The 72089-nt window shown below is 44.6% G+C and overlaps 1 long non-coding RNA gene across 3 annotated transcripts; it reads left to right on the top strand.

Moving 5' to 3' along the window:
* Positions 1–17236: 17236 nt before the first annotated feature.
* On the top strand, positions 17237–51724 carry LOC139232928 (uncharacterized). 3 transcript variants are annotated; one of them, XR_011588106.1, is made up of 4 exons: positions 17237–17521; positions 23597–23743; positions 29153–29300; positions 35873–36531. It is a non-coding gene; the product is annotated as an uncharacterized lncRNA (long non-coding RNA). The 3 variants fall into 3 exon arrangements; XR_011588107.1 differs by having other exon boundaries at positions 34341–36531; XR_011588108.1 differs by lacking the exons at positions 23597–23743; positions 29153–29300; positions 35873–36531 and adding an exon at positions 51439–51724.
* The last annotated feature ends 20365 nt before the right edge of the window (positions 51725–72089 follow it).

Below are 72089 nucleotides of genomic sequence, written 5' to 3'. Positions count from 1 at the left end.
TATTTTGGTTTCTACTCTTTTTCAAGCTTATCCATTTAACTTTGCTACCTGCCAGCATCAGTTTATTTCTGATGCAATTACCAATCCAAGGACAAGAATGTCTTTGACTGAAGAAACTGTGGTGTTATGAGAGAGGAGAGGAGGTGTTCCTTTATAGAAACTAAACGATTTACATTTGAATTGATAATGGGCAGCCAATCCGTACTGCCAGCTCTCTTCCTGGGCAGCAAGTGAAAATCTGCCCCATTATGTCTAAAGCTGGTGTGAAAGCAGATTGGCACCTGTCTTAGAATTGTCTCGCTTGGAGTTACTTTTAGACATTGGTTCTGGTCTGATGATAACTGGACCCATTCACAATGGAACTTCTCATGGCAATAAGTGCGCCACGGCAATTTGATTCCTGCTCTTCTTCCTGTACTCATTTCCATCTTTTGGCTTGTACTGGAGAACAGCTTTCACTAAATGAGTGTTGTCAGGCATTGCTAACGTGTTGTTGTTAGGATGGGACAGGCTCCTCTGGTGCATTCGATAAAATCTGCTTCTTCAGTCCTCTGAATCTTTTCATTTCTGTGTTTGAAATCTGAAGGAGTAGTTTTTTGCTTGGAATTGTAACCCTGTCATATACTGCTTCATATTCCTTTCAAATTATAAGCAAATAGCTGAAGTGACAGTCAAAAGTGGCATCTCAAGCTTTGTTAACTTCTACAGGGTGATTAGCAAACTTCTTAGAAGGAGAGAGTAGCATGAACATATGATTTATTTTTTCTAACTGTAGTGATTGTAGCTGTTGATCAGATGGATCCTTCAATGAGCAGCAAAGAGTTGACTTCTGCTGTTGGTAACCAGCCTGTCAATGGAAATCGAACTGGGAGCAGATGGTGGTTAGTAAAATATTGCCAAAATTGTCCGCCTCTCCTCAAGGGGCAGTTCAGTCCCAAGAACTTTCAAAGTGATTAATTGCAAGCCTTTTGTTTGTGAAGATGCCAACCCAGTATTGCATATTTCCACGGTCTCAATGTGAGAGAGCATTACGTAGCATTACATAGAATTTACGGCACAGAAACAGGCCATTTGGCCCAACATGAGCCTCTTCCCGCCCCTCTTCATCTAACGCCATCAACATATCCTTTTATTCCTTACTCCATCATGTGCTTATTTAGCTCCTCCTTGAATGCATCTCTGCTATATGCCTCAACTACTCCCTGTGATAACGAGTTCCACATTCTCATCATTGACTGGGTAAAGAGATATCTCCTGAATCCTATATTTGATTTTTTTAGTGACAATCTTATATTTATGGCCGTTAGTTTAGTTCTCACCTGCAAGTGGAAACATCTTCCCTACGGCTACCCTATCAAACCTGTTCATAATATTAATGATCTCTATCGGGTCATCCTTCAGTCTTCTCCTTGCTAGAGAAAATAACTCTAGCTTGTACAATCTTTCCTGGTAGATCATTCCAGTAAATCTTTTTTGCACTTTCTCGAAGAGCTCTATATCTTTTTTTTAATAAGAAAACCAGGACTGTTCACCATACTCCAAGTAAGGTCTAACCAAGGTCCTACACCAGTTTAACATAGCTTCTTTGCTTTTCAATTCTATTCCACTAGCTTGAACAGAAGTGCTTTTTATTGCTTTTTTATGGCCTTATTTATCCTGCATCACTACTTTTAGTGATAATTAGGGATGGACACGGACTGGTTCATTAAGAATGATTAATAGATCATTTATAAAGCAGGACTGACAGAAGATGTCACTCAAATGAGAATATTGGCCCACAGGCTACTTGTGTAATGTTATATGAATTTATGATGCTTCTTGAAGAACATGGTCACTAATGTTTGCATCCAGGTTTGACAACACTGAGATTTTGGCTCTTTCGTTTCACAGTCTTCAAATCTAAGGACCCAATTTTGACCATGACTTGCATCAATTTTTTGGAGTGTTGTTTTTTCTGGCATAATTTTAAAAATGCCATTTTCCCCCCAAAATTTTCTCCAGAGTAAGTCAGTTTGGTACGATTTTTTTTTAGTTCAGTCTTTTTTTCAAAAGTGGGGGTTCCCAGACACTTAGGCCGGTTTTGGCCATTTATGCCACTTTGGCCAGCTAAAACTTACTCCAAATCGAATTAGGTCAGCTAAGAAATCGGCGCAGATTAGTACATTTAAAGCACCAAGACTTACAAAGTATGAAATAAAGTACAAAAATAAGCATTCAATAACAAATAAAAAAATAGAAGGAAGTTGAGAGGGCCTGCACCAAGGCTTACAAAACACTAAGCAAATCACAAAAAGTAATAAGCAATCAATCAATAACAAATAAAAAATAGAAGTCCTACCTTTATGCCAGAATCAAGTTATTTTTTTAAAGATCCCCCCCATGAAAACACTCCTTTTCTCCCCCCGCCATCAAAATACTCTTTCTCTCCCTACCCCAAAAAAACTCTCCTCCCCCCACCCTTCCCCAATCAAAACTCTCAAGCACAGCCATCAATGAATATAGAATAAAACTGAAGTCCTACCTCGGCCTGGGAACTCAGCGGGCCGGCCGGCCAGTGCTGGAGGCCACTCGGCCGGGGATAAGGTGCGGTGAGATTGGGACGTCCCTTTAGCCGGGGATATGGGTTGCGAGCATCAGGTCATGCCCACAGCCCGCAGGACACGCTGGGAGGACAGGAGCATGCGCGCAGACGTCATTGCGCATGCGCGCAGGTTCCGACACTGTTTTCGGCGCTGGCCTATTGCTCCGCCCCCCACTTCACAGGGCACACCACGCTGGGACTCCGGGAACTCGGAAGAGCAGCCAGGGTGGGGCGACTTTTTTCCAGCGCACAAAGTTAGCGCACTTAAGGTCAGAAAAAAGGGGTTGGGCAAAATTGAGCCCATAATCTATTTGTTTCATGGGTACTTTGCTTAAGAATTCATAGCAACATATTGCTGTTAAGAACTAATTGTTTCATTAACAAATGTTTACCAATCACACTACACATTATCAGTTCATCCACTATACTCACAACGGCACACCTCATCATGGATGACCTCGACTCCACTGACTGGGGTTTTATTGAGTCTTGTGAACATCACGTGACTGGCTAAGCCATTCACAATGCAACAGCTCTACAACTCTTTTGTTGCAAAACAAAAATAAATGTTAAATCAAGTGCCCCTCATTAAAGGGGGTGGGGGAGACACTCCAAACACTTTTCAGGTTCCCTTTTCAACAGCTCTACAAACCTTTGAACATACTCCCAGGTGCATACATCGCTAACAAGGATATCCGGCAAACCATGGGTCGCAAAGACCGCACGTAGACTCTCCACAGTGGTGGATGCCGTGCACGAATTCAAAATGATGCACTCGATCCATTTCGAGTACGCATCAACCACGATGAGAAACATTTTCCCATGAACGGACCAGCGTAGTCTACGTGAATACGTGACCATGGCCTGGTAGGCCAGGGCCACGGGCTGAGCGGGGCCTCGCTGGGGGCATTTCCCAGCTGGGCACACTTCGTGCACCTGCGGACACAGTGATCCAGGTCTGAATCAATTCCCGGCCACCAAACGTGTGACCGGGCAATGGCCTTCATCAGCACGAAGGCCATGAAGTTCCCTGATGAATGCTTCCCTGCCCCTCTGGGGCATGACTACCCGGCTGCCCCATAGTAGGCAGTCGGCTTGGATGGAGAGCTCATCCATCCGCCTGAGAAACGGTCTGACCTCCTCAGGGCATGCTCCGTGTGCGGGCGCCCAATCCCCAGTCAGGACACATTTCTTAATCAAAGATCGGAGGGGATCTCTGTTGGTCCAGATTTTGATCCGGCGGGCTGTGATGGGGGAGCCTGCGCTGTCAAAGGCATCAACGGCTTTGCTCCGCTGCCCCCTCAGTGGTGGCCAGTGGAAGCCTGCTGAACGAGTCAGCGCAATTTTCAGTGCCGGGCCGGTGCCGGATGGAGTAGTCATACGCAGCCAGCGTGAGATCCCATCGCAGTATGCGAGTTGACGCATTGGCATTGACAACCTTGCTGTCTGACAACAGGGATGTTAACGGCTTGTGGTCCGTTTCTAATTCGAATCTCCTGCCAAAAAGGTACTGGTGCATCTTTTTCACCCCATAGACACATGCGAGTGCTTCCTTCTCAACCATCCCATATCTACGTTCTGTTGAGAGAGCGACCTGAATGCTTAAACCATAGGTTGGAGTTGCCCCTCAGCATTGTATTGCTGCAACATGCACCCAACCCCATAGGACGATGCATCACATGTCAGAACCAATTTCTTACAGGGGTTGCACAGGGTCAACAACTTATTTGAACAGAGTAGGTTACGCGCCCGATTGAAAGCAAAGAATGACTAAAAAAGCAATAAAGAAAGGAAAGATAGATTACGAAGGTAAACTTGCGCAAAACATAAAAACAGATAGTAAAAGCTTTTACAGATATTTAAAACGGAAAAGAGTGACTAAAGTAAATGTTGGTCCCTTAGAAGATGAGAAGGGGGATTTAATAATGGGAAATGTGGAAATGGCTGAGACTTTAAACAATTATTTTGCTTCGGTCTTCACAGTGGAAGACACAAAAACCATGCCAAAAATTGCTGGTCACAGGAATGTGGGAAGGGAGGATCTTGAGACAATCACTATCACTAGGGGGGTAGTGCTGGACAGGCTAATGGGACTCAAGGTAGACAAGTCCCCTGGTCCTGATGAAATGCATCCCAGTGTATTAAAAGAGATTACGGAAGTTATAGCAGATGCATTCATTATAATCTACCAAAATTCTCTGGACTCTGGGGAGGTACCAGCGGATTGGAAAGCAGCTAATGTAACGCCTCTGTTTCAAAAAGGGGGCAGACAAAAGACAGATAACTATAGGCTGGTTAGTTTAACATCTGTAGTGGGGAAAATGCTTGAAACTATCATTAAGGAAGAAAAAGCGGGACATCTAGATAGGAATAGTGCAATCAAGCAGACGCATCATGGATTCATGAAGGGGAAATCATGTTTAACTAATTTACTGGAATTCTTTGAGGATATAACGAGCATGGTGGATAGAGGTGTACCGATGGATGTGGTGTATTTAGATTTTCAAAAGGCATTCGATAAGGTGCCACACAAAAGGTTTCTGCAGAAGATAGAGGTGCGCGGAGTCAGAGGAAATGTATTAGCATGGATAGAGAATTGGCTGGCGAACAGAAAGCAGAGAGTCGGGATAAATGGGTCCTTTTCGGGTTGGAAATCGGTAGTTAGTGGTGTGCCACAGGGATCGGTGCTGGGACCACAACTGTTTACAATATACATAGAGGACCTGGAAGAGGGGACAGAATGCAGTGTAACAAAATTTGCAGATGACACAAAGATTAGTGGGAAAGCGGGTTGTGTAGAGGACACAGAGAGGCTGCAAAGAGATTTAGATAGGTTGAGCGAATGGGCTAAGGTTTGGCAGATGGAATACAATGTCGGAGAGTGTGAGGTCATCCACCTTGGGAAAAAAAAAACAGTAAAATGGAATATTATTTGAATGGGGAGAAATTACAACATGCTGTGGTGCAGAGGGACCTGGGGGTCCATGAGCATGAATCCCAAAAAGTTAGTTTGCCGGTGCAGCAGGTAATCAGGAAGGCGAATGGAATGTTGGCCTTCATTGCGAGAGGGATGGAGTACAAAAGCAGGGAGGTCCTGCTGCAACTGTATACGGTATTCGTAAGGCCGCACCTGGAGTACTGCATGCAGTTTTGGTCACCTTACTTAAGGAAGGATATACTGGCTTTCGAGGGGGTACAGAGACGATTCACTAGGCTGATTCCGGAGATTAGGAGGTTACCTTATGATGATAGATTGAGTAGACTGGGTCTTTACTCATTGGAAGGATGAGGGGTGATCTTATAGAAACATTTAAAATAATGAAAGGGATAGACAAGATAGAGGCACAGAGGTTGTTTCCACTGGTCGGGTAGACTAGAACTAGGGGGCACAGCCTCAAAATACGGGGGAGCCAATTTAAAACCGAGTTGAGAAGGAATTTCTTCTCCCAGAGGGTTGTGAATCTGTGGAATTCTCTGCCCAAGGAAGCAGTTGAGGTTAGCTCATTGAATGTATTCAAGTCACAGATAGATAGATTTTTAACCAATAAGGGAATTAAGGGTCACGGGGAGCGGGCGGGTAAGTGGAGCTGAGTCCACGGCCAGATCAGCCATGATCTTATTGAATGGCGGAGCAGGTTCGAGGGGCTAGATGGCCTACTCCTGTTCCTAATTCTTATGTTCTTATGTTCTTATACATTACAAACCCCATAACTAGCTCTCCTAAAGGAAATTTATTTTTAGCTTATCAAGCTCAAGTTCTTGGATCAGTATGTAGTGGCTGTGAGATATCGCTGCCCAGAAATGGCTGGAAAAATAATTGTGAGTTCTTGACTCCTACCATCATCAGCATGAAAAAAGCCTAGCAATTTGTGGCGAGGAAGATATCTGCTATGAATTCCAAGCCGTTGCAAATTACTGGACGATTTGTGACACTTTGCCCTTAGTCTTGCCAAAACCGAAAACATTACCAATTCGCCATGAGCCTCCCTATTGTGTGTCATGTAATTGCTGGATTTATATCGTTAGTTCCAATTAATCTCTCCACAGTCATTTAGGACTGGTGACTCAGGTTGAAAAGACCCTATTAATGGCATTATTCATGGTCCTAATGAGCCATTTAACCTTGGAGGCCCAAAAAGGGAACAATGAAACTGTGGAGTATCACTCCCATAGGTACTAAATTGTTCCTTGAGATTTTTGAAATTTAAAATGCTTTTCTTACTTTTCATCTCTCTCTTTTTTTCTCTTTCTCTCTCACTTCATCCACTTTCATTCTCTCTGTCTCTTTATTTCCTTTTCTCTGACTCTAAATCACCCTATTTACTTCTCTGTCATTTGCACTGCTTCTTTCTCTATCCTTAAAATTCATTGGTTAAGGAGAGAGACCATTAGATCTCACTTGCACGAGGTCCCAGGTGCCCCGTTGACCAGTTATCAAATCACTCTTCCAGCAAATTGCTATCATCTTCAGTCAGTCATTTGTCTCAGTTTTCACCTGTACTTGCACAGAAATGCATCGCCACTCACAATATATTGTGGCTGTGTAAATATGTCTTCTTTTTTTTTCATCCAAGGAATGTGGACGTCACCGGCAAGGACAGCATTTATTGCCCATCCCTAATTGCCCTCGAGAAAATGGTGGTGAGCCAGCTTGGTGGTGCCTTGCTGAGCCATTTCAGAGGGCAGTTAAGAGTCAACCACATTGCTGTCAATCTGGATATAGGCCAGACCAGGTAATGACGGCAGATTTACTTCCCTAAGGGACATTAGTGAGCCAAATGGGTCACCATGACTGTTTCTAGCTTTTTAATTTCAGATTTATTTAATTAACATAATTTAAATTCCCCAGCTGCCTTGGTGGGATTTGAACTCATGTTTCTGGATAATTTGTCCAGGCTGCTGAATTACTGGTCTAGTTACATAACCACTTTGCTACAGTACCCTGTCTAATTGCCCCTTGTTAGAAAAACATTTCCAGGGTTTGTTAAATGTAACATTTTCATTGGGAATGCTGTGAAATCTGTAAATTACGGACACCTTAGAACTGGCATCAGGTGTCCTTATTTTTGCAGATGCCTTATTTTCAAATTCATAGGGGCCAAACTTGGTGCACTCACCGCCCGCTGCCATCGACTATTGCTGAGTTTTCTGGGCGGTCTCCCCTTTGAGCGAGTTTGAAGGAGTTCTCCTGCCGGCGGGGAGGGAAGACTGCTGGGAACCGTCCGCTGACGTCCGCCAGCGCACAACTCGCATAAGTGTCCTCCCGCCCGCCGAGCTGACAGTTTGGTCCGGGCGGGAGTCCGCTGCAGCAGAGGGAAGGACCGCCGTGAGGAGGCAGGCCTAACCTCATCTGTAAGTAAGAAGACCTGCAAAAAAAGGTTAGTGAACGTATTTTCTTTATTACTTTTTCCAGCATTCAGGTGGATGGCGTCCCTAAAGCATTTGCAGTGTTTTTAAAAAAATGTTTTGAACATTTTACATTTTATATGTTCCCCCCTCCCTGGGCCCGACTCAATCCTTGATGGTACTTTGCCAAGAATTGCATTTGGCGCCGATATTGGGAGGTCCCGCCCGCTGCAACCAGATTCATGGCGTAAGTCATTTTTTTGCCGCGGGGCGGTCTTTCCCAGACTTTTCCACAAATCTCCCACCCAAAGTACCGTTAGGTATCTCAGTGGTCCTTTGGGCGGTCCTTTGGACAGCACTTGGGCAGAACTTAGCTTCCACCAACTTCGGGACCATAGAGTCATGGATGGAAGAAGGCCATTTGGCCCATCGAGCCCATGCCAGCTCTTTGCAAGAGCATCTCAGAGAGTCCCAGTCCACCGCCCTTTCCCTGTAGCTCTGCAATTTTTTTTTCTTTCAGGTAATTATCTAACTCCTTCTTGAAAGCCGTGATTGAGTCTGCCTGCACCATCCTTTCAGGCAGTGCATTCTAGATCCTAACCACTTGCTGTGTAATAAAGCTTTTTCGCATGTCACCTTTGGCTCTTTTGCCAATCACCTCAGAAACATAGAAACATAGAAAATAGGTGCAGGAGTAGGCCATTCGGCCCTTCTAGCCTGCACCGCCATTCAATGAGTTCATGGCTGAAAATGCAACTTCAGTACCCCATTCCTGCTTTCTCGCCATACCCCTTGATCCCCCGAGTAGTAAGGACTTCATCTAACTCCTTTTTGAATATATTAAGTGAATTGGCCTGAACAACTTTCTGTGGCAGAGAATTCCACAGGTTCACCACTCTCTGGGTGAAGAAGTTTCTCCTCATCTCGGTCCTAAATGGCTTACCCCTTATCCTTAGACTGTGACCCCTGGTTCTGGACTTCCCCAACATTGGGAACATTCTTCCTGCATCTAACCTGTCTAAACCTGTCAGAATTTTAAACGTTGCTATGAGGTCCCCTCTCATTCTTCTGAACTCCAGTGAATACAAGCCCAGTTGATCCAGTCTTTCTTGATAGGTCAGTCCCGCCATCCCGGGAATCAGTCTGGTGAACCTTCGCTGCACTCCCTCAATAGCAAGAATGTCCTTCCTCAAGTTAGGAGACCAAAACTGTACACAATACTCCAGGTGTGGCCTCACCAAAGCCCTGTACAACTGTAGCAACACCTCCCTGCCCCTGTACTCAAATCCCCTCGCTATGAAGGCCAACATGCCATTTGCTTTCTTAACCGCCTGCTGTACCTGCATGCCAACCTTCAATGACTGATGTACCATGACACCCAGGTCTCGTTGCACCTCCCCTTTTCCTAATCAGTCACCATTCAGATAATAGTCTGTCTCTCTGTTTTTACCACCAAAGTGGATAACCTTACATTTATCCACATTATACTTCATCTGCCATGTGTTTGCCCACTCACCTAACCTATCCAAGCTTAAATCTTAACCTTAAATCTGTGTCTACTGGTACTCGACCCTTCTGCCAATGGGAACAGTTTCTCTCTATCTATTCTATCCAAACCCCTTATAATTTTGAACACAGCTATCAAATCTCCTTTCAATCTTCTCTGCTCTATGGAGAACAACTCCAGCTTCTCCAGTCTATCCATGTAACTGAAGTCCCTCATCCCTGGAATCATTCTCGTAAATCTTTTCTGCACCATCTCTAAAGTCTTCATATCCTTCCTAAAGTGCAGTGTCCAAAATTGGACACACTACTAAAGTTGAGGCCGAACTAGTGTTTATACAGGTTCATCATAATTTCCACACTTTTGTACTCTATACCTCAATTCATGAAGCTCAGGATCCCGTAAGCTTTTTTAACCTGCCCTGCCACCTTCAATAATGTATGCACATATACCCCCAGGTCTCTCTGTTCATGCACTTTAGGATTGTACCTTTTAGTTTATATATCCTCTCCTCATTCTTTCTCCCAAAATGTTCCACTTCGCACTTTTCTGTGTTAAATTTCATCTGCCACATATGCGTACATTCCACCAGCCTGTCTATGTCTTCTTGAGGTGTATCACTATCGTCCTCACTGTTCACTATATTTCCAAGCTTTGTGTCATCTGCAAATTTCGAAATTTTGTACACCCACATGCAAATCGTTAATATATATCAAGAAAAGCAGTGGTCCTAGTACTGACCCCTGGATAACACCACTGTATACCTTCCTGCAGTCTGAAAAAAACAACCGTTCACTACTCTCTGTTTCCTGTCACTTGGGCCAATTTTGTATCCATGCTGTCACTGCCCCTTTTATTCCATGGGCTTCAACTTTGCTGGCAAGCCTATTATGTGGCGCTTTGTCGAATACCTTTTGGAAATCCATGTATACCACTTCAACCGCATTGCCCTCATCAACCCTCTCTGTTACCTCATCAAAAAACTTGATCAAATTGGTTTAAAATGGTTTGCCTTTAACAAATCTGTGCTGGTTTCCTTAATTAACCCACACTTGTCCAATTGATTGTTAATTTTGTCCCTGATTATTGTTTCTAAAAGCTTCCTCACTACTGAGATTAAACTGACTAGCCGATAGTTGCTGGGTTTATCTTTAGACCCTTTTTAAACAAGCGTGTAACATTATCAATTCTCCAGTCCTCTGGCACCATCCCCGTTTCTAAGCAGAATTGGAAGATTATGGCCAGTACCTCCACGCTTTCTTCCTTCACTTCCCTCAGCATCTAGGTGTGCAACCCAGCCGGTCCTGGCGACTTATCTACTTTAAGGACTGCCAGCCTTTCTAGTAAATCATCTTTATCAATTTTTATCCCATCCAGTATCTCCTCAACTCTTTCTTCACTATGCTTATTGTCATGCATTCAACCAGCATTGTAACCCATGTATAATCTGACCTAAGTTGTACACTGAGAACAATGGCCACTGGATGGGAAACACTCCTAACCTGGACGTTCAGTTACAAAAGGGGAAACTCCATCCACCTTCATCATTTGAGTGCTAAGGAATAAAGGACAGGTCACAGACTGACCTTCTCTCAAGCATGGGCCTCGTGTGCATTTATACTGTATAGTAAGGACCTATCAATGGCAATGAGTAACTGGGAGTTAAACCACGCGAGCATGGCCACTAGCAGAACAGACGAGAGATACTGTGTTAAGGAATGGTTGGGACAGAGATTCAACATTGTTAAAGCAGCACACAGTTCTCCAGGCAGACAAGGGCAATCGGGCATGCCCCAACATGTAGTCGAACCCAGAGGGGGAGTTCGACAGAGACAATGGCAAGTTGAACGGCGATTCACGCCATTGCAAGAGACAATGCAGCCAGTAATGGGGCCATCAACACCTGTTAATGGCGCATTCAAGGACAGTCAGTCAGGGACGATCGACTGGCAAGGGACCTTTTGTTTCCAACAACAGCTCATGTTGGAGGTGTGGAGGCACACACTCAGCTGAGTTTGCAGAGATGAGCAAAATACCTGTAGAAATTGCAGAAATGAACGCTGGGGGAAATCGCTGGAAGCTGAAGTTCAGCGAGTTCATGTGGAGCACGTATACAGTTCATACACCTGGATGCCACCGATAATGATGAAAGTGCTCCTCAATGGCATCCCAGTATCAATGGAGCTAGAAACGGGGGCCAGCCATTCCCTGATGGGTATCAAACAGTTAGAAAAGTTGTGGGCATCCAAGGCCCGAAGGCCAAAATTATCGCCGATTGACGCACAGCTACGGACTTACACAAAGCAGATCATTCTGGTGTTAGGCAGCGCCACGGTAGTCGTGACCCACAAAGATTCAGAGAACAGGTTGCCACTCTGGATTGTCCCAGGGGACGGTCCCGCACTACTGGGGAGGAGTTGGCTTGCTGTCATGAACTGGAAATGGGGCGATGTCAATGCAATTTCCTCTGTGGAGCGAGTATCATGCTCACAGATCCTGGACAAATTTGACTCATTATTTCAACCCGGCATCCGCACTTTCATGGGGGCCAAGGTAGTGATTCACATAAACCCGGACGCCAGGCCAGTACACCACAAGGCCAGAGCAGTGCCGTACGTGATGCGGGAAAAGATAGAAGGCGAATTGAACCGCCTGCTGAGGGAAGGCATCATCTCGGCAGTCGAATTCAGTGACTGGGTGAGCCCGATCGTGCCGGTGCTCAAGGCGGATGGGTCGGTCAGGATATGTGGTGATTACAAGGCCACCATCAATCGGGTGTCACTCCAAGACCAGTACCCGCTACCGAGAGCGGAGGACCTCTTTGCGACGCTATCCGGTGGCAAACTTTTTTGAAAATTGGACCATGATCCAGGAGCTGGCGAGTGAGTCGAAGAAGCTGACCACCATCATGACACACAAGGGATAGTTTGAGAACAACAGATGTCCGTTCGGGATTCGCTCGGCCGCCATGATCTTCCAACGAAATATGGAAAGCCTCCTCAAGTCGATTCCAGGGACGGTGGTTTTCAGGACGACGTCCTCATCACGGGTTACTCTACGGAAGAACACCTCCACAACCTGGAGGAGGTGCTATGCAGACTGGACCGGGTAGGGCTGCGACTGAAAAAGGCGAAGTGCGTCTTCCTAGCTCCAGAGGTAGAATTCTGGGGATGAGGATAGCAGCAGACAGGATCAGCCCTACTGCGTCCAAGACGGAAGCGATCCAGAGAGCACCCAGACACAGTAACACGACGGAGCTGCGTTCATTCCTGGGGCTCCTGAACTATTTTGGTAACTTTCTTCCCAAATTGAGCACGCTGCTAGAGCCGCTACACATGCTCCTACACAAAGGTCATGAATGGGTCTGGGGGGACAGCCAGGAAAGAGCTTTTAATAGAGCACGCAATTTGTTATGTTCCAACACTCTGTTAACACGATACGACCAATGTAAGAAACTTGTGTTAACGTGCGATGCGTCATCCTATGGTGTCGGGTGTGTGTTGCAGCATGTCAATGCCAAGGGTCAGTTACAGCCGGTAGCTTATGCCTCCAGGAGTCTGTCCCAGGCAGAATGGGGTTACGGGATGGTAGAAAAGGAAGCGCTTACATGTTTATATGCTATAAAGAAAATGCACCAGTACCTGTTTGGCAGGAGATTTGAGCTGGAGTCAGATCACAAACCCCTAACGTCCATTTTGGCCGACAACAAGGCCATAAATGCAAAAGCATCGGCCCGCGTATAGAAGTGGGCACTCACGTTAGCCGCCTATGACTATACAATTCGGCACAGACCAGGCACCGAAAACTGCGCCGATGCACTCAGCAGGCTCCCACTAGCCGCCACTGAAGGGGCTACCGAGCATGCTGCTGAGATGGTCATGGTTGTTGAAGCTTTTGGAAGCGAAGGCTCAGCCGTGACAGCCCGTCAGATTAAAGTCTGGACAAATAGAGACCCGCTATTGTCTCTAGTCAAGAAATGTGTCCTCAATGGGGACTGGGCAGCCACGTACAGGTCATGCCCAGAGGAATTTAAACCATTTCACAGGCGCAGGGATGAATTCTCGATTCAGGCCGATTGCCTACTGTGGGGAAACCACATAGTCATGCCCCAGATGGGCAGAGAGGTGTTCATCAGAGATCTCCACAATGAGCATCCGGGCATTGTCATGATGAAGGCAATTGCCAGGTCACAAGTTTGGTGGCCAGGGATAGACGCAGATCTGGAACTTTATGTTCGCAGGTGCAACACGTGTGCCCAGCTGGGCAATGCGCCCAGGGAAGCCCCCGTTAGCCCCTGGCCATGGCCCACCAAGCCTTGGTCATGCATCCATGTGGACTACGCAATCCTTTCATGGGAAAAATGTTTTTGGTTGCAGTCGATGCCTACTCCAAATGGATCGAATGTGACATTTTAAATTCAAGCACATCCTCTGCCACGATAGAAAGTCTACAGGCAATGTTCGCCGTCCACAGTCTACCGGACGTCTTGGTCAGCGACAATGGCCCGTGCTTCACAAGCACTGAATTCCAGGACTTCATGGCAGGCAATGGAATTAACCATGTCAGAATGGCACCGTTCAAGCCGGCCTCAAATGGCCAGGCAGAACGAGCAGTGCAGATAATCAAACAGGGGATGCTCAGAATCCAAGGGGGTACCCTACAAAGACGCTTATCATGCCTCTTGTTGGCCAATAGATCCCGACCACACTCACTCACAGGGGTTCCACCCGCAGAGCTGCTAATGAAAAGGATGCTCAAAATCCGGCTATCCCTTATATACCCCACCATGAAAGAAATTGTCGAGAGCAGGCGCCAGCCACAATATGACTACCATGACAGGAATGCGAGGGCGCGATTTATTGATGTAAATGATCCTGTTTTTATCCTCAACTACGCTGCAGAGCCCAAATGGCTCGCAGGTATTGTGATTGCCAAAGAGGGAAATAGGATTCTGTTAGTTAAACTTACCAATGGACAAATCTGCCGCAAACACGTGGATCAAACAAAAAGGAGGTTCAGCAACCCCATAGAAGAAGCAGAGGAAGGACACTATGTAGAGTTCACTCCACCAGAGGTGACCGAACACCGGAACCAAAGGGAGGAGAGACCAATCACTGTGGACAGTCTGGATAGGCCTGAGGCACCGCAAACAGCAGACACTCAGGCCAGCGCCCAATAACCGGAGCCTCAACTCAGGCACTCTACAAGAGAGCGTAAACCAGCAGAGAGACTCAACCTGTGATCCCAATAAGACTATGGTGGGGAGGTGATGTCATGTATTCAACCAGCATTGTAACCCATGTATAATCTGACCTAAGTTGTACATTGTGAGAACAATGACCACTAGGCGGGAGACACTCCTAACTTGGACCTTCAGGTACAAAAGGGGAAGCTCCACCCACCTTCATCACTTGAGTGCTAAGGAATAAAGGACAGGTCACAGACTGACCTTCTCTCAAGCATGGGCCTCATGTGCATTTATACTGTATAGTAAGGACCTATCACTTATAGCAGCATCTTCTTCACTGATGAAGACAGATGCAAAGTACTTATTTAGTCCCTCAGCCATACCTTCTGCCTTCATGCGTAGGCTTCCTTTTTGGTCCCTAATCAGCCCCAACACTTCTCTTACTTCCCGTTTACTAGCTGTATGCTTATAGAAGACTTTTGGATTAACTGTTATGTTAGCTGCCATTCTATTTTCATACCCGCTCTTTGTCCCTCTTATTTTCTTTTTCACTTCTCCTCTGAACTTTCTAAATTTAGCCTGATTCTTAGATGTATTCTCGACCTGACATCTGTCATAAGCGCTCTTTTTCTGCTTCATCTTTCTCTCCATCTCTTTCATTATCCAGAGAGCTCTGACTTTGGTTGCCCTACCTTCCCCCAAGTGGGAATGTTCCTTGACTGTTCCTGAACAATTTCCTCTTTAAAGACAGTCCATTGTTCCATTATAGTTTTGCCTGCCAATCTTTGATTCCAATTTACCTAGGCCAAATCCGTTCTCATCCCACTGAAATTTGCCTTCCTCCAATTAAGCATTTTACTCTAGATTGTTCCTTGCCCTTTTCCACAGGTAATTATATACCTTATATAATACTATGATCACTGTTCCCTAAATGTTCACCTACTGACACTTGCTCCACTTGACCTATCTCATTCCCTAGAACCAGATCCAGCAATGACTTCTTCCTCATTGGGTTGGAAACATACTGATAAAGAAAGTTCTCCTGAACACATTTCAGAAATTCTTCTCTTCTCTGCCCTTTACACTATTAGTATCCCAGTCTATATTAATATCCCAGTCTATATTAGGATAACTTAAGTCCCCTATTATCACTATTCTATAGTTCTTGCATCTTTCTGTAATTTCTCTGCAAATTAACCCGTCCATAATTTTACCACTAGTTGGTGACCTATAGAATACACTAGCATGTCTATTATTTCTTAACTCTAGCTATATAGATTCATCCTTGGCTCCGCCAGGATATCTTCTCTCTCCAGCATTATAACATTTTTACCAATACCGCCATATCACCTCCTATCTTTCCTTCCATATCTTTCCTGAACAACTTATATCCAAGAATATTTAATAACCAATCCTGCCCTTTTCTGAGCCAGATCTCTGTTATTGCCACAACATCATATTCCCATGTGGCTATTTGCACCTGCAGCTCACCAACCTTGTTTACTATGCTTTGTGCGTTCACATACATACACTGTAAACCATCTTAGACCATTGTGTGTTCTCTCTTAGTCTGACCCTAGCTAATACCTTACTATTTCTTGCTTTCATGCTATCCGTCTCTCCCAATCCTTTGTGCCCTTTGTTTTTCCCTTCTAATGCTACAGCCTAATCCCTATCCCCCTGTCAACTTAGTTTAAACCCTCCCCAACAGCACTAGCCAACCTCCACATGAGGTTATTGGTTCTGGCTCTGTTGAGATGCAACCCCTCTGGCCTGTACAGGTCTCACCTCCCCCGCAACCCCACTTAAATAATAATTAGCTTTTTTATTTTTCCTGCCAAAGTGGATAACCTCACATTTTCCCACATTATACTGCATCTGCCAAATTTTTGCCCACTCACTTAGTCTATCTATATTCCTTTGCAGATTCTTTGTGTTCTCTTCACAACTTGCTTTCCCACCTACCTTTGTATCATCAACACATTTGGCTACATTACACTAGGTCCCTTCTTCCAATTTATTAATGTGGATTGTAAATAGTTGAGGCCCCAGCACTGATCCCTGTGGCACCCTGCTAGTTACAGTTTGCCAACCTGGAAATGACCCATTTATCCCGACTCTCTGTTTTCTGTTAGTTAACCAATCCTTGATTCATGCTAATATATTACCCCTAACCCTGTGAGCTTTTATCTTGTGCAATTACCTTTTATGTGGCACCTTATCAAATGCCTTCTGGAAATCCAAATACACTACATCTACTGGTTCGCCTTTATCCACCCTACTCATTACATCCTCAAAGAGCTCTAGCACATTTGTCAAACATGATTTCATGGTCATTGTATGCACTGTAAAAATTTTCGTTAGAATGGGGAGTTCTTTACCCAGCATCCATAATAACAGGGAAACCACTCTATCCCTGGAATAGAGCCATGCAAGCCTTCAATCCCAGTTTCTCTGCCATTATCAATGCTGGGTAAAGAGATCCCCATTCAACAAGGCTCTGCATTGGGACCAGTGAGCCGATCCCCGACGGCAGCCACGATCTGGTCTGATCAGCCCCATGCACTCCAACAGAGTGTCGGGCTGATCGATCGCGGCTCAAGAGATTTGAAAACGATTGAAAAAAAGCATTTTAGAAATGTTCCTACTTACCTCAGCAACCTCCCCTTTAACTTCAGCCCAGAAAGCCCCTGACCTCCGAAACAACACTTCCTGCAGCTGTTGGTGTTGTCGCCCGGTGATACTGGAGAGGGAGGAATTGAAGTTCGGGTCCGGAACACTACCGGAGACGATGCGCACGACAATGACGTCACGATCTCCGGGCCCAGGAGATCATGGCGCAACATGTTACCACCATTGCAAACTTCCCGGCCAGGTTAGCGGGAGTCGTTCATCTCACTCGGTAAGTCATTAGTGCCCTGTTATCGCCCCCCCAAGAGGTGATAATGGGAGGCGCCAAGGAGGCCAATTTCTCGGCAAAAATATTTTCTTATCAGCTTAGAAAAAGTAGTACGAATGTACTAACTGAAATGGTAGTGACATCACATGTGCAGAGCTTATTGTAAACATCCAGAAGTGCTATCACTGCCATGTCATTTCTTCATTGCAAAGACCATAGTGAAATTTGGAATTAAAATTTTGATCCAAGCTTCATTCATTAATCTTCAGAGATAATCCTTGTTATGTGATACAATTTGTTTCTTGATTGGGCCACAAGCAGTCTGAAGGGGCAGAACAGCATGATGAACATTTACTGCCAGTAAAGTAGGCTTTGATTCTGTTCATGATTCCCTTTTAATATTAAATACCTTGAAGGCATTTGTGTACAAAACAGAACATAGTGGATGTAGTTCAGCTTTATGGTTCTTATGATGTTCATGAAATGTGAAAACAAACCCTTTTTGTGATTTAAAATTTTACTGGAATCCCTTCAATGAGGTGCAGGCTTCAGTTGCTGGTGGATACTTGCTACTTAATGCAAACTCTCACGCTCAAAACTGCCTATTGATGCATGGACAGTGCCTGCTGGCAGCCAGTACAGACAACTCCACTTAAATAATTGGATTCTTGACAAGTGAATATTAATGTTAAATGAAAGAAAGAGTGAATATCAAAATGTGCACAGCACATGTTTATTTCTGAAATTGTGTTCTGCATTTATGAATTTTAATTTGCATAATTTTAAATGTTCATGCCATCTAATATTCAAGGAAGTTGCAATCCGTTTCTCTGGTGACTGCAATACTTTTGTTTTGTTCGCAATTATTTTGCTGTTCTGGTGATTATATTTAGCGAGAGCAGTCAGTGCTTGGAAACAGCGACTGTTGTCTATTTCTTTTTGCACAGTGTCAGCATCTGGGGCTCTGTAGCACATGGCTTATACACCCTTTATGTTGCACTATTGATATGAGTGTCGGGCTGATAGTTTTATTGTGCCAGCTGAGCTTGGCATTATTCATTTAAATGAGACGACAGGAATGTAAATGATTAATAGCTCATCTCATATTTGCTTTTGCTGCAGTATAACTCAGCCAATATAAAGCTAACCTTTCAGTTTCTTTCTTGGAGTTGCGTGCAGCAAACTGTCCTTCTAGTTTTGTTTGGTTGAAAAGATTAATTGCCTAGTCGGCGATTTTCAATCTGTTAAAAATCATACACTGGCAGTCGGAAGCCAGTACATTATTCTCAATATAAAAACAGAAAATGCTGGAAATGTCGGCAGCTCAGGCAGCACCTGTGGAGAGAAACAGAGTTAACGTTTCAGGTCTGTGACCCTTGGTCAGAACTAGAAATGTTCGAGATGTAACAAATCCTTAAGCAAGTGCAGGGGCACTGAAAGGGGAGGTGGGGGAAAGAACAGAAGGGAAGGTCTGTGATAGGGTGGAAGGCAGAAGAGATTTAAACGACAAAAGGGATGATGGGCAAAAAAATGAGATGGTAATGGGGCACGAGTTAGGAAACAAAAGATGAGTCTAGATAGAGTGTGAATGGACAGAATCATCATCAGCTACCGTGGGAAAGAGAAAAATAAAAAAATAAAAGGTCGGGTGGGGGGGGGGGGGGGGGGTTGTAAAAGAACTCATCTTTTGTTTCCAAACTTAATCGTTCCTCCCCTCCCCATTCACTGCCCCTGCACTTCCTTAAGGATCTGTTACATCTCAAACTTTTCCAGTTCTGACGAAGGGTCACAGACTCGAAACGTTAGCTCTGTTTCTCTCTCCACAGCTGCTGCCTGACCTGCTGAGATTTCCAGCATTTTCTGTTTTTATTTCAGATTCCAGCATCCACAGTATTTTGCTTGCACATTGTTCAGAATGTGGAAGTGCTGTTCTCTTATGTTCCCAGCCAAAGCAGTTTGGCTAGGCTACGTTTCATGTTGATCAAGAGGTGCTGTTGCACTACCTGTGTAAACCCAGCGTTGGATGCAGGATAAAGCTCTCTTTACACTGGCCTATCAATCTCCCGACAATCTGCCGAAGGCACTGCTTACACTGTGCTTCTGTTCTGACACCATTGGCGACAGATTTGACTTGCGGCTGGCAACCCATGATTTATACTGACTGTCTGGAATCACACATCCACAGTCTGGGGAAAGCACTGCACATGTGCGTTTCGAGGGATATGTCAGGCTTCACTCCCGGCTTGTAAATTCTTCATTTCATATTTTAAGAGTCTGGGCCGGAATTGTTCGCTTTGTCAAACTATTGAAAAGAAAAAAAATCTGCTGAAGTGTAGTAAATCCCTAGAAGGTTCATTGGACTGTCTGAGCAGCTTTTAAACTAATTGGACATGAAAGTATGCTTCATGCAGTGTTAAGTTAAAAAATGTGAGATGGATTTCCTAGGAGATGCCACACAGCTTTCGTAATGGGACCTGACTCCATAGTTACCTTGTCGCTTTTTTATCACTGCGTGTGATAGTATAGAAAGAAAGAACATGCGTTTCAATTGAGATTTTTACCTTCTCAGGATGTCCCAAAGTGCTTCACGGCGAATCAATTGGTTTTGAATTGTCGTCCCCATCATTACGTGGGGACACAGCAGCCAGTTTGAACACAGCAGCGAGATACATTACCTGTCCTTGAAGGTGCAGAACAAGGTCTGCATTTGGCCAGGAGAACTCCAGAACTGGGTAGTTCTTTGGGTAGTCCATGGGATCATTTTCATCCCCCTCCTTTGAAAAGCCAGGCAGTGCCTCGATTTAATGTCTCATCCGAAAGATGGCACCTCTCACATTGCAGCACACCCTCAGTACTGCTCTATAGTATTAGCCTCGATTATGAACCGGGATGGGCCTTTAACTTCCTTCATAACTGTCTCACTCAGAAGCAAGAGTGCTATCATCCAGCCAAGCTGTCAAATAACTTCACCCTTAATCTGAGCCTCTGAAGAACACATCCTTACACAAGTTGGACATTTTCCACTTGCCTCCCCAAATATCCTTGTAAATTCTCTGAGTGAGGAGGCAAATTTAGTGCTGATGTGCCTCTAATTACAGGTAGCTTTAGTTGCCCAGTATGTACTGAGCTGAGACTGATCAAAATCATTTCAATTTGAGCAACTATCAGCATCAGAAATACATTTAATTACATTTGGATTGGATTTAAACCTTGATGACTGTGGTGCAATAACTCTCTGTGCTATCTACTTGTGCTGTCGCTTCGAGCCCGGCGAGGGGTAATAAATCCAAACTACAGTAAAACATGTTGAGGCATATGGGTCTGGAATCTGTTGGAAAAAATTGCATCTATGAGCAAATGAAACAACAGTCCTGATTTCAACTCGGGGCGGAATTGGGGCAGAAATGGCCCTGTCCTCGGCAAGCTGAGGCCAGGGAGATTTTAACAGGAGGCTGCCTCCGGAGACTGAAAGAATAATCACCGGTGCCTGGGTTGGCCGATTAGGATAGTGGGTGGAGATGGGCAGGGGAGCGCTACATTTTCTTTGTGTAATGCCATTGCACCACTCCTGCTCCTCTTGGGTCCACATAGAAAGTGCAACAACAAAAAATAAAGGTATTTTTTAGGCCTCTTTAAACTCCTCTTCCTGCGAGGTTAGCCTGGCAGGTAAGCCACAACTGCTTTCCCCACTCAGGCCCACAGTAAAAAAATCGATTGGGCCCCGATAATACCATCGGAGCCCGATCTGCATGTTGAAAGAAGGACGCCTCCGGTTTCCAATAGGTGTCCCTCTCGCCTGCTGCATGGGATGGGTGCGGGGACATTGGCGGTTGAGTCCCACAGGCAATTTAACATAAGAACATAAGAATTAGGAACAGGAGTAGGCCATCTAGCCCCTCGAGCCTGCTCCGCCATTCAATAAGATCATGGCTGATCTGGCCGTGGACTCAGCTCCACTTACCCGCCCGCTCCCCGTAACCCTTAATTCCCTTATTGGTTAAAAATCTATCTATCTGTGACTTGAATACATTCAATGAGCTAGCCTCAACTGCTTCCTTGGGCAGAGAATTCCACAGATTCACAACCCTCTGGGAGAAGAAATTCCTTCTCAACTCGGTTTTAAATTGGCTCCCCCGTATTTTGAGGCTGTGCCCCCGAATTCTAGTCTCCCCGACCAGTGGAAACAACCTCTCTGCCTCTATCTTGTCTATCCCTTTCATTATTTTAAATGTTTCGATAAGATCACCCCTCATCCTTCTGAACTCCAACGAGTAAAGACCCAGTCTACTCAATCTATCATCATAAGGTAACCCCCTCATCTCTAGTATCAGCCTAGTGAATCATCTCTGTACCCCCTCCAAAGCCAGTCTATCCTTCCTTAAGTAAGGTGACCAAAACTGCACGCAGTACTCCAGGTGCGACCTTACCAATACCCTATACAGTTGCAGCAGGACCTCCCTGCTTTTGTACTCAATCCCTCTCGCAATGAAGGCCAACATTCCATTCGCCTTCCTGATTACCTGCTGCACCTGCAAATTAACTTTTTGGGATTCATGCACAAGGACCCCCAGGTCCCTCTGCACTGCAGCATGTTGTAATTTCTCCCCATTCAAATAATATTCCCTTTTACTGTTTTTTTTCCCAAGGTGGATGACCTCACACTTTCCGACATTGTATTCCATCTGCCAAACCTTAGCCCATTCGCTTAACCTATCTAAATCTCTTTGCAGCCTCTCTGTGTCCTCTACACAACCCGCTTTCCCACTAATCTTTGTGTCATCTGCAAATTTTGTTACATTACACTCTGTCCCCTCTTCCAGGTCATCTATGTATATTGTAAACAGTTGTGGTCCCAGCACCAATCCCTGTGGCACACCACTAACCACCGATTTCCAACCCGAAAAGGACCCATTTATACTGACTCTCTGCTTTCTGTTCGCCAGCCAATTCTCGATCCATGCTAATACATTTCCTCTGACTCCACGTACCTCTATCTTCTACAGTAACCTTTTGTGTGGCACCTTATCGAATGCCTTCTGGAAATCTAAATACACCACATCCATCGGTATACCTCTACCCACCATGCTCGTTATATCCTCAAAGAATTCCAGTAAATTTATACTGCCCATCTGCACAGTTTCCATTGAGAGGGCAGCGTTAAATTGACTCCGAATGTAACTGGAATTATAGGTTGTATAGCTCAATAGCAAACAGTATACTAGTCTTTGACTCATAAATAAAAGTGATAATTTCATGGTAATTTTTGTTTCGTGTTCACTTTTCAGAACCAGCCGCTGAAGTCCTGTTCCGAATACCACAACTCATTACTCAGGCAATTGATTTTCTCCCCTGATTTAGACAGTTCATTAAAAATAAAATCTTTTAATGAAACACTTAATCCCAGTAGCTCAAAGTGGATATGTTAGGTAGTATCGTATTACTCTCCGTCCCATTTATAATTGGTTTTAAATTTTAATTAAACTTCAAATTTTGATTTTTACACGATAAAAATTTTAAACTCTTTTATTTATCCACAAGGGCCAAGCTGTAAAACAACACCCAAGTAAGCTAATTAGAGCTGCTCAATCTCTGTGAAGTTAGATAAGATTCCATTATATCCTGATATATTTTTCCATATAGTTCCATTCAGGGAATACCAATGTAGTACTACATTAGCTGTTACAATGTCGAAAATCCGGAGTTCCGGTATCCGGAATGTTCCGGAATCCAGAGACCGGGCTGATCTGTGACGGAGTTGTCCGGAAACTGGAAAATGTTCCGAAATCTGGACTCCCCCGTCTCGGCCGCCCAACGTCCCCCGGCCTCGGCCCAACCTCCCCCGACCTCCGGCCACCTGCCCTCTGGCCCGACCTCCCCCGACCTCCGGCCACCTGACCTCTGGCCCGACCTCCACTGGCCTTGGCCCGACCTCCGGCGGACCGACCAACCTCCTCCCCAACCTCTGGTGGCCCGACCGACCCACCATCCCCCCACCCCCTGACTTTTTTATATGAGTTTTTGGAGGACAATTTATTCATTCTGAATACAGTAACAGTAATGTGGCCTATAATTTCTCAGCCAGTATTGATGACTACTCACATGCTGCAGACTCGAGATGGGAGAAGGAATATTGAAGAGCATTATGTGCTGAATCAAAGAGGTGGCAAACTGATGAGGAGGAAGAGAACTTACACTCGACGCACTTACAGGGATAAGTGGTCATAGGTAAGCGGTCCGAGAACACATGCCTTAGGAGGTTGCGCTTCCGAAAGGAGTTCATCAGTGAGATATGCCAGCTCATTAAGGGAGATCTGCAGCAGCATGAGAACCACACTGCCCGTTGAGGTCAAGGTTACTGCGACACTTTCCTTCTATGCATCGGGCTCCTTTCAGGCCTCAGCTGGTGACATTTGCGGTATCATCTAAAAAAGGAACGTCAGTAATCATGGGGGATTTTAACCCACATATCGATTGGTCAAATCAAATCGCACGGGTAGCCTTGAGGAGGAATTCACAGAATGCATACAGGATTTTTTCTTAGAACAGTATGTTACAGAACCTACAAGGGAGCAAGCTATCTTAGATCTGGTCCTGTGTAATGAGACAGGAATAATAAATGATCTCCGAGTAAAAGATCCTCCCGGAATAAGTGTCACAGATGGTTGAATTTGTAATACAGATTGTGGGTGAGAAAGTAGTGTCGCAAACGAGCGTACTATGCTTAAACAAAGGGGACTACAGTGGGATGAGGGCAAAGTTGGCTAAAGTAGACTGGGAGCATAGACTAAATGGTGGCACAATTGAGGAACAGTGGAGGACTTTTAAGGAGCTCTTTCATAGTGCTCAACAAAAATATATTCCAGTGAAAAAGAAGGGCGGTAAGAGAAGGGATAACCAGCCGTGGATAACCAAGGAAATAAAGGAGAGTATCAAATTAAAAACCAATGCGTATAAGGTGGCCGAGGTTAGTGGGAAACTAGAAGATTGGGAAAATTTTAAACGACAGCAAAGAATGATAAAGAAAGCAATAAAGAAAGGAAAGATAGATTACAAATGAAAACTTGCGCAAAACATAAAAACAGATAGAAAAAGCTTTTACCGATATATAAAACGGAAAAGTAAATGTTGGTCCCTAAGAAGATGAGAAGGGGGATTTAATAATGGGAAATGTGGAAATGGCTGAGACCTTAAATAATTATTTTGCTTCGGTCTTCATAGTGGAAGACACAAAAACCATGCCAAAAATTGCTGGTCACGGGAATGTGGGAAGGGAGGACCTTGAGACAATCACTATCACTAGGAGGTAGTGCTGGACAGGCTAATGGGACTTAAGGTAGACAAGTCCCCTGGTCCTGATGAAATGCATCCCAGGGTATTATAAGAGATGGCGGAAGTTAGAGCAAATGCATTCGTTATAATCTATCAAAATTCTCTGGACTCTGGGGAGATGCCATCGGATTGGAAAGCAGCTAATGTAACACGCTTCCATTTAAAAAAGGGGAAGACAAAAGGCAGGTAACTATAGGCTGGTTAGTTTAACATCTGTAGTGGGGAAAATGCTTGAAGCTATCATTAAGGAAGAAATAGCGGGACATCTAGATATGAATAGTGCAATCAAGCAGAGGCAACATGGATTGATGAAGGGGAAATCATGTGTAACTAATTTACTGGAATTCTTTGAGGATATAATGAGCATGGTGGATAGAGGTGTACCGATGGATGTGGTGTATTTAGATTTCCGAAAGGCATTCGATAAGGTGCCACACAAATGGTTACTGCAGAAGATAAAGGTACACGGAGTCAGAGGAAATGTATTAGCATGGATCGAGAATTGGCTGGCGAACAGAAAGCAGAGAGTCGGGATAAATGGGTCCTTTTCGGGTTGGAAATCGGTGGTTAGTGGTGTGCCACAGAGATCGGTGCTGGGACCACAACTGTTTACAATATACATAGATGAGCTGGAAGAAGGGACAGAGTGTAGTGTAACAAAATTTGCAGATGACACAAAGATTCGTGGGAAAGCAGGTTGTGTAGAGGACACAGAGAGGCTGCAAAGAGATTTAGATAGGTTAAGCGAATGGGCTAAGGTTTGGCAGATGGAATACAATGTCGGAAATTGTGAGGTCATCCACCTTGGGGAAAAAAAACAGTAAAAGGGAATATTATTTGAATGGGGAGAAATTACAACATGCTGCAGTGCAGAGGGACCTGGGGGTCCTTGTGCATGAATCCTAAAAAGTTATTTTGCAGGTGCAGCAGGTAATCAAGAAGGTAAATGGAATGTTGGCCTTCATTGCGAGAGGGATGGAGGACAAAAGCAGGGAGGTCCTGCTGCAACTGTAGAGGGTCTTGGTGAGGCCGCACCTGGAGTACTGCGTGCAGTTTTGGTCACCTTACTTAAGGAAGGATATACTAGCTTTGGAAGGGGTACAGAGACGATTCACTAGGCTGATTCCGGAGATGAGGGGGTTACCTTATGATGATAGATTGAGTAGACTGGGTCTTTACTCATTAGAGTTCAGAAGGACGAGGGGTGATCTTTTCGAAACATTTACAATAATGAAAGGGATAGACAAGATAGAGGCAGAGAGGTTGTTTCCACTGGTCGGGGAACTAAGGGGCACAGCCTCAAAATACGGGGGAGCCAATTTAAAACCGAGTTGAGAAGGAATTTCTTCTCCCAGAGGGTTGTGAATCTGTGGAATTCTCTGCCCAAGGAAGCAGTTGAGGCTAGCTCATTGAATATATTCAAATCACAGATAACTAGATTTTTAACCAATAAGGGAATTAAGGATTACGGGGAGCGGGCGGTTAAGTGGAGCTGATTCCACGGCCAGATCAGCCATGAAATTGTTGGGTGGCGGAGCAGGCTCGAGGGGCTAGATGGCCTACTGCTGTTCCTAATTCTTATGTTCTTATGTTCTTATGTTCATATGTTCATATGTTCTTATGTTCTTATGTTCTTATTAAGTTTGGGGAAGTCCAGAACCAGGGGTCACAGTCTAAGGATAAAGGGTAAGCCATTTAAGACCGAGATGAGGGGAAACATCTTCACCCAGAGAGTGGTGAACCTGTGGAATTCTCTACCACAGAAAGTTGTTGAGACCAATTCACTAAATATATTCAAAAAGGAGTTAGATGTAGTCCTTACTACTAGGGGGATCAAGGGGTATGGCGAGAAAGCAGGAATGGGGTACTGAAGTTGCATGTTCAGCCATGAACTCATTGAATGGCGGTTCAGGCTCGAAGGGCCAAATGGCCTACTCCTGCACCTATTTTCTATGTTTCTATGTTTCTATCAACATGCCACACATTCCTGCATTTGACAGGTGACTGAAGCTCTTTATGCACACAATATGGACTTTCTGAGCTTCCCTATGACAAGGGAGGCACAGACTGAGAGGGCTTTGGGTTTCTCGAGAATAGCAAACTTCCCCAAGGAGCAGGGAGCAATTGACTGCACGCACATCGCCATGCGAGCACCTTTTCAGGACGCAGGGGTGTTTCAGAACCGAAAGGGATTCCATTTCCTGAATGTGCAATTTGTTGTCGACCACAAACAAATAATAATGGCAGTAAATGCAAAATTTCCAGAGAGCTTCCATGATGCGCAAATCTTGTGTGAGAGAATTGTTTCTGACCTGTTTAAGAGTCAGCCACAAGATCACGGTTGGATGTTGGGGATAAAGGATATGGCCTTGCCAGCTGGCTGATTACTGCCCTCTTTAAGTCCCAGACAGAAGCCGAAAAGAGATACAATGAAAGTCACATAGCCACATGCAATATTGTCGAAAAGACAATTGGAGTGCTTAAGCAGTGCTTCAGATGCCTGGACCACTCAGGAGGCGAATTACAATATCACCCTGAGCAGGTCGCTCAATTCATTGTTGTGTATTGCATGTTGCATAAATTAGCTATCAGGAGGCAACAAGAATTGCCAGATGGGACTGCCGGTCCACCTCAAGAGAGAGGAGAGGCGGAAGCGGAGGACGAGGAGGACCTCGTTGAGGACAATCAGGCTGGCGTTGAAACCATGCCCCCACCCCACTCTAGACTTGAGGAAGGGGCCCGTGGTAATTACGCACCTGCAAGACTGTCGTGTCTGCAGCTCATAAATGAACGGTTTGCATTACGTTGGTGACAGTTACAGTTACAGTTGATTTACATTACGTTTAATCTTTGCCTTTCCTGGCCTTGCCAGTGTTTGCAAACTTTGTATATGCTTAACGTTATTGCTATCTGAAGACATCGCACAACAATGTTAAGTTAAATAAAATGTTTTTAATGTTATTACTAAATTTTTAAAAAATACATCAGTTAAAACCCATGTACCCTCTTCCCCATCCGGACAGTGAAACATTTATAAATAACAGCAACACATTTTATAAATAACAACAATGATTTTTATTAACACACATGCACTGCCTCTCTCCCCCATCACACCCTAACAATGAAAATGTTTTAAATAAACAACTACAATAAGAACAACAGCAACAACATACCTTAAACAATTCAAACACCCACCTAGTTACACACCCAACATTCAACAATGTTTTTTAACATAAACAACAAGAACCCTCCCTCGTTCCCTACATTCGGCCACGCCCCTCCTTTCCTTCCTTCCCACCCCTGTGTCTGTACCCCACTTCAATCCCTGCCCCGACCAACTCCAAGTCGCTTTGCAACAGGGCACCTCGAGCGCTGCTCCGGTGAGAGGGGTGATGCCAGATACATTGATTGGGCAGTTGATAGAGAGGATGTTTCTGAGGAAATGTCCTTTAAGTCAGAAGCAAGACCTTCCTCCTGACTCGCATGTGTCCTTGGGGGTACGGCACCTTGGGGTTCAGTGTCATATTCCGGTACCACTGGCTGCCCGCTTTCAAGCGTCACTGCTATCCGCATCAGCTTCTCGGAGACAATCGCGGACAGAGTGGCAACCTGGCCAGATAATCCGCCCATTGCTTGACGGAGCTCTCTACATAATTCGATGCTTGTCCTGAACAAGTTCACCATGTCCACACTTAGATCCGCCAGTCTTGGAGCAGTCTGACCTCGCTGAACCAACCTCCACGGGGTGGGTGCAGGCATGGAACTGCTCGGGATGCCAAGTTGTAAACTGCTTGGACCTGCTACCTCCTCGGTTGAAGAGTATGTGGCTGCAGGAACACATAAGGAAAGGGTGGCAGGCTTCTCCTCCACATCCTCACTATCCTCAGTGGATAGGAGGACCTGCAGCAGAATGGGCGAGACTCTTGCCTCCTCGCCTCTGGAGCCAACCACAGGAACCTGGGGCACCTGGGCTAGCTGGAACCCATGTGCCAGTGCCTGTACTATCTGGTGACCTAGAAAACATAAATGAGGTAAGTAGAAGAGAAGGGGATGCCAGGGTCTCATGAAAATGTTTACGCTATACAGACATATGGATGGGGAGCAACACTACTGCTATAAATATACTGACGCACATCACATATAATTAACATCATGATAGTACAGAATCCGCATTGCATTACAATGATATTTCATGATCCCACCATTAATTATATAACATTACATCGCATTATATAACATTACATCAATCATATATTATACAGAAATGAATGGCATTAAATTACTTTTATTGTGTTCCTAACACAGATGAGACTGCACACAGGGATGCTGGGATCCCTTGGGACTTCAGGGAATGCGCTCCCTGGTGGTGGAACATGGGAGTGCATGCTTTAGAGATACACGACATCACTCCCCCCCCGACCCCGCCAAAGTCAAAGTGAAAACTATTTACAAGGTGAGGCGGTTGGGAGCCTTTCTTTCCCTGGTGGACCGCCTCGGTCCAAATGTCTGTTCTGATGTGTTGGCTGTGCCCTCGGTGGGCTGGCATGTTGTTGGGCCTGCAGGGCTGCTGGGTGAGCCTGGCCTTGCTGGGCTGTTGGGCGTGATGGGTTCAATTTCCTGGTCCGGGGTGGTGTCATTGATCCATTGGGTGTGTGTTGTGGGCTCGAAAAAGGTGGTGTCTGCTGTGGGTTGTCCAAGTCAGTCTGTGAACCGCAGCCTCGTTTGGTCCAGGTGCTTTTGACAAATTTGTCCATTGTCTAATTTGACGACAAACACCCTACTGCCTTCTTTAGCTAGCACCGTGCCCGCGATCCACTTGGGACCATGTCCATAGTTTAGCACATACACTGGGTCATTCAGATCAATTTCCCGTGACACAGCGACCATCGTTTACATTTTGTTGCTGCCGCCTGCTCTCTACCTGTTCATGCAGGTTGGGGTGAACCAGTGAGAGTCTGGTTTTAAGTGTCCTTTTTATGAGTAGCTCAACCGGGGGCACCCCTGTGAGCAAGTTGGGTCTCGTGCGGTAGCTGAGCAGTACTCGGGACAGGCGAGTTTGGAGTGAGCCTTCTGTGACTCGTTTAAGGCTCTGTTTGATGGTTTGTACTGCCCGCTCTGCCTGCCCATTGGAGGTTAGTTTAAACGGGGCCGAGGTGACATGTTTGATCCCATTGTGGGTCATGAATTCTTTAAATTCGGCACTGCTGAAACATGGCTGTTGTCACTGACCAGTATGTCAGGCAGGCCGTGGGTGGCAAACTTGGCCCTCAGGCTTTCAATGGTGGCGATGGCGGTGCTTCCCGACATTATTTCATATTCAATCCATTTTGAAAAAGCATCCACCACCAGGAACATTTTACCGAGAAATGGGCCCGCATAGTCGACATGGATCCTCGACCATGGTCTGGAGGGCCAGGACTCCAAACTTAGTGGTGCCTCTCTGGGTGCGTTGCTCAACTGAGCACACACGCGGCATTGTCATACACAGGACTCGAAGTCAGAGTCGATAAGGGGCCACCACACGTGGGATCTGGCTATCACTTTCATCTTTACTATACCCGGGTGTGTGCTGTGGAGATCCGAGATGAACGTCTCCCTGCCCTTTTCGGGTAGCACTACGCGGTTATCCCACAACAGGCAGTATGCCTGAATAGGCAGCTCGTTCTTTCGCCGCTGGAACAGCTTGATTAGCTCTTGCATTTCAGCGGGGATGCTGGCCCAGCTCCCATGCAGTGCAGTTTTTTACGAGGGACAGCAGAGGATCTTGGCTGGTCCAAGTCCTAATCTGGCAGGCCGTGACAGGTGATTTATCATTTTCAAATGCTTCCATGACCATCAACAAGTCCACGGGCTGCGTCACCCTCAACAAGTTTGCAGGCTGCACCATTTCCACCCCCATGATGGGCAATGGTAGCCATCTGAGAGCATCTGCACAGTTATCGGTGCCTGGCCTGTGGCGGATGGTATAGTTATACACTGATAGCGCGAGTGCCCACCTTTGTATGCGGGCTGAGGCATTAGTATTTATCCCCTTGTTTTCAGCGAACAGGGATATGAGGGGCTTGTGTTCGGTTTCCAGCTCAAATTTGAGGCCAAACAGGTACTGATGCATTTTCTTTACCCCGAACACACACGCCAATGCCTCTTTCTCAATCATGCTGCAGGCCCTCTCGGCCTTAGACAAGCACCTGGAGGCATAGGCGACAGGTTGCAACTTCCCCGCAACGTTGGCTTGTTATAATACACACCCGACTCCATACGACGACGCATCACATGCTAGCACAAATCTTTTACACGGGTTATACAATACAAGCAGCTTGTTGGAGCATAAAATGTTTCTGGCTTTCTCAAAGGCAAATACTTGGTTTTCTCCCCATTCCCAGTTCTCACCTTTACGCTAAGAGGGTGCTTAACCCCAGTAGGAAGTTACCAAAATAGTTGAGGAGTCCTAGGAAGGACCGCAGCTCCATGATGTTCTATGGCCTGGATGCATTCCTGATAGCCTCTGTCTTGGCTTCTGTGGGCCGAATGCCGTCCGCCGCGATCTTTCTCCCCAAAAACTCCACTTCTATTGCCATGAAGACGCATTTTGACCTCTTCAGCCGCAGCCCTATGCGATCTAGTCGCTGGAGGACCTCCTCCAGGTTTTGTAGGTGCTCGATGGTGTCCCGATCCGTGACCAATATGTCATCCTGAAAAACCACCGTGCGTGGTACCGACTTGAGTAGGCTCTCCATGTTTCTCTGGAAGATCGCTGCAGCCGACCGAATTCCAAACGGGCATTTGTTGTAGATGAACAGTCCCCTTGTGCATGTTGATGCAGGTGAGGCCCTTAGAAGACTCCTCCAGCTCTTGCGCCATGTAAGCTGAAGTCAGGTTGAGCTTGGTGAACGTCTTGCCTCCTGCCAGCGTCGCAAATAAGTCGTCTGCCTTAGGTAGCAGGTATTGGTCCTGTAGCGAGAAACGATTAACAGTTACTTTATAATCGCCACAAATCCTGACCGTGCCATCACTTTTGAGTACTGGAATAATCGGGCTGGCCCACTTGCTGAATTCCACTGGGGAGATGATGCCCTCGCGTTGCAGCTTGTCCAGCTCGATTTTCACTCTCTCCCTCATCATGTGAGGTACCGCTCGCGCCTTGTGGTGAATGGGTCATGCCTCTGGGACCAAGTGGATCCACACCTTTGCCCTGGAAAAGTTTCCAATGCCTGGCTCAAAAAGGGAAGGAAATTTATTAAGAATCTGGGTACATGAGGCCTCATCAACATGTGATAGCACTCGGATGTCATCCCAGTCCCAGCTGATTTTGCCCAGCCAGCTCCTTCCAAGCAGTGTGGGGCCATCGCCCGGGACAATCCAGAGTGGCAGTTTGTGCACCGTGCCCTCGTAGGTGACCTTGACCATGGTGCTGCCCAGGACAGCGATGAGCTCTTTGGTGTATGTTCTCAGTTTCGTGTGGATGGGGCTCAGGGCTGGTCTGAGTGCCTTGTTGCACCACAGCCTCTCAAACATCTTTTTACTCATGATGGATTGACTAGCGCCAGTGTGCAGTTCAATTGCTGCAGGTAAACCATTCAATTTTACATTTAGCATTACACGTCAAAATTGTGTGCACCCTATGTACTTCAGCATGTGCCTCCTCTGTCTGAGGCTTGAAATTGCTTTGATCCACATGGACCGATCTTCCTCTGCCACGTGGTGGTTAGCAGGTTTTGCAGAACTTGCAGCATTGTGCCCCATTGTGCCAACGAGGTGTGAATTGCCTTGCATTCATCCTTTTTTGCGGGCTCTGAGTCATCTGGGTCACCTGAGGCCTGTTGCAGTTGCATACTCATGGTTTCTGCCCTGTACATTTCTGCTCGCAAACACAGTTCCAGTTAATTTATGAATAGTACTAGCACTTGTGTGCTGAGAGATTTGTTTGGTCTTATCACTGGTGGATATAAACGCCTGTGCTATCGCAATAGCCTTACTGAGGGTCGGTGTCTCTACAGTCAAAAGTTTTCATGGGATGGTCTCGTGGCCAATGCCCAGTACAAAAAAGTCTCTGAGTGTCTGCTCCAGGTAGCCATCAAACTCACATTGTCCTGCAAGTCGCTTTAGCTCGGCGATGTAGCTCACCACTTCCTGACCTTCAGATCGCTGGCACGTGTAGAACAGATACCTTGCCATCAGCACGCTATCCCTCGGGTTAAGATGCTCCCGAACCAGTGTATACAGCTCCTCATATGACTTATCTGCGGGTTTCACCGGAGCCAGAAGACTCTTCGTGAGGCTGTAGATCTGTGCCCCGCAGGCCGTGAGGAGGACCGCTCTCCTTATTGCAGCACTTCCTTCTCCGTCCAGCTCGTTGGCTACGAAGTGCTGGTCTAGCTGTTTGACATAGGCTTCCCAGTCCTCACCCTCCGAGAACTTCTCCAGGATGTCCACAGTTATCTGCATCTTTGCGTTGGATTCGTATACTCGTCGCCAGTTATTGTGTTCCTAACACAGATGAGACTACACACAGGGAGGTTAAAGTAACAGTGACCTCAGTCTTTATTAAGACACTCCAGAGTGAGGAACAGTCCTTAGGGGGCTGGCTTGTATACAGTGCTTGCTTTACAGATACACAATAATTTTAAATCACCAATGCTTTATACATTACTCACGTGGTGTGAGAACGGGTGTAGCACCAGCACGGGTGGCCGTCCAGTTGTGGACTCCAACCAAGCCCAATGCCCGCTCTTCCAAATCTGTGAGGCAGCTTATATCTGGTGGGCCGCCATCCGTGCACCGCTGCTCAGCCCTATTTTTCTAAAGCTTCTTCTGCAAAGTTAACAAGAGTGGCATAAGATCATTGCTAAGTACTTTTACAGATAAAACAGGTAGCACATTGCTGACAGATATCATATTATTATTACTATTACACAACACAACACAATACACAGACAATCCACAATTAGTCATCCCATGCTAATTATTGTCACCGTTAACGTTATATGCTATTACACTTCGTATGCATGGTTATATCTACCGTCTGATAACTTGAATAAGATCGAGGTTTGGATTAAACGCATGACACCAAGATTACCAGCCTAGCTACAATACATCAGATCTGCATTTAAATTAATCATTGCATCATTACAATTTATTATATAAATGAATTTAATACTTACTCTGCCGGAACCAACCAGATCGTTCCAGCCCTTGCGGCATTGGTTGGGCTCTTTGACTTCATGCGTGTTAGACAAAATCACCTTGGCAATCTCTGCCCATATACGTCGATAAACCCGGGGTGGTGGCGGGGAGCGTTTTCCACGACCACCCCGGGTCAATTGTGCCCACCGATTCTCTACTTTGGCCTCCTCAGTGAAGCACTTTGTGCGCCTTCATCCTCCCATCTCTCCCGCTTCAGCCAATTACTCCTTCTCCTCACTCAAAACTACATCCTTTTCCATTATCCATTTATTCACTAATATCCATTTTATTTTATTTTATTTTAATCCAGAAATCAAAAAGAAATCACCGAAAACACCTATAAAACCACAAGAATCCCTCACCAGCTTTCTCCGCTATCTCTCACTCTCTTCTGCGCATGTGTAGATGACCCCTAGCCTCCTGAAATGCGGGAAAAGACCGTTGCTATGGAAACCGGACTTGCACGACTGAATACATCGCTAATGCCCACACCGCTACAGCTAACGCCCAAATTAAAAAGTGGAAACTAGCGGGTTTTAAAATGGGTGATATTCCAGCGATCACAAAAAAATATATAATCACTAATGTCGGAAATACCGCCCACTTTTGGGCGATCTGGAGACTAATGCAAAGTCTAGCCCAATTACTTCAATATAGGGGGCATGATTAAATAGTTTGCAGATAATACAAAAATTGGCCGTGCGATTGATAATGAGGAAGAAAGCTGTAGACTGCAGGAAAATATCAATGGACTGGTTAGGTTGGCAGAAAAGTAGAAAATATAATTCAATCCAGAGATGTGTGAGGTAATATATTTGGAGAAGACTAACAAGGCAATAGGATGCACAATAAATGGTAGGATACTGAGAAGTGTAGAGGAAAAGAGAGATCTTAAAGTGCATATCCACAGATCCATGAAGGTAGCAGGGCCAGTAAATAAGGTGGTTAAGAAACCATATGGGATACTTTCCTTTATTAGCTGAGGCATACAATATAAGAGCAGGGAAGTTATGCTTGAACTGTATAAAACATAAGTTAGGGCACAACTAGAGTACTGCATAGAGGAAAGATGTGATTGCACGAGAGAGGGTATAGAGGAGATTAACGAGGATGTTGCCAGGACTGGAGAATTTTAACTATGACGAAAGTTTGGATCCTATAAGATTCCAAAATTCGTGGAAACCCCCCAGTGTTTGGACTCACTGAAAAGGAAATTCAATTTGGGCCTGTTAAACAGAAAGTTTGGGATCCTAAAATGCATATGGAAGAAATCTACGAGTCTTAATCAAGATTGGGATTTTAAAAGGCATGTTTGGGCCTGTGAGGAAAAGCTGCAGAGACAGAGTGGTGGGATCAACCTTTACCTTTAAAATTTGGATATTGTAGCTAATCAGTTTGTCTGGGGGAGCTGTTTAACCATAGTCAGGCTCCCAAAAAACATTAGCATTTAAACAATTAACCATGGAAGAAACATTATCCACCCTACCCACAGGACCCAAATATCACATACATATTCCAACACCTTTTCAACATGCATAAAAATATCTGGCACAGCCCAGACTTCCCAAAGCCAAAGCAGTGCTATCACAATGGACAAGAGTTCATCAGCTCATAAATAAGAAATGTCGCGATCCCAAAGACTATCAATGCCAGATTAAAACATATAATCAAGTTTCAGTTAGCTAGCCCGCCAAAACTTATACAAAGAAAAGCACTTAAAATCAATGGGCAGCAAAACTTAAACAAAAGAAACGTTAGATTTGGCGCGAAGATTAAGCAGTCTCTCAGAGTATAATTGAGAGCCTATCATACCAAGAGAACTATCTTTGCTGACCATCACAGGAAAACTTTTTCTGACCATCACTTTGGAACAACAAGATCAAGATCGAGAGCACAAGACAGGAAAAAACATCGCGGCATCGGAGAAAAGAATTTCAAAAACCAATCAGTGGAATATCAATACCAACTGACTTGGTAACAGTCATCAACCGGACCACCGCGACCGATGAAACCAACCAGGAAAATCAACCACCAAGAAAACCGGGGTCCACGCAAGTTTTCCACTCTACAATTTGTGCCTAGACTATCCAGCGGGTAAAAATTACCTAAAGAAATTAAAACCCTATTGCTAACAAAGGAAATTGGGTACTCGCCAGAGATAAATCCAAAACGCGTCTAACCACATCAGCAGACTCGCCCCAACTGGCTTCAATATGCAGCAAAGGTCTTCTACCACATCCGGGGTACGGCAAGGCAAACCAGCTATAACCAAAGAACCCTGAAACCGCAAAACAGCCCTAGCTGTCAAAGGGAGCATCTGGTGAGCAAGAATCCCTAGAGCCCTAGAGTTTGACTTAGTTAGAGAGTAAGTGGGAGGTGGGAGGTGGGAGGTATTTCTGTTGTGTTTATTATCTGTAATAAAGCATTCCCCATTGTTTAGAAACTTTTTGTAAGATTTTACAGTTTTATTGGAGTGTATTAGTGTTTTTTGCTTTCTTGAATAAAACCCAAACCTTCTTTGTACAAAATAGTTGTCTGCTGCACTTTATCACACCCTGATTAATAAATCCAAGCTTGAAAACCAGGAAGTGGGAGCAACTTGCAACCACACTGGTCAGGAAGGCAAGCTGATAGACCCACCACCCCCTACAATAGGCTGGGGTTGTTTTCTTTGGAACAGAAGAGGCTGAGGGGAGACTTGATTGCAGTGTATAAAATTATGGGGGGCATAGATAGAGTGGATAGAAATGACCTATTATCCCAAGCAGAGAGGTCAATAATCAGAGGCATAGATTTAAGGTAAGGATTAGAGGGGAGCTGCGGAGAACTTTTTTCACCCAGAGGGTGGTGGGGATGTGGAAATCACTGCCTGAAATGATGGTAGAGGCAGAAACGCTCCTCACATTTAAAAAGCACTCGGATGTGCACTTGAAGTGCCATAACCTACAGGGCTACGGACCAAGAGCTGAAAAGTGGAATTAGTCTGGTTAGTTTTTTCGGCCGGCACGGATACGATGGGTCGAATGGACTCCTTTTGTGCCGTAGATTTCTACGATTCTATAATTCTACATCTTGATGCAGGCAGGTGGGACTATGGATTGTACTGAAAGCAAATTTTGGACATCATTGCCTAAGTGTCCAAATCTAGGCTTTTAATTAAAAAATGACCTGTGCTAATCATTCACAATTTAGTAAAAATAATAGAAGCCAAGTTTTGATATGAATCTCGTCCCAGGAGTAGGCCCGTTATATTTTAGTCCAGGCCTGACTAATTGGGTACCGCTCGAGGTTCTGAAGTGTGTAGAAATGTTGATTTTAGTCAACAATCTTTTGTCTGCTTTAGTTTACGTCTTGTGTTTTCATTCATAATAGTGGATGTTCTCTAATCACAGCTGTAGTTACTATTTGGGAACGCTTGATAATGTGATTATTCTGATTTGCATCGCCTAAATTGTATATTGATCATTTATTATAAAAAATGTTTGTAATACCTCACTGCCCCAGCCTATGGGCTCAAAATTGGTCAGGAGTTGTTCTGTTTTTTTTGGAGCAACTTGATTTTTTTTGGAGTATCTTCAATTTGCGCCAGTGTAAGTGAGTTAGTTATGATTTTTTTAGTTTAGTTTAGTTTTTTTCAAAAGGGGGTGTTACCAGCCACCTACGCCCGTTTTGGCCATTTAGATCACCTAGTTACTCCAAACTAACTTAGGCCAGCGTATGTGGCCACTTGTGGCCGTACAGAAAACCCTTGAGGAGAGTTAAGAAATCAATGCAGGTAAGTACATCAGAGGCCAGCAGAACTTAATGACTTGACTAACGAATGTGAATAGGATCAAAAACCAAACAGGACATCACATGACAAACTTCGCAAAGTTAATTTACTATATAACAGAAGCATTCATGGAAGCTTAAACTACAGAAATAAAAGAAGTAAAGAGACAAAACAGAGTTACATAATTTTTTCAAAATATCCAAATAAAAAATAGAGGTACCTCCTGCTCGTAATTCTTATGTTCTTATGTTCTCCCAGCCGCCTAAGCTCGCCCACCATCATCCAGCCTCTTTCAAACAACCTTACCGCCTGGGGTCGGAGATCAGACCCTCCAGGATCAGAACAGCACCTTGGGTCAGAGATCGGACATGTCTGAGGATCAGATCTTCCCTAGAGGTCGGGGATCGGACCGCCCATGGGATCAGAACCCCCTACCCCCATGGGGTCGTTAATCGAACCCACCCTGCGGTTCAGAATTCCCCCCTCACCCCGGGGATCAAACCCCCCCCCCCCCTCCCGGGATCAAAACTCTCCCCCGCCCCAGGATCAAAACTCCCCCCCGCACCCCCATCCCCACCGCCCAGGCTTGGGCCCCACACCAACCTGCTTGTTGTGGCCTTCTAGCCTGGGAAGGCAGTGGGCTGGCCTGTGCTGGAGGTGACTCGGCCTGGGATAGGGACAGCACGCACACAGAGGCTGGGGGCAGGAGCTACTGCGCATGCGCGCACACTCCAACAAGCATGTGGCGAGCTGCCTTAACTGTTTCTGGCGCAGGGCCCTAGCTCCACCCCCCCGCAATTGAATGACCACGCTGCGCCAAGCCCTGGGAGATGCAACACCGCAGTTAGAATCGGGCATCCCAGAGTACTTAAGGAGGTGGCCTTGGAAATAGCGGATGCATTGATAGTCATTTTCCAACATTCCATAGACTCTGGAGCAGTTCCTATGGAGTGGAGGGTAGGCAATGTAACCCCACTTTTTAAAAATGGAGGGAGAGAGAAAACAGGGAATTATAGACCTGTCAGCCTGACATCGGTCGTGGGTAAAATGATGGAATCAATTATTAAGGATGTCATAGCAGCGCATTTGGAAAGAGGTGACATGATAGGTCCAAGTCAGCATGGATTTGTGAAAGGGAAATCATGCTTGACAAATCTTCTGGAATTTTTTGAGGAGAACGGACAAGGGAGAAGCAGTTGAAGTGCTGTATTTGGACTTTCAGAAGGCTTTCGACAAGGTCCCACACAAGAGATTAATGTGCAAAGTTAAAGCACATGGGATTGGGGGTAGTGTGCTGATGTGGATTGAGAACTGGTTGGCAGACAGGCAGCAAAGAGTAGGAGTAAATGGGTACTTTTCAGAATGGCAGGCAGTGACTAGTGGGGTACCGCAAGGTTCTGTGCTGGGGCCCCAGCTGTTTACACTGTACATTAATGATTTAGACGAGGGGATTAAATGTAGTATCTCCAAATTTGCGGATGACACTAAGTTGGGTGGCAGTGTGAGCTGTGAGGAGGATGCTATGAGGCTGCAGAGTGACTTGGATAGGTTAGGTGAGTGGACAAATGCATGGCAGATGAAGTATAATGTGGATAAATGAGATTATCCACTTTGGTGGTAAAAACAGAGAGACAGACTATTATCTGAATGGTGACAGATTAGGAAAAGGGGAGGTGCAACGAGACCTGGGTGTCATGGTACATCAGTCATTGAAGGTTGGCATATAGGTGCAACAGGCGGTTAAGAAAGCAAATGGCATGTTGGCCTTCATAACGAGGGGATTTGAGTACAGAGGCAGGGAGGTGTTGCTACAGTTGTACAGGGCCTTGGTGAGGCCACACGTGGAGTATTGTATACAGTTTTGGTCTCCTAACTTGAGGAAGGACGTTCTTGCTATTGAGGGAGTGCAGCGAAGATTCACCAGACTGATTCCCGGAATGGTGGGACTGACCTATCAAGAAAGACTGGATCAACTGGGCTTGTATTCACTGGAGTTCTGAAGAATGAGAGGGGACCTCATAGAAACGTTTAAAATTCTGACGGGTTTAGACAGGTTAGATGCAGGAAGAATGTTCCCAATGTTGGGGAAGTCCAGAACCAGGGGTCACGGTCTAAGGATAAGGGGTAAGCCATTTAGGACCGAGATGAGGAGAAACTTCTTCACCCAGAGAGTGGTGAACCTGTGGAATTCTCTACCACAGAAAGTTGTTGAGGCCAATTCACTAAATATATTCAAAAAGGAGTTAGATGTAGTCCTTATTACTAGGGGGATCAAGGGGTATGGCGAGAAAGCAGGAATGGGGTACTGAAGTTGCATGTTCAGCCATGAACATTGAATGGCAGTGCAGGCTCGAAGGGCCAAATGGCCTACTCCTGCACCTATTTTCTATGTTTCTGTGACATTTTATCGGTGCCCTTTTCAGCCCTCAAATCCAATTTTGAACCCTATATTTCCAGTGCCGATTACCGTTGAGTTGTCCTTGCTTGAAATTGCACATCTGTTGCTGAAACCTGGCTATGATATCAATTCCCCTGCATCTCAGTACAATGCTGATGCCCGATGCCTCGGCTCACACAGTGTTCACATCAGGGAGTTGTGAGACATCTTCTAGTGCCTGTGGATCCATGCATGAACCGCTACCCACATGGGAGAAAAAAACAACAACCAGTTACATATCTATAGTGCTCCTTACAAAGCAACAGAGATCTGTGTGCTGCACGAGGCAGTAGCGAATGAGCGGAAACTCAGCAGCAAGGAGAAAAATGGGAAGAGGGTCGGGGGTGCGGGGTGGGGATGGGGGGACCCGAATGTTCAAGTGTCAAAGAGGACTGTCTTGTCGAGGTTTTTAAAGGCAGGGAGGTGACATGGCAGAGATGCTGAGGGAGGATGCACCTGATGGCTATTGCATGATGGCTGAAGGAGGGGAGGGAACTGAGAGAAAAAATACAAATAAATAATTACACAGGGAGCAGTTGAGAGCAAAGGTGCAAAATGTTTATAATTTGTTGTGCAAATTTAGCCTTCTCAAAGGTGTACCAACCATTGGATGAAGGAATGGGATAATTGTGTTCTTTTGTACATGACAAATATTTGATATTCTGGGTGAGAATAGTTGGGGAATAAAAGTTATGTGGCGTTTCATATTCTACCGTGTCACTTTATCTAACTCAAGCACCATCATTTCCTGTCAACGTTCTGATTTCTTTGGATCTGTTCATATCTCCGGCGAGATGAGATAAAAGAGCCAGCATAATTTACTGCTTCAGAAATCTGTCTCACCCAGCATTCATTGTGTTCTAAGCAGCCTGGATAAGCAATATCAGCATTTTAATGTCTGTTGGCTACCAGCGAGGGAGTCTGAATTTGTCTTGTAAAAATCTGGGAAAGGTTGTCTCTTGTCTCCTTACCATTGAAATTTCTCTGCTGATGTATTGCCATTCTGAATGGCAATACATGGAGCACTGTCTCCCCCACATGGCAGCAACTACTGAGAGCTATAAATGCATTATTGCACTCTGAGGGGGGGAAGGGGAGCAGGAAGTTAAGACTTTACAATACTCAGTGGGGGGTAATATGTTAACAAACACTAGATTTAGTGAACTTTCATTTGAAAAACACGACGCATGAAGTAACAAAGGAGCATGCTGGAAGTGTTAGTAAACCAAATAGGCTAGCATTATATAGAAGGTTAGACTGTAGTAGTAGTAAGGGTTAAATGGGATTAAATCAGTCTCCAGACACAGAGAGATGCAGGGACCAGCAGTTAGGTATGAGATGATGCGAGAGTGAAATTTTAATTACTGGACGAGCACCAGCATTTCTGAGAACCTAGAGGGAGTGTGGAAGGAGAATGGGTCTCTCTGTGATAAATATCTGAGAAGCTAAGTGAAACCTATTAAGGACAGACATAGTCACTCATGGATGCAGAATGTCTGGAGAACAATGAATAGATAGTATTACTAATAAGCACATAGCAGGAAAGGATCCATGGATCTGCTGAGATGCTGTAACCATGCATACTTAATCGCACGTAGTTGTGTTTCTACTAACTGCATGTAGTAGAAACACATTTATGTACTAACCACATGCTTACCTTACCTGATTAACCATATAAATGTCCTGCACACATTAGGAACTCTACTTAGTTTTGCAAAGTCTACCTAGTCCAGCATGACCGGTCTGGAGGACATAACTTACGAACCCCTGATGAGTTTTTCACCTGTGAGTAATTATTTGTACCAAACTCATGAGCAATACATGTAATGGGTTGTATAAGCCTGTTCATTAATAACAATTATTAATCAGATGTCTCTATCGCTTGAGTCCACGTGCCTGCATTATCCCGGAAGGATCGTGAGTATCCTAAACCCTACACATGTCAGTAACTACATGAGCTATTTAAATATGACTTTATTACAGTTACAGAGACAAACCTTACCACTTTTCTTCAACTTGTATTATCTAAATCAAAACTAGTTTAAAATATATTACCAAAATCAGATCATCCAATACCAAATTATGTTGTTTGAAACCTTTAGTTACTAAAGTTCCTTTATAGTATTCAGAAAAAAACAAAATAGTACATCTGTAGAACACATTCTCAATATATGTCCAGGGATAACCATTAATGCCGAAAATATATTTTGATGTTAACTGAATAAGTTGAAGCCTGATGCTGACTTGACAACAAAATTGCTACCGTGACTCTCACTGAATTTAACACCATTGCCTATCTCGCTCTTTTGAAAGAATTCTCTTTTTGAAAGCACATTATTTTTAAATCAGCCATGTGCAGCAGCAGTTTGAACTTACAAAGTATCTTCAATGTAGCAAACAGACTCAAAGTACTTAACAACCCTTGGACAAGAGTGAGTGGAAGTGACCGAATGAATGGTCAAAGAGGTAGGCATTCGAGGAGGCTTTTGATGGTCTGAAGAAATGGAGCGGTTGAGTAAAGGATTGTCGGAGTATAGGGGCTAGATTTATGAATGCTCTGCTATGGATTGTGGAGTTGAAACAGAGGGTATACACTTCAGACCAGGCTAAGAAGAGCAGGGGATGAGAGCTAGGATCATGGAGGAAATTGGGAAAAGAATAAGATGGTGTAAAGCTAGGGTGGATCTTGTAAACGGGGTTCAGGATCTAAAATAAATACTGTGGATGGCAACAAAGACCAGATTGATAGGTCAGTGGAAACTAATTTGATTTAAGATGTGGGTGGCAGAATTCTGTCTGAGCTTGTCCAAGATGGACCTGGAGAGGCCAGCAAGGAGAGTATTATATAGTCATTATGACCTCACAAACACACAGACTCCAAGGTGGCTGTTAACTGCAGGAACATGTCAGGTGACCTGTTCTTTTTATTATATACAGTAATGGCTGCATTACTACAGTAGTCCATGAGGTGGAGCAGTACTCTGCCAGGTGGATCTATATATTGCACTTCTCCCTCCTATTATAACAAACAATCATCATACATAACTTGCATGGTTATACATAACAAAAGATAACGACTTATTTTGCCATATTTACAAATCAAACTTACCCACCAATTTTCTGTTTTGAAGAGAATACCTTCACATTCGAACAGGACTTTCCAAACATGGTGTTGCATTTAGACTCATTCTAGGCTGATCTTGAGGAAAGTTTTTGTCCAAAGGATGCCCTTGATTTATATTTGAACTCTCTTCAACTTCAGATTGTTTGTCTGCCTGACTCAGACTCAAACTAAAATTCTGGCTTTGTCTTGAAGTGGTTTCCAGTACATTTGATGTAGGATTTGCTACTGGTACTCTACTTGTAACAAAACTATCTGATGAGTCAGAAATAATCGAATAATTCCAACTTTCAACTCCTTCCACATTTATATGTAAAATATGATCAATATGAACAAACCTAACCTGTCCATGATCAAACATCTTGATCAAATACGTGCGAGGACCACATATCTTCACCACTCTTCCTGGTAACCACATTAACCATTTATGGTGATGGTTCTTCACTCTCACCTTCTGATTTAATTTCTCACTTCTCTCTCTTACTCCACCTCTATCATGATTCTCTTTCTGTACGTCATAATGAACTAACATGGTACTCTCTACCAACTGGCTTTTAAACACCTTGAATGCTGTGTCACATTCTTCTGACCACTTCCAATCGACCTGTTTTTTCAACAGTTCATTCAATGGCTGTAACACTGTAGCCAAATTTGGTAGGAACTTCCCATAATAGTTCAAAAGATCCAAAAATGATCAAAGTTCAGTGACATTCTAGGGAGTGGATGCATTTCTAATTGTATCCAGCTTTCCCTTGATTGGATATAAGCGATATCTGTCTACTCTGAGCCCTAAGTACTGCACTGAGTGTTGAAATAACTCACACTTGCATACAGTCACTCATACTCTGTGCTTCTCTAGCTGTTTGAGCACTTCATTCAATATATTATTATTGGTTTGGTGCTGAAATTAGTATATCATCTAAATAACATATGCATCATCATCATCATAGGCAGTCCTTCAAAATCGAGGAAGACTCCAAAAGTGAGTTCTCAGGTGACTGAACAGTCCAATACGGGAATTACAGTCTCTGTCACAGGTGGGACAGACAGTCATTGGAGGAAAGGGTGGGTTGGGAGTCTAGTTTGTTGCACGCTCCTTCTGTTGCCTGTGATGTTTTCTACAGGCTCTCGGCGACAAGACTCGAGCTCAGCGCCCTCCCGGATGCTCTTCTTCCACTTAGGGCGGTCTTTGGCCAGGGACTCCCAGGTGTTGGTGGGGATGTTGCACTTTATCAAGGCGTCCTTGAAACATTTCCTCTGCCCACCTGGGGCTTGCTTGCCATGTAAGAGTTCTGACTAGAGCGCTTGCTTTGGGAGTCTTTTGTTGAGCATGCGAACAATGTGGCCCACCCAACGGAGCTGGTCGAGTCTGGTCAATGCTTCAATGCTGCGGATGTTGGCCTGATTGAGAACACTGACATCGTTGCGGCTATCCTCCCAGGGGATTTGCAGGATCTTGCCTATGCATCTTTGGTGGTATTTCTCCAGCGATTTGAGGTATCTACTGTATATTTTCCACATCCCTAAGCCATACTGGAGGGCGGGTACCACTACAGCCCTGTAGACCAAAAGCTTGGTGCCAGATTTGAGGGCCTGATCTTCGAACACTCTCATCCTCAGGCAGCCGAAGGCTGCGCTGGTGCACTGGAGGCAGTGTTGAACCTCGACGTCGATGTCTGCCCTTGCTGATAATAGGCTCCCGAGGTATGGAAAGTGGTCCACGTTGTCCAGAGCTGTGCCGTGGATCTTGATGACTGGGGGGGCAGTGCTGTGTGGTGGGGTCAGGTTGGTGGAGGACTTTTGTCTTACGGATGTTTAGCGTAAGGCCCATGCTTTTGTACGCCTCAGTGAAGATGTTGATGATGACTTCGAATTCAGCCTCTGAACCCCTTCAATACCTTGTAAAATCTGGTACATCACCCCTTGAAATATGGCAGAGGCGGAACGCAATACAAATGGCAACCTATTAAATTGATTTACGTCTAGATGAGTATTTATTGTCAAGCATGACTTGGACTCCTCATCTAGCTCAAGTTGTAAGTAGGCATTTGTAAGATCCAACTTTGAGAAGATCTGACCACCTGTCAGTGTTATGAACAATCTTCTACATTTGGCAATGTCTTGAGGAGATTAACCTCTCGAACCTCATTTACGGTTAGTTTATAATCACCACACAATCTTACCTGACCATCTGACATAGGTATAACAACAATGAGTGTAGCCCAATTACATAGATCTATCTCCGAGATAATGTTCTCAGTCTCTAGTCTTTTGAGTTCTTGCTCAACTTTCTCCTTGAATGCATTATGATATGGGACATGGCTTGCAGTAAATTGGTCTAGCGTCCTTTTGTACCCTGGCAATCGCCTTGAAACCTTGGATTGGACTGCCTGTTTCGCAGAACACTTTCAAATACTTCTTGATGACATCATCCTTTGATGCAAATCTCATTTAAATGCGAAAAATCTCACTTTAATCCAGCTTCAGTGATCCCAACCAATTTCTTCCTAGTAAGGCAGGCTTGTCTCCTGCCATTACTAGAGAGGCAAGCTCTGAAATTGATCCTTGTATTTCACCGATATGGTGATACGACCTACCACAGGAATGTTCTCTCCTGAGCAGCCTCGCAGCTCAATCTTGGATTTCTCCAATGAGAAATCACGCAATTTGTCGAGATATAGCGATTCGGGTACTACGCTCATGGATGCACCAGTGTCGATTTCCATGGGTATCTTGGTTCCTGCAACATCTACTTGGATGATGATACTTTTCGAATTGCTGTTAGATACCATTGTGCTCCTGATGACGTGTATCTCTTCATCCTGCTGCTTTTCTTCCATGCTATGTAATCTCTGGGAATCTCTACTTATAACCTTGAAAGTTGGTTTACTCTTCATTTGGCATGCCTTTGCAAGATGCACAGTTTTCATGCAGAAGAAACACTCTGCCTTCAAATATGAACAACTTTGAGCACTGTGTTGTCCCAGGCACCAATAACATGACTTCAATGTATTGTTATTTTTGCCAGTTGCTGACGCCTTGTGGCTCAACTGCCTTGTAATTTTAACCTGCAGGTGATTTACCTCGGTTGTCTGACGGCTGGAAATGGTGCAAAATTCCTGGGAGTATTGGTCGACCATGACCATCGACATAGATGTCTGATAAGCTAAATCAAAAGACAAGTTCGGAGTTGTCAACAATGTCTTCCTGATTACCCTATTTTTCATCCCACAAACAAAGCATTCACGCAAGGCTCGGTCCTGAAAGTTTCCGAAATGACAGTGAATAGATAGCTTCTTTAATGCTCCAATATATTCACTGATACTTTCGTCGGTTAACTGATCTCGTATTCCGAAACGATAACTTTCAGCAATTTCCAGGGGCTCAGGATTGTAATGCTGTTCTAACTTGCTTAGAATCTTCATAAGCATACTTTTCAGGGTTTCAAACACCTCGGGCCTGCTTCAGTCAAGAAAATAGCCTGCTTTCTTTCCAACACCACCCGGATATGATTTTCATCATCGGAGACTTCGATGATACAATTCGCGGTGAAAACATTTCTAGCCACTCCACATACACTGCGAAAGTCTCACGGATGTGATGGAATTCACCCAAGAGCCCTATTATTTCCATAGGGGCGGCCATCTGAACTCTGGCAGTTCAGCCAACTGTGTTTGTAATTCACCTTGGATTTTTAGCTGTTCTGCAAACAAAGGACCTCGCTACCCTCTCTGTTGTTGGGCTGGAATCATCAACCAACAAAAATTTCAGGGAGGGAATCCAATTATCCCCTCTTTCATCGCCAATGTTATATATTCTTTATGACCTCACAACACACAGACTCCAAGATGGCTGTTAACGACAGGAAGTTGTCAGGTGACCTTTTCTTTTTATTTTTACAGCAATGGCTTCATTACCACAGTAGTCCAATAGATGGAGCAGTAGTCCACTAGGTGGATCTATATATTACAGAGAGCATTGGTGAAGATTTGCGAGGAGATAACAGAGGCATGGTTGCGGCAGAAAGATAGGGATGGAGGAAACTGATAATTTTGCTCCATTATGAAAGCTATCTTTGAGGCGAAGCAGGTAGAGGTCCCACCTTGCCAGATATGCAGCCCAATCAGGGAGAGGACAGAAAGCCGATTCCAATAATATGACTTTTAGAAAGAGGACAATTGGTGTTGAAAAGCAATTAACTATATTCACAATTATGATGAGGTCATCGTTCATTTTTCAAAGCTCCAAGTCAAAAATGCTGATTTGTTGTCATAATTGTGTACCTTGTGAGCTTGATGCAATTGTCTCGGCCTATGGTTGGCGACATTGCGGTTTTTAACACAAATCATCGTGGAACGCTGTTTTTTAAGAACAGGTGTATTTTGTGGCCAAGTTTACCCCCTCAAAAAATGGCGCAATTTTTATTCTTATTTATTCACTATTTTGTCGTTATTTATCAAATAAAGACAGGCTGGGGAATTTCTAGCCCATAGTCTCATCATCATAGATTACATTTTTGTATTGAAAACTCCAATGTTTGGTTGGTTAATGATCTGCAATGAGTGGACATAAGTTTTGAGATTATCATTCTCAAATTTCTTTCAGTTTCTCTCCTAGTCAATCTAACACCAATTATTGATTATGTCTTCCAATTTTTCTTCCAATTGATGATGCCTTGCACTTAAACCTTGACTCAGTGGTAGCACTCTCGTCTCTGAGTCAGAAGGTTGTGGGTTCATGCCACGCTGCAGAGACTTGAGCACATATTCTAGACTGACACCTCAGTGCAATACTGAGGGGGTGCTATCATGTCAGTGGTGCCACCTTTCAGATGAGACAGTAAAGTGAGACGTAAAATACATTACAACAGTAACTACACTTCAAAAGTACTTCATTGGTTGTAAAGTACTTGGGGACGTCTGGTGGTCATGAAAGGCGTATATAAATTCAAGTCTTTTTTTTCTTTTCTTTCTTTAAATATAGCACAGCTCTATTCGAAAAAGAGCAGGGAATTTTGCCCACTCACCTAAAACACCTAAAACAGATGATCTGGTCAATTATTTAATTTATTTTTGTGGGAGCTTGCTGTGCACAAAATGGCTAACCCCTTTCCTACGTTACGACAGTGACTACTCTTCAAAAGTAGTTACTTGGCTGTAAAGCGCTATTGGGGCGTCCTGATGTCATGAAGGGCGCTATATGAAGCTAAGTCTTTCTTTCTTTTCCCTTTATCTGTATTGAACGTAGTACCATCTGTGAATGTCACCAGCTTGTACTGTACCCGAATCAAGCTCATTCATGCACATTAGAAAGAATATGGGCCTAATACTGATTCATGGAGAATTCCAATAAGTACGTCATACCACCCTCACATTAATTCCCTTACTAGGACCTGCTGATTCCAATTCCCTTGTGCACCTTCATGTTTTGCCTTACACTGGTAATGCTGGCTTTCTTGAGGGACTTAATCAAAGACCATATTAGATCTTTTGAACATCTACTTGGTATATCACTTCATCAAAAAAAAAGCCAATAAGGTTGGTCAAGCTGGATCATTCAATTCTGAAACTCTATTGATTGACTTTCACTAGTTTATTTTCATATGTGTAATCCTCAAATTTGTTGCTGATGAGTAGTTCCATTATTTTGCTAACTAATGTTATAAGACTCATGGGTCTGTGTTTAGCTGGCTTTGTTTTGTCACTATTTTTGAGTTTAGGTGTTACCCTGGTTTATTACCAGTCCAGCAGGAGCTCCTCTATATTAGTAAACTCCTTGATGATTACGATGAGTAGATTTTGTCTCATCTCACTTAACATTCTGGGTTGTATACATCCACCCCTGGGAATTCCTTGGCTTTTGAGTCTGTGTAGGACCTCCAAGCAAATGCTGGTGAACAATACAATAGTCAGTCCATTTCAAGGTAATTTTTTGTAAGTGAAATGCCTTGAGCTGTATAAATGTAAGTCTTTGGGGGAGAAATTGGGGAGCATCTCATTTGGGGCATTAAATTTTAAAAGTTTGAAAAATTAGCGCCAGGTTCTAATGTTTTTAAACTTAAAAGAAATTCAGCATTAGCACTCTAGGAAAGAAATGGAGCACTAAATCAAGCACTCCACTTCCTTCCTGGAGCACAAGAGGCAGCAGGTGAGGCGGTAGGTGTGCTGCACTGCTGCATGGGAAGGCTCCTTCTCTCCCTTAAAGGGAAGCGTCATCTGGCAGGCTCTGCAAAAAAAAACTTATCTCTCCCTGACGGCAGCTGTAATCCCACCCGATCAGCCTGATTCACTCAAGCAGAGTGCCGGGCTGATCGATCGCGGCCAAAGAAGACCGACCAACCAGAAAGCTGAAAGAGTGAAGTAAGTTTTTTTTTTACTTACCTTGGCCACCTCGCCTTTAAGTATCGCCCCTGAAGCACCCAGCCTCTCAATGGATGCCTCCGGCAGCTACCGGTGTTTGCGCCCGCCAATGCTGCAGGGCACACAACCCAAGTTCGGGTCCGGGGTGCTACCGGGGCAATACGCATGGCGATGACATCACGATCTGCGGGAGAAGAAGATAGTGGCACAACGCTGCACAGCCGCCGCAAATGTCCCGCTGAATATGGCAGGAGTCGATGTTGTCAACACACCCGGTTAACATCCGGTTAACGTATCCCCCCCCACCACCCCCCCCAACACCCAGAGGCAGTACGGGAGGCACTAAGGAGGCCAATTTCTAAGCTTTTTTCTTTCATGACTGTTTCTAAGTCTTGTGTGTTTAAAGCAATATAACAATAAGAATTTAAATCTGTAATTTTGGAGACTCAAGTTATTATAGAATAACAGATTGGGAAGATTTGTATCATAAATTAAGGATTTAAATCCACCCTAATTCGAAAATGCGTGGAATTTCAGGTGAATCCAAATGTCTTGAATTTAGATTGTGATTTATGCATGTAGTTGTTTTATGTTAATCGGGTGTTAATCAAATCCCATTAGCGCTGCATGTCTACTGTGTTCAAAATACATGAATATATTTAGTGCTAAGAGTCAACAAAACCTAACTATCATTAACATTTGTGGATGCTGGAGTTTAGTTCTCAATCAGTGCCGTCTCATTCACAATTGTTAAATGGGTTGTTGCACTGAAGGTTTGTAATGAAGGTCTGACCAAACAAGGTTCAAGTATTCAGTTTCATCTTGAATATTTATCATATTCTGCCACCGGACACAGTCCAATAATCAAGTGATTGAACACTTGCCGCCCATGACCCGGCTGCTGTGAGATTGAGTCCTGCGGCTACCTGTCACTTAGTTCAGCCTCACTTAACGCTTGTCAGTGCCTCCTGGCTTATCCTAGAGCAATCTACGGTCCAGACCTTCCCATCTGGCATTCGTTTCACGGTGCCAATTGGTCATGAAGAGAAAATGAATAAGTCAAAAATGTTTTTTTTTCCATTAACAATCTCCTTTCTCCACTCCACTTATTGTGACTTTGTGAAATTTCTCTGGTAAATATTTTATCACGCAACACTGGGAAATGCAAATGAAACATGGTCTTTGTTCTAATTATTATCACAATTTAAATAGACGTTAAAGAAACTGTTTACACAGACAACATGCAAAGTTGTTATCAGAGCCTCTGCTCAGCATTCACTTAACAACCCATCCCAGTCTCAGAAAAAACCCACATAACTTTTACTTAAAAGCAAGTTAATTTTCTATTTATGGTGCAGTCCTTATGAGCTTGTGACAGATGTTCACTGAAATCTTTTCATGCTCAGAACATTATTTCCATTACAATCTAAGACCACATGCTTCTTTATTGGAAAGGCTGTATCAGGAAATGTGGTTTTTATTTCTAGTATATTGAGCTGCCTGAATCTGTAGCTTTTTTTGGATTACTTTGTCATCAAAAAGATTACTATTTGGAGAGACATTTTGTTTTAGTCTGGATCAAATGAAATGTGCCTTTCCTAAAGATGTAGCCTTGTTTTGTAGCTTTGATACTGATGCAGTATGTTTCTTGTGGAGTGCTCTAAAAAAATTTCACCGACTGAAATGCATAATCTTGCACTTATTCCTTTATCTTCACAGCAGCACTCAGAGGACACCAAATGGGCGTGAAATCTGTGGACATGAGATGATTCAAATTAATTTTCACTAAAGTAAAGACAACAAAGAGGTTTCTGTTTTACAATCAGAAACAGGATAATGAACAGTCAGCAATATCTTACAAATCTTAATTCATTGTTTAAAGTGTGTGTCAAACCACAACAAATTATGCCTTTGTCAAGCTTTATATTGCATGTGTGCCTTATCATCCTGAAACTTTTCTCTTACTTAATAACAAACATCTCATTAAAAGTGTGTATAATACTCATGAATGTTTTAACTAACATGTCGTTTCACAGCTTTGCATAATAAAGTGGCTTTAGTAAACAACATACAAGGTTAGAGGTGCTTAACAAGCCCTGAAGTACGAGTCCAAATCTGAGCCATTATATAAGAGATTATAAATTTGAAATGTACCTAATATAAAGAGCATAAATGGTGGGCTGCACGCGAAAGTAATGAGAGGAAAAGTTGCTAAAGCTGTAACAAAACATATGGGAGCCTAGGTTTTATAAAAGGGGCATAGAAAAGCAAAGAGGTAATGTTTAACCTAATGATTGTCGATTAGTCTGCAGTTGAAATTGTGTCCAGTTTTGGACAGCTGAATTTCAGAGGAATGTGAAGGTCATGGAGAGGGTTCTGAAGAGCTTTGCAGAGATGATACAAGGGATGAGAGGCTACAGTTATGAGGAAACACTAGGGAACCTGGGGCCATTATTATTAGGATAAAGAAGATTAAGGGTTTTGATAAGGTTAATCAGCAAAAACTTATTTTCACTGGTTGGTGAGTAGGCCACTTGAGGGAATAAGGAACACAATGGGAGATAAGGTGAAATCCTTTTAAAGAGAGGGATCTCAGATCATGGAGTGTTTTATCAGAAACAGTGGTGAAAGCAGAAACCATAATAGCTTTTAAAAGGGCCGTGGATAAATACTGAAAAAGGAAAAAAAAAGGTCAGAGTATGGGGAAAGAGCAGGGAAGTGGGATTAAGTGGCTAACTCTTTCAAAGAGTCAACTAAAGCATAGTGAGCCTCCTCCTGTGCTGCAAAATACAATGATTATATTATCTGTCGTGCTCATGCGGGGTGACCCTTAGACCCTCACAGACTGAAGGTTTTGTGGGGGCCCCCAGTGGCTGGCCAAAGATAAATGCAAGGTTTTAATTTTTGTTGGACGACCTCCAATGATCTAAAAACCTTGGGGCCTTCTGGCTACTGATACTCAGCAGAAACTACCAGGTCTCAGTGACCGCAGCCAGGAATGCAGCAGCAGGCCCTAGCGTCCAGCTGTTGGCTAACAGTTTCCTGGCTGGTGCTGAGGTGCAAGGCCCAGCCATGGGGCCGACCTGTGCCTTGAGTGTGCATGTTCCATGCAAATGGGCCAGGACAGGACCCACATGGGCTGCTGTACAGTCACACCACAACTCGGGAGAACTGCACTGCCGAGCAATCAACGGGAGCTTCTGGAGGAAAATCTACCCAAATAGTCTAATTGTGGCTTAACCAATTATTTGTATTGTTTAGCATTATCTCTTTGCTTTTGTACTCTATGCCCCTATTTATACAATCTAGGATCCCATGAGTTATTTTTTGTAGCTTTATCAATTTGTCTTCTCAGTATTAAATCATTTTCTATCCTAACTCTTAACAACAACAACAACAACTTGGGGCCGAAATTGCCCCTTTCTATAAGATCGTGACCACCTCAAAGGAATATTAGTTGGCCTTGTCCATTGACATAGCTGTCTGACAAGTGAAATCAAAAGTCAAATTAGCAGTTGTCAACAACTTTCTTCTGATCACTTCATTTTTCATTCCACAAACAAAGTGGTCACGCAATGCTCGGTGCTGAAAGTTTCCGAAATGACAGTGAATAGATAGCTTCTTTAAAGGTACAATGTACTCACTGATACTTTCGTCAATTAACTGACCTCGTGTTCCAAAACGATAACTTTCAGAAATTTCCAGGGGCTCAGGACTATAGTGCTGTTGTAACTTCCTTAGAATCTCCATATGTGATATCCTTTGACTTGATGGGAACAAGCACATTTTTCAGGGTTTCATACACCCCAGGGCCTCAGTGAAGAAAACAGCCCATTTTCTTTCCAACACCACCCGGTTACGGTTTTCATCTTCGGAGATTTCAATGATACTATTCGTGGTGATAAACATTTCTAGCTGCTCCACATATTCTCCGAAAGTTTCACGGTCATGATGGAATTTACCCAAGCGCCTATTATTCCCATAGGCGCAGCCACCTTGGCTCGTCAGTTCAGCCAAGTGTGCTTGTAGTTTACCTTGGATTTTTAACTGATCTGCAAGCAAAGGACCTCTCTAGTCTTTCGTGTTGTTTGGCTGGAATCATCCACCAACGTAAATTTCAGCGAGGTTATCCAGGAATCCTAGCCTTCATTGCCAATGTGATATATTCTTTACAACCTCACAAACACACACAGACTCCAAGATGGCTGTTAACCCCAGGAACATGTCAGGTGACCTGTCATCTGATGTCTTTATTACATTTACAGCAATGGCTGCATTACCACAGTAGTCCAATAGGTGGAGCAGTAGTCCACTAGATGGAACTATACACTACAATTTTCCTGGGTCTCTTCCTGCCGGAGAGCCAAATGCTAGAGCCTACTGCAAGTGGGCATTAGAGGGTGTGCCCAACCCCTGCTGACTGGAGAACCAGAGGGGACTGAAATCCCACCTCCAAACTGTTTTTTCACCTTTCAGGGCCACCAATGAGGATCATTTGGGCTGTAGGCTATTATTCTGAGTCAGCAGCCAGAATGGTCCGAAAGTGTTGGCCAGTATCGCTGCTGCAGACCTCAGAATCCTGCAGCAGCATTCCTGTTGTTTTCCCCAAGTATTGACATACTCTTATTCCAAGGGGTGTTCGTGGGCACTGGAAATATTTCACCCATGGTAACCACCGGAACTCAAAGATATAGGCCGGTTCAGGTCAACTGGGTAGAGTGTATTTTCACTGCATTCTATTTAAATTTTTCTTGGTGAGGGTGGTAGATGGAGGGGTAGGAAGATCGGCCTCTCTGTGTGTGGAGAATTGAAGTTTAAAAAAAATATATTGTGGAGTTGAATTTTGCCCCCACCATTAACTCAATAAATAGGAGGGTTTTATTCTCAGAACAGAATCCCAAGTATGATTCAAGTCTAGTGACATTTAAGTACAGTTACATTAAAGTTTGTTAAAAGAATCAAATCACACCTTAACTATCATCTCAACATCTCGACTTGAAGTTATCGGTACCTACAAAGCTTATACCAGTTTAACCTCTGCAAACTGTTGTCTTGTATGTGAATCAAGCCACTAAGGATTTCTCTTAACTCCTGGCTCTTGTACTCTTTCTAGAATCTGCTCAAACTATCGCCATAAGTCAATCCCCCGCTTCATCTCAGGAATCAACCTAGTGAACTATCGCTGATGCTTTGTGGTATTGCAATATTAACTGCAGCCATATTAAGCATTTGCTGAGTGTAGACATATTGGAAAACTCCTTGAAATGATGCGTAGAACAGCACTTAATGAAGTCAATGCTTCTGTCCCTACAGCCTAATACAACACATAAGAACATAAGAAATAGGAGCAGAAGTTGGCCATTTAGCCCCTCGAGCCTGCTCCGCCATTCAATAAGATCATGGCTGATCTGATCATGGGTTCAGCTCCACTTCCCTGTCCGCTCCCCATAACCCTTTATTCCCTTATTGCTCAAAAATCTGTTTGTCTATCTTAAATATATTCAATGACCCAGCCCCCACACAGCTCTCTGGGGCATAGAATTCCATAGATTTACAACCCGCTGAGAGAAGAAATTCCTCCTCATCTCCAGTTTAAATGGGCGACCCCTTATTCTGAGCCTGTGAGCCCCTAGTTTTAGTTGCCCCTATGAGTGGAAACATCCTCTCTGCATCCACCTTGTTGAGCCCCACCCCGCCCCCTCCTCAGTATCTTATACATTTCGATAAGATCACCTCTCATTCTTCTGAACACCAATGAGTACAGGCCCCCAAAATCTGCTCAAACTATCTTCATAAATCAATCCCCCCCTTCATCTCAGGAATCAACCTAGTGAACCATCTCTGAACAGCCTCCCAGGACAGTAGGCAGGCAGTGAGGAAAGGGGCAACCATAGAATGCAAAGCCAAGGTCAGGAGTGGGAGTGGGGGGATTGAGCCCCAATTCACAACCCCTCTAACCCCCCTCTCCCCAAAGCCCAGCTCCCTACCTGTCCCTCCTGAAGCTTTCTCACAGCCAGACCCACGAACACACGGCCACTTCGTTTGATGTCATCACGACGTTGCACATGATGTTAGACGCCAACTCTCTATTTTTACATTATCTCAAGAGATTTTTACTCCTTTCGGCTGCAGGGAGTTGCAAAATGTTGGTTAAAATTGCGTGGCGGTGACTAACACACCTTTGTTATTAAATCTTTCCATGAGAATCAGCGATAGTTGAATAGTAAATAACAACAACTTGCATTTAAATAGTACCTCTAACAATCGAAAACAATCCAAGATGCTTCACAGAAGCGTATTCAGACATCAATTGATACTGAGCCAAAGAAAGAGTTATTAGCAAGAGCGACTAACAGTTTGGTGACAGAGGTAGGTTTTAAGGAGGGATTTAAAGGAGGAGAGCGAGATGTTGAAGAGGAAAGTTTTAGGAAGGGAATTCCAGAGCTGAGGGCCGAGACAGCTGAAGGCATGAAGGCCAATGGTGGGGTGGTGAGATTGGGGAATGCGTAAGAAGCCAGAGTTGGAGGAGTGCAGAGTTCTCCGAGGGTTGTAGGGCTGGAGATGTTAGAGATCTCGGGAGAGGTGAAGCCATGTGGATTTGAACACGTGGATGAGAATTTTAAAGTTGAGGTATTGGTAGACAAGAAGCTAATATAGGTCAGCAAGCACAAGGTTGATGAGTGAACAGGACTTGATATGGGTTAGAATTCGGGCAGCAGGGTTTTGGATGATCTAAAGTTTATAGATGGTGTGAGATGGGAGGCAGGCTAGGAGAGCATTGGAATAGTCAAGTCTGGAGGTTACAGAAACATGGTTGAGGGTTTCAGATTGTCTGAGGGAGAGGCAGGGATGGGCAATGTTAGAGAGGTGGAAATAGACGGTAAGTTTGTGATGACAGTTTATGTAGTCGGAAACTCAGCTGAGGGTCAATAGGATGCCTAGGTTGCGAAGTGTCTTGCTTAATCTGAGACAGTGGCCAGGGAGGGAACTTTGTGTTGGGGACCGAAGACAATTGGAGGAGATTGCAGCTCATCCAGGACTGGATCACAGATAATCAGGCTGTCAACACAGAGGGAGTGGAGGGGTTGAGACAGATGGTGGTGGGGTAGAGCTGGGAGTCGTCAGTGTACAAATGGAATCTGACATCATGTCTACAGATAATTTCTGTATATGCAAAGAACATTTATGACCCACAGATTGTTTTTGCAATGTATATCAGTTGGATTGAAGCATCCATTTGCAGTGCCTATTTCATTCTTCTTTGCTAATTCTGCCAGTTATAGACCAGTTATTCATATGGCCATAGGTATGTCTTATCTTACAACATTTTGAAGGGAATCAGGAGTGATGAACACCAATTAATTGCCTGCAGAAGCAACACATTTTTTTCATGATACAAACCATCTATGTGTGGATAAAATATTCAGTGTTATAATTTTGTATTTAAAAAGACTTAACCAACTACATCCTGTGCCTGGCTGGTTAGGAATCCACTGCTGTCAAAGAAAATTGGCTCTTGCCTGAGTTAATAGTTCATGAGAATGTTTCCAAACTGATTTATGACCTGCTACTTCTGTATCAGTTCTGAGCTGAAGAAAGAAGTAAGAGAGGTTAGAGACGTTGAATTGTATGTAGCAATGATTTAAATAAGAACATAAGAAATAGGAACAGGAGTAGGCCATACGGCCCCTCGAGCCTGCTCTGTCATTCAATAAGATCATGGCTGATCTGATCATGGACTCAGCTCCACTTCCCTGCCCGCTCCCCATAACCCCTTATACCCTTATCATTTAAGAAACTGTCTATTATGTCTTAAATTTATTACATGTCCCAACTTCCACAGCTCTCTGAGACAGCGAATTCCACAGATTTACAACCCTCTGAGAAAATAAATTTCTCCTCATCTCTGTTTTAAATGGGCGGCCCCTTATTCTAAGATCATGCCCTCTAGTTCTAGTCTCCCCCATCAGTGGAAACATCCTCTCTGCATCCACCTTGTCAGGCCCCCTCATAATCTTATATGTTTTGATAAGATCACCTCTTATTCTTCTGAATTCCAATGAGTAGTGGCCCAACCTACTCAATCTTTCCTCATAAGTCAACCCCCTCATCTCCGGAATCAACCTCGTGAACCTTCTCTGAACTGCCTCCAAAGCAAGTATATCCTTTCGTAAATATGGAAACCAAAATTGCACGCAGTATTCCAGGTGTGACCTCACCAATACCCTTTATAGCTGTAGCAAGACTTCCCTGTTTTCATACTCCATCCCCTTTGCAATAAAGGCCAAGACTCCATTGGCCTTCCTGATCACTTGCTCTACCTGCATACTATTCTTTTGTGTTTTATGCACAAGTACCCCCAGGTCCCGCTGTTTGTTTGTAGCAAATGTAATGCCCTTGTTTAAAAAAGGAGGCTGACAGAAAGGAGGAAACTACAGACCAGTTAGCCTAACATCTGCAGTTGGGAAAATATTGCAGTCCATTATTAAGAAAGCAGTAGCAGGACATTTGGAAAAGCACAGTTCAATCAAGCAGTCAGCATAGTTTTATGAAAGGGAAATCATGTTTGACAAATTTGCTGAAATTCTTTGAGGATGTAACGAGCAGGGTAGGTAAAGGGGAACCAGTGGATGTGGTGTATTTGGATTTCCAGAAGGCATTTGATAAGGTGTCACATAAAAGGTTACTGCACAAGATAAAAGTTCACGGGGTTGGGGATAATATATTAGCATGGATAGAGGATTGGCTAACGAACAGAAAACAGTGAGTCGGGATAAATGGGCTATTTTCTGGTTGGCAAACATAGAAACATAGAAAATAGGTGCAGGAGTAGGCCATTCGGCCCTTCTAGCCTGCACCGCCATTCAATGAGTTCATGGCTGAACATGCAACTTCAGTACCCCATTCCTGCTTTCTTGCCATACCCCTTGATCCCCTTAGTAGTAAGGACTACAGATCGCAGGGACCGGTGCTGGGGCCTCAACTATTTACAATCTACATTCATGACTTGGATGAAGGGACCGAGTGTAATGTAGCCAAGTTTGCTGATGATACAAAGATGGGTGGGAAAGCAAATTGTGAGAAGGACACAAAAAATCTGCAAAGTGACATAGACAGGCTAAGTGAGTGGGCAAAAGTTGCTAAATGGAGTATAATATGGGAAAATGTAAGGTTATCCACTTTAGCAGAAAGAATAGAAAAGAAAATTATTTTTTACATGGAGAAAAATTGCAAAGTACTGTAGTACAGAGGGACCTGGGGATCCTTGTGCATGAAACACAACATGTTAGTATGCAGGTACAGCAAGTAATCAGGAAGGCAAATTGAATGTTGGCCTTTATTGCAAGGGGGATAGAGTATAAAAGCAAAGAAGTCCTGCTACAACTATACAGGGTGTTAGTGTGGCCACACCTAGAGTACTGCGTGCAGTTTTGGTCTCCGCACTTAAGAAAGGATATATTTGCATTGGAGATAGTTGAGAGAAGGTTCACTAGGTTCATTCCGGAGATGAGGGGGTTGACTTATGAAGATAGGTTGAGTAGGTTGGGCCTATACTCATTGGAGTTCAGAAGAATGAGAGGTGGTCTTGTCGAAACATATAAAATAATGTGGGGGCTCGACAAGTTGGATGCAATGAGGCTATTTCAACTCATATGGGAAACTAGAACTAGGAGGCATAGACAAAGAATAAAGGGCTGCCCATTTAAAACTGAGTTGAGGAGGAATTTCTTCTCTCAGACGGTTCTAAATCTGTGGATTTCTCTGCCAGAGAGCTGTGGAGGCTGGGTCACTGAATATATTTAGGGTGGAGATAGACAGATTTTTAAGCGATGAGGTAATAAAGGTTATGGGGAACGGGCAGGGATGTTGAGCTGAGTCCATGATCAGATCAGACATGATCTTATTAAATGGCGGAGCAGGCTCGAGGGGCAAAATGGCCTACTTCTGTTCTTATTTCGTATAATCTTATGATGGCACAGCCAACTCTCTGAAATGTTACAATTCAACTAATAAACATGTCAAGATGATTAGCCTTAAAATTCAGTCTGGCACTTTGAAAATCCTTTTCCTTTTTCTAGCTAAAGAAAATAAGTTGCAAGCTACATATTGCCTGATGGTAAATAGATGTAGCACTTTTGCCAATGAAAAAACTTCCTTTCTGCATGCTTTTGTTGAGCTATAAACTGTCAAAATGGATTTTATAAACTTCATAGACAAGGCTCAAATCAGTTCACTTGAGCTGCATTGTCATCCAATATAAAATCTAATGCAGCATGTCCACAGACACAACATTCACAGGTAAATCAAAGCCCGTCACTTTTAAAACATGCAGCGTGCTTGTAAATTGTGTATAGAATTTTCTTGGAAAGTAACAAAATCAGGAGCATTTTGGCTCTTGAATATATTCTGAAAATCACCGAAAAATGCTGGTTCCATTACTGGTTGGATTGAATGAGTCATCTCCCATCAACTTTTTTCCCCTCTTTTCTGCTGATGGTTTTGTTTAAATTCACTCTTAATCGTTCATTTTACTCTATTAATAATCCTCCAGTTTTCTTATTAATGGAGGTGCATTCTCGAGCTTCTCATGTGAGTGAGGATGAATTTGATGTTCACTGGCAGTACATTTGCTTTCTAGTTGTACAAATGGCATTTTCAGTAAACAATTCATCTTTGCATGAGAGAACATCATTACTGTGGATATGTTTGTTGATATGAGGCACTGTGCTATCTTCATCTTTTATCTAATTGACCAAGTGGAAAAGAATACTAATTCAGAAGTCGATTGTGCAGGTATGATGATACAAATAATGCTGCTATTGTGCAATTATGATGACACAAATAATGACCCATAAAAAAACAAAACTAGTATATGGCGATCATAAAAGTAAAGATAAAGCTCGCTCTGGTGCTTTATCTGATGAAATCGGCACTGTATTTTCGACTAAGCAGTGCTGTAGACCAATGGCTCAAATTGTAGATATCCCCAGCAGTAGTCTAAACACTCCCAAGAATGGTTAAGCTTGTTAATCTGCATCATTACCGGGATGCCCAGTTACCAGCGCTAATAGTGCCAAAATGGGTTTATTTTGTTTATTGGGTTATTCTCTTGATTAAACTTCCATCTGTATCAATCCACAGATGTGCATTTCTGTCTTTTTTTAAAATCTGTTACAGAAAGAGAACATTGTTGGATATATACTTATGTCATTCGTTTCAAGGTGAAAAAGCTCAGATGCAGGTAGTTACAGGCCAGGACAGGGGAGGCTCAAAATTTTTTTTTGGGGCCTGAAGGACCACTCCTGATCCTCCAGGCACCACGAGGAAAGTATAAAAAATTGTAAAGACGCATACCTTGCTGGGCCTTGTCTTGTTTTGGCTCCTGTTTCCGGCAGGTTGACCTGGTAGAGGAAGCTATGAGGGCCTCCCCATACTGGCCCAGGATTAATATTGCAGTCAGATCCCCATGATATCATCGGGATCTAATCTTCATAATTAATCAGAATTCTGGCTGCGTGTGTCCTTGATGCCTTCAATTTAAAATTGTAGTCAGCAAGATCAGGGTTGGAAGCCAGTGGGTAAGCCACCCGTTCCATTTTTAACTGCCTCCGACATCCGCCATCCCCGCCTCCCCCCTCCCGCCCCCACACCCAGTTTCCGTCATGCAGGGTGAGAGGTTAAAATTCCCCTTATAAATTCTGGTGATCTGGGATAAATATCACAACTATCTATTACAGGTTGGACCTCTGTGGTCAGGCACCCTCAGGACCTGACCAATGCTGAAACAGAGAATTTTCCGAACATTGGGCGGTCAGTATATAACTGTACCGATACACCCTACATAAGCATATGCCCAGCCTAGGCTGCTCACCCGCTCTCCTGGGCTCTCTTCTTGTGTTAAATAATAGCACAAAAAATTAAGAGCCAGGACTGCCGGCCAGACATAAACAAACTTTGCGGAAGCACGGGAAACTGGGATGCCACCCACGCAAAGCGGCAGTTCCGCAAACTAATGGCGAACCACGGATGTTTCCGGACCGGAGAGTCCTGGACCAGAGAAGTTCAACCTGTAATAATTTATAGCACATATTTTGACTGAACTTGGATAATTCCTAAAATTTCAATTTTTCATGGATAATTCTCTAATATCCAGCTCCAAATCAACGCCTGCTTCTATCTATTCACAACCATAGGCTGACATTCCAGTAAGAGGCGTTTTCATTGTTACACATGCCGATCTTGAACTAACTATTTAACCAAGGCTTTGTCTGCCTGTTATTGGTCTTCAGGGAGAGATAGTTGAATTATAGAATCATAGAAATTAACAGCATGGAAGGAGTCCATTTTGGACCATTGTGTCTGCCCCAGACGACAAAGAGCTATCCAACCTAATACCACTTTCCAGCTCTTGGTCCATAGCCCTGCAGGTTGTGGCACTTCAAGTGCATATCCAAGTACTTTTTAAATGTGGTGAGGTTTTTGGCCTCTACTACTCTTTCAGGCAGTGAGTTCTAGACCCCTACCACCCTCTGGGTGATAACATTTCCCCTCAAATTCCTTCTAAACCTCCTACCAATTACTTTAAATCTATGCTTGCTGGTCGTTGACCCCTCTGCTAAGGGAAATAGGTCCTTCCTCTCCACTCTATCTAGGTCCTTCATAATTTTATATACCTCAATAAGGTTTCCCCTCAGCCTCCTCTGTTCCAAAGAAATCAACCCCAGCCTATCCAATCTTTCCTCATAGCTAAAATTCTCCAGTCCAGGCAACATCCTTGTAAATCTCCTCTGTTCCCTCTCGAGTGCAATCACATCTTTCCCGTAATGTGGTGACCAGAGCTGCATGTAGTACTCTTTGCATTATTAAAATGAGAGCAGGAAGTTCACTCAGCCCTCCACCTAACATTCATCCCAGAACTACTAATTGTTTAAAATTCATTCTTAGTATGTGGCAAGGTCAGCATATATTGCCCATCCCTTGTTGTCCAAGTAGTGGTTTGATTCAACTGAGTGACTCTCGCGGCCATGTCGGAGGGCATTTGAGTCAACCACATTGGTCATATAAAGGACAGACGGGGTAAGAACAGAAGTGTTCCTTCCTTAAATAGCATTCGTGAACCAATTGGTTTTCTATTTCAATCCAACATCTTATTGTTCATTTTTACTGATACGAGTTTTTTATTTCCAGACATTTAAAAACTGCATTCAAATTCTCATACTGCCATGGTGGGATTTGAACTTGTCTTCTTTAGATTGTTAGTCCAGGCCTCTAGATTGCTCATCCAGTTATAGGTCACAAAACCTTATTTTTCTTTCTATTTAATATCCCACTCTCTATCAAATAGATGTTTCATCACAAACTGTCACCGAAAGGCTAGCATTTAACCAAAAAACAGCACAGCCAAACTTCAGGAATAGGCACTTCCTCAGTCTTCAATCTGCAAAACAGCAACATCCTCAGTATTCCAAAACGCATTTAATTCTGTTTTACAAGATCTAGAACGGATTTTTTTCTTCCAGCAAAGAACTCGAGCAAATGGCCATTTCCAATTTCCAGCACAGACAATCACTCCTCAAACAACACACTAATATTTCCTATGAAATAATCAAAACATCCAGATTAATGAATATGAGACATAGGAACAGGAAGAGGCCATTCAGCCCCTCGAGCCTGTTCCATCATTCAATGAGATCATGGCTGATCTTTATTCTAACTCCAGCCTTGGCTCCATATCCCTTAATACCCTTAGTTACAGCTATCAAACTCAGATTTAAAATTATAAATTGAGCTAGCAACAATGATTTTTTTGGGGAAAGAGTTCCACACTTTTGCCACCCTTTATAGAAACATAGAAACATAGAAAATAGGTGCAGGTGTAGGCCATTTGGCACTTCGAGCCTTCAACGCCATTCAACAAGATCATGGCAGATCATTCCCTCAATATGCATTTCCTGCTTTCTCTCCATGGCCCTTGATCCCCTTAGCTGTAAAAACATAATAAGAACATAAGAATTAGGAACAGAAGTAGGCCATCCAGCCCCTCGAGCCTGCTCTGCCATTCAACAAGATCATGGCTGATCTGGCCGTGGACTCAGCTCCACTTACCCGCCCGCTCCCCATAACCCTTAATTCCCTTATTGGTTAAAAATCTATCTATCTGTGATTTGAATACATTCAATGAGCTAGCCTCAACTGCTTCCTTGGGCAGAGAATTCCACAGATTCACAACCCTCTGGGAGAAGAAATTCCTTCTCAACTCGGTTTTAAATTGGCTCCCCCTTATTTTGAGGCTGTGCCCCCTAGTCCTTGTCTCCCTGATCAGTGGAAACAACCTCTCTGCCTCTATCTTGTCTATCCCTTTCATTATTTTAAATGTTTCTATAAGATCAACCCTCATCCTTCTGAACTCCAACGAGTAAAGACCCAGTCTACTCAATCTATCATCATAAGGTAATCCCCTCATCTCCGGAATCAGCCTAGTGAATCATCTCTGTACCCCCTCCAAAGCTAGTATATCCTTCCTCAAGTAAGGTGACCAAAACTGCACGCAGTACTCCAGGTGCGGCCTCACCAATATCCTATACAGTTGCAGCAGGACCTCCCTGCTTTTGTACTCCATCCCTCTCGCAATGAAGGCCAACATTACATTCGCCTTCCTGATTACCTGCTGCACCTGCAAACTAACTTTTTGGGATTTATGCACAAGGACCCCCAGGTCCCTCTGCACCGCAGCATGTTGTAATGTATCCCCATTCAAATAATATTCCCTTTTACTGTTTTTTTTCCCAAGGTGGATGACCTCACATTTTCCGACATTGTATTCCATCTGCAAAACCTTAGCCCATTCACTTAACCTATCTAAATCTCTTTGCAGCCTCTCTGTGTCCTCTACACAACCCGCTTTCCCACTAATCTTTGTGTCATCTGCAAATTTTGTTACACTACATTCTGTCCCCTCTTCTGGGTCATCTATGTATATTGTAAACAGTTGTGGTCCCAGCACCGATCCCTGTGGCACACCACTGACCACCGATTTCCAACCTGAAAAGGACCCATTTATCCCAACTCTCTGCTTTCTGTTAGCCAGCCAATTCTCGATCCATCTTAATAAAATTCCTCTGACTCCGTGTACCTTTATCTTCTGCGGTAACCTTTTGTGTGGCACCTTATCGAATGTCTTTTGCAAATCTAAATACACCACGTCCATCGGTACACCTCTATCCACCATGCTCGTTATATTCTCAAAGAATTCCAGTAAATTAATTAAACATGACTTCCCCTACATGAATCCATCTGCTTGATTGTACTATTCCTGTCTAGATGTCCCGCTATTTCTTCCTTAATGATAGCTTCAAGCATTTTCTCCACTACAGATGTTAAACTAACCGGCCTATAGTTACCTGCCTTTTGTCTGCCTCTTGTTTAAATAGAGGCGTTACATTAGCTGCTTTCCAATCCGATGGTACCTCCCCAGAGTCCAGAGAATTTTGGTAGATTATAACGAATGCATTTGCTATAACTTCCGCCATCTCTTTTAATACCCTGGGATGCATTTAATCAGGACCAGGGTACTTGTCTACCTTGAGTCCCATTAGCCTGTCCAGCACTACCCGGCTAGTGATAGTGATTGTCTCAAGGTCCTCCCTTCCCACACTCCCGTGACCAGCAATTTTTGGCATGGTTTTTGTGTCTTCCACTGTGAAGACCGAAGCAAAATAATTGTTTAAGGTCTCAGCCATTTCCACGTTTCCCATTATTTAATCCCCCTTCTCATCTTCTAAGGGACCACTCTTTTCCGTTTTATATATCGGTAAAAGCTTTTACTATCTGTTTTTATGTTTTGCGCAAGTTTACTTTCATAATCTATCTTTCCTTTCTTTATTGCTTTCTTAGTCATTCTTTGCTGTTGTTTAAAATTTTCCCAATCTTCTAGTTTCCCACTAATCTTGGCCACCTTACACGCATTGTTTTTTAATTTGATACTCTCCTTTATTTCCTTGGTTATCCACGGCTGGCTATCCCTTCTTTTACCACCCTTCTTTTTCACTAGAAAATATTTTTGTTGAGCACTATGAAAGAGTTCCTTAAAAGTCCTCCACTGTTCCTCAATTGTGCCACCGTTGAGTCTGTGTTTCCAGTCTACTTTAGCCAACTCTGCCCTCATCCCACTGTAGTCCCCTTTGTTTAAGCATAGTACGCTTGTTTGAGACACTACTTCCTCACCCTCAATCTGTATTACAAATTCAACCATACTGTGATCACTGATTCTGAGAGGATCTTTTACTAGGAGATCGTTTATTATTCCTGTCTCATTACACAGGACCAGATCTAAGATAGCTTGCTCCCTTGTACGTTCTGTAACATACTGTTCTAAGAAACAATCCCGTTTGCATTCTATGAATTCCTCCTCAAGGCTACACCGTGAGATTTGATTTGACCAATAGATATGCAGGTTAAAATCCCCCATGATTACTGCTGTTCCTTTTTCACATGCCTCCATTATTCCCTTGATTATTGTCCGCCCCACCCTGAAGTTATTATTTGGGGGCCTATAAACTACGTCCACCAGTGACTTTTTCCCCTTACTATCTCTAATTTCCACCCACAATGATTCAACATTTTGTTCATTAGAACCAATATCGTCTCTCACAACTGCCTTGATATCATCCTTTATTAACAGAGCTATCCCACCTCCTTTCCCTTCTTGTCTATCTTTCCGAATTGTCAGATATCTCTGTATATGTTTAATTCCCAGTCTTGGCCACCCTGCAACCATGTTTCAGTAATGGCCAACAAATCATACCCATTTGTAATGATTTGTGCCGTCAACTCATTTACTTTGTTTCGAATGCTCCATGCGTTTAGGTAAAGTGTTTTAATACTAGTTTTTAAACCATGACTTTTAGTTTTGACTCCTCCTGCAGCCCTTTTATATTCATACATATTGTCCCTTCCTTTCACCTTGTGGTTTACACTTACCCCAGTGCTACCCTGCTCTGTTGCCTCCAGCCTTTTGCATTCTTTCTTGGGGTCCTGTTCATCTGAGCTCTCACCCACTCTAACGAGCTCAGAGACTTCTCCTGGGTTCCCATCCCCATGCCAAGCTAGTTTAAAGCCCTCCCAACTGTACTATCAAAACCACCCGCGAGAACATTGGTCCCGTCTCTGTTGAGGTGTAACCTGTCCGACTTGTACAGGATCCACCTACACCAGAAGCGATCCCAATTGTTCACGAAACAAAAGCCCTCCCTCCCACATCAATGGGAGAGTGGAGAGCACCAGTTGCAACTGTCACAGGACGGGAGAGTGGAGAGCACCAGTTCCAACTGTCGCAGGACGGGAGAGTGGAGAGCACCAGTTCCAACTGTCGCAGGACGGGAGAGTGGAGAGCATCAGTTCCAACTTTCACAGGATGGGGGAGTGGAGAGCACCAGTTCAAACTGCCACAGGACAGAGAGTGGAGAGCACCAGTTCCAACTGTCACAGGAGAGAGAGTGGAGAGCACCAGTTCAAACTGTCACAGGACGTGAGAATGGAGAGCACCAGTTCCAACTGTCACAGGACGGGAGAGTGGAGAGCACCAGTTCAAACTGTCACAGGACGTGAGAATGGAGAGCACCAGTTCCAACTGTCACAGGACGGGAGAGTGGAGAGCACCAGTTCAAACTGTCACAGGACGGGAGAGTGGAGAGCACCAGTTCAAACTGTCATAGGACGAGAGATGAAGAGCACCAGTTCCAACTGTCGCAGGACGACAGAGTGGAGAGCACCAGTTCCAACTGCCGCAGGACGAGAGAGTGGAGAGTACCAGTTCAATCTGTCACAGGAGAGAGAGTGGAGAGCACCATTTCAAACTGTCACAGGACGAGAGAGTGGAGAGCACCAGTTCCAACTGTCGCAGGACGGGAGAGTGGAGAGCACCAGTTCCAACTGTCACAGGAGAGAGAGTGGAGAGTACCAGTTCCAACTGTCACAGGAGAGAGAGTGGAGAGCACCAGTTCCAACTGTCACAGGACGAGAGAGTGGAGCGCACCAGTTCTAACTGTCGCAGGACGAGAGAGTGGAGAGCACCAGTTCCAACTGTCACGGGACAAGAGAGTGGAGAGCAGCAGTTCCAAATGTCCCAGGACGAGAGAGTGGAGAACAACAGTTCCAATTGTCGCAGGAGAGAGAGTGGAGAGCACCAGTTCCAAATGTCGCAGGACGGGAGAGTGGAGAGCAGCAGTTCCAACTGTCACAGGACAGAGAGTGGAGAGTACCAGTTCAATCTGTCACAGGAGAGAGAGTGGAGAGCACCATTTCAAACTGTCACAGGACGAGAGAGTGGAGAGCACCAGTTCCAACTGTCGCAGGACGGGAGAGTGGAGAGCACCAGTTCCAACTGTCACAGGAGAGAGAGTGGAGAGTACCAGTTCAAACTGTCACAGGAGAGAGAGTGGAGAGCACCAGTTCAAACTGTCACAGGACATGAGAATGGAGAGCACCAGTTCCAACTGTCGCAGGACGGGAGAGTGGAGAGCATCAGTTAGAACTGTCACAGGACGGGAGAGTGGAGAGCACCAATTCCAACTGTCACAGGACAGAGAGTGGAGAGCACCAATTCAAACTGTCACAGGACGGGAGGGTGGAGAGCACCAGTTCCAACTGTCACAGGAGAGAGAGTGGAGAGTACCAGTTCCAACTGTCACAGGATGGGAGAGTGGAGAGCACCAGTTCAAACTGTCACAGGACGAGAGAGCAGAGAGCACGAGTTCCAACTGTCACAGGATGGGAGAGTGGAGAGCACCAGTTCCAACTGTCACAGGATGGGAGCGTGGAGAGCACCAGTTCAAACTGTCACAGGACGAGAGAGTGGAGAGCACCAGTTCCAACTGTCGCAGGACGGGAGAGTGGAGAGCACCAGTTCAAACTGTCACAGGACGAGAGAGTGGAGATCACCAGTTCCAACTGTCACAGGAGAGAGAGTGGAGAGTACCAGTTCAAACTGTCACAGGAGAGAGAGTGGAGAGCACCAGTTTAAACTGTCACAGGACGAGAGAGTGGAGAGCAGCAGTTCCAACTGTCGCAGGATGGGAGAGTGGAGAACACCAGTTCCAAATGTCATAGTACAGCGATTGGAGAGCATCAGTTCCAACTGTCACAGGACGGGAGAGTGGAGAGCACCAGTTCCAACTGTCACAGGAGAGAGAGTGGAGAGTACCAGTTCCAACTGTCAAAGGAGAGAGAGTGGAGAGCACAAGTTCCAACTGTCACAGGACGAGAGAGTGGAGAGCACCAGTTCCAACTGTCGCAGGACGGGAGAGTGGAGAGCACCAGTTCCAACTGTCATAGGACAGAGATTGGAGAGCACCAGTTCCAACTGTCACAGGACGAGAGGTTGGAGAGCACCAGTTCAAACTGTCACAGGACGAGAGAGTGGAGGGCACCAGTTCCAACTGTCGCAGGATGGGAGAGTGGAGAGCACCAGTTCCAACTGTCACCGGAGAGAGAGTGGAGAGAACCAGTTCAAACTGTCACAGGAGAGAGAGTGTAGTGCACCAGTTCAAACTGTCACAGGACGAGAGAGTGGAGAGCACCAGTTCCAACTGTCGCAGGACGGCAGAGTGGAGAGCACCAGTTCCAACTGTCGCAGGAGAGAGTGAGGAGAGCACCAGTTCCAACAGTCATAGGACAGAGAGTGGAGAGCACCAGTTCAAACTGTCGCAGGACGAGAGAGTGGAGAGCACCAGTTCCAAATGTCATAGGACGAGAGAGTGGAGAGCACCAGTTCCAACTGTCACAGGACGAGAGAGTGGAGAGCACCAGTTCCAACTGTCACAGGACAGAGAGTGGAGAGCACCTTTTCAAACTGTCACAGGATGGGAGGGTGGAGAGCACCAGTTCCAACTGTCACAGGAGAGAGAGTGGAGAGCACCAGTTCCAACTGTCACAGGATGGGAGAGTGGAGAGCACCAGTTCAAACTGTCACAGGACGAGAGAGTGGAGAGCACCAGTTCCAACTGTCGCAGGATGGGAGAGTGGAGAGCACCATTTCCAAATGTCATAGGACAGCGATTGGAGAGCACCAGTTCCAACTGTCACAGGACGGGAGGATGGAAAGCACCAGTTCAAACTGTCACAGGACGAGAGAGTGGAGAGCACCAGTTCCAACTGTCGCAGGATGAGAGCGTGGAGAGCACAGTTCCAACTGTCGCAGGACGAGAGAGTGGAGAGCACCAGTTCCAACTGTCATAGGACAGAGATTGGAGAGCACCAGTTCCAACTGTCACAGGATGGGAGAGTGGAGAGCACCAGTTCCAACTGTCACAGGAGAGAGAGTGGAGAGCACCAGTTCAAACTGTCACAGGACGAGAGAGTGGAGCGCACCAGTTCCAACTGACGCAGGACAGAGAGTGGAGAGCACCAGTTCCAACTGTCACAGAACGTGAGAGTGGAGAGCACCAGTTCAAATTGTCACAGGACGAGAGAGTGGAGCGCACCAGTTCCAACTGACGCAGGACAGAGAGTGGAGAGCACCAGTTCAAACTGTCACAGGAGAGAGCGTGGAGAGCACCAGTTCAAACTGTCACAGGACAGAGTGGAGCGCACCAGTTCCAAGTGACGCAGGACAGAGAGTGGAGAGCACCAGTTCAAACTGTCACAGGAGAGAGAGTGGAGAGCACCAGTTCAAACTGTCACAGGACGAGAGAGTGGAGAGCACCAGTTCCAACTGTCGCAGGATGGGAGAGTGGAGTGCACCAGTTCCAACTGTCACAGGAGAGAGAGTGGAGAGTACCAGTTCAAACTTTGACAGGAGAGAGGGTGGAGAGCACCATTTCCAAATGTCATAGGACAGCGATTGGAGAGCACCAGTTCCAACTGTCACAGGACGGGAGGATGGAAAGCACCAGTTCAAACTGTCACAGGACGAGAGAGTGGAGAGCACCAGTTCCAACTGTCGCAGGATGAGAGCGTGGAGAGCACCAGTTCCAACTGTCACAGGACGAGAGAGTGGAGAGCACCAGTTCCAACTTTCACAGGACAGAGAGTGGAGAGCACCAGGTCAAACTGTCACAGGACGGGAGGGTGGAGAGCACCAGTTCAAACTGTCGCAGGACCAGAGAGTGGAGAGCACCAGTTCCAAATGTCATAGGACAGAGATTGGAGAGCACCAGTTCCAACTGTCACAGGACGGGAGAGTGGAGAGCACCAGTTCCAACTGTCACAGGTGAGAGAGTGGAGAGTACCAGTTCCAACTGTCACAGGAGAGAGAGTCGAGAGCACCAGTTCCAACTGTCACAGGACAAGAGAGTGGAGAGCACCAGTTCCAACTGTCGCAGGAGAGTGTGTGGAGAGCACCAGTTCCAACTGTCATAGGACAGAGAGTGGAGAGCACCAGTTCAAACTGTCGCAGGACGAGAGAATGGAGAGCACCAGTTCCAAATCACACAGGAGAGAGAGTGGAGAGCACCAGTTCCAACTGTCACAGGACGAGAGAGTGGAGAGCACCAGTTCCAACTGTCGCAGGACGGGAGAGTGGAGAGCACGAGTTCCAACTGTCACAGGACGAGAGAGTGGAGAGCACCAGTTCAAACTGTCGCAGGACCAGAGAGTGGAGAGCACCAGTTCCAAATGTCTTAGGACAGAGATTGGAGAGCACCAGTTCCAACTGTTACAGGACGGGAGGATGAAGAGCACCAGTTCAAACTGTTGCAGGACGGGAGAGTGGAGAGCACCAGTTCCAAATGTCGCAGGACGAGAGAGTGGAGAGCACCAGTTCCAACTGTCATAGGAAAGAGATTGGAGAGCACCAGTTCCAACTGTCACAGTACGGGAGATTGGAGAGCACCAGTTCCAACTGTCACAGGAGAGAGAGTGGAGAGTACCACTTCAAATTGTCACAGAAGAGAGAGTGGAGAGCACCAGTTCAAACTGTCACAGGACGAGACAGTGGAGAGCACCACTTCCAACTGTCGCAGGACAGGAGAGTGGAGAGCCCGAGTTCCAACTGTCGTAGGAGAGAGAGTGGAGAGCACCAGTTCCAACTGTCACAGTACGGGAGATTGGAGAGCACCAGTTCCAACTGTCACAGGATGGGAGAGTGGAGAGCACCAGTTCCAAATGTCACAGGAGAGAGAGTGGAGAGTACCAGTTCAAATTGTCACAGAAGAGAGAGTGGAGAGCACCAGTTCAAACTGTCGCAGGACAGGAGAGTGGCGAGCACCAGTTCCAACTGTCGCAAGAGAGATAGTGGAGAGCACCAGTTCCAACTGTCATAGGACAGAGTGTGGAGCGCACCAGTTCCAACTGTCACAGGACGGGAGGATGGAGAGCATCAGTTCAAAATATCGCAGGACGAGAGAGTGGAGAGCATCAGTTCCAACTGTCAT

The sequence above is a fragment of the Pristiophorus japonicus genome, chromosome 20 (assembly GCF_044704955.1).
Source record: "Pristiophorus japonicus isolate sPriJap1 chromosome 20, sPriJap1.hap1, whole genome shotgun sequence".
NCBI lineage: Eukaryota > Metazoa > Chordata > Chondrichthyes > Pristiophoridae > Pristiophorus > Pristiophorus japonicus.
The sequence above is the reverse complement of the archived record's forward strand: the minus strand, read 5'-3'. Positions and strand labels throughout refer to the sequence as shown.